At 35.5% G+C, this 60948-nt stretch overlaps 3 protein-coding genes and 1 pseudogene across 22 annotated transcripts in view; 1 reads left to right on the top strand and 3 right to left on the bottom strand.

The window, feature by feature from the left end:
* Positions 1 to 688, bottom strand: part of LOC112420787 (uncharacterized) — a 3567-nt gene extending 2879 nt beyond the window's left edge. Inside the window, exon 1 of the mRNA XM_024780479.1 lies at positions 1 to 688. This exon is cut by the window's left edge and continues 2879 nt beyond it. Coding sequence (XP_024636247.1) covers positions 1 to 688 — 688 coding nt within the window.
* A 28574-nt stretch (positions 689 to 29262) lies between these two features.
* On the top strand, positions 29263 to 36361 carry LOC11443915 (probable lactoylglutathione lyase, chloroplastic). Its single transcript, XM_003605755.3, has 7 exons — positions 29263 to 29443; positions 29564 to 29628; positions 29825 to 30037; positions 30145 to 30192; positions 30328 to 30420; positions 30530 to 30670; positions 36266 to 36361. Exons 1-7 carry the CDS (start codon positions 29299 to 29301, stop codon positions 36305 to 36307), a joined length of 747 nt encoding a protein of 248 aa, XP_003605803.2. The 5' UTR covers positions 29263 to 29298; the 3' UTR covers positions 36308 to 36361.
* Positions 36341 to 38831, bottom strand: LOC11445685 (VAN3-binding protein-like; annotated as a pseudogene).
* A 2477-nt stretch (positions 38832 to 41308) lies between these two features.
* LOC11445930 (uncharacterized) lies at positions 41309 to 59380 on the bottom strand. 20 transcript variants are annotated; one of them, XR_005645799.1, is made up of 8 exons: positions 58901 to 59380; positions 54752 to 54829; positions 53856 to 54678; positions 53330 to 53424; positions 53124 to 53186; positions 50033 to 50327; positions 47588 to 47650; positions 46891 to 47503 (listed from the first exon to the last, which is right to left on the bottom strand). XR_005645799.1 is itself a non-coding variant. In XM_024781688.2 (7 exons), exons 5-7 carry the CDS (start codon positions 50113 to 50115, stop codon positions 47119 to 47121), a joined length of 531 nt encoding a protein of 176 aa, XP_024637456.1. In that variant the 5' UTR covers positions 50116 to 50327; positions 53124 to 53186; positions 54374 to 54678; positions 54752 to 54829; positions 58901 to 59379; the 3' UTR covers positions 46891 to 47118. The 20 variants fall into 20 exon arrangements, 6 of the variants coding, with proteins under 6 accessions (XP_024637456.1, XP_024637457.1, XP_024637460.1 ...); XR_005645798.1 differs by lacking the exon at positions 53330 to 53424 and having other exon boundaries at positions 53856 to 54112; positions 54374 to 54678; positions 58901 to 59379; XR_005645800.1 differs by lacking the exon at positions 53330 to 53424 and having other exon boundaries at positions 53856 to 54112; positions 54597 to 54678; positions 58901 to 59378.
* Positions 59381 to 60948: the final 1568 nt, after the last annotated feature.

Raw genomic sequence — 60948 nt, forward strand, 5'->3', positions numbered from 1 at the left:
AATCATCCTTCAACGACCACATCTTCATGAATTTGAAATGGGATTTAAAATTACACTCATTGTATTGAAATTCTAGTAACAAGGGGAAATGATCAGAACTTAATTTTGTTAAAGTGGAACAAGACATTGTTGAGCAGAAATTCAACCATAACTGATTGCAAATTGTCCTATCAAGCCTTCTTTCTATATGAGCTCTACCTCCTCTACCATTATTCCAAGTAAACCAGGCTCCTCTAGTTGGTAAATGCAGCAAATCATTATTACTGGACCAATCTTGAAAATCAGACATAGGGATCCTAGCAGGATCTAACCTACCTCTATGCTCACTAGCTTCCAAAATTGCATTAAAATCACCTATATAACACCATGGCAGATTGAATTGATTTTGCAGGTTGGAAAGCTCATTCCAAAGCACTCTTCTTTTTAGATAACAAGTTGAAGCATACACAGCCACAACACCAAAAGACTTATTATTATCATGGACAGAAAAAGCTACAAATTGATCACTAATTTGATGAATAATAGGGTGATGATCAATGGCACAAATACACCATAAATTAGGTTTAAGGTGATTTCTGTTGTTCAAAGATAAAAGCTTCAGACCCAATCTTATAAGCCACCTTCTAGGAAACTTATCAAAATGGATCCATGGTTCAGCTATAATAACGAAATCAGGGTGTTCTTGCATAATTAATTTTTTAAGAGCCAATCTGGATGGAGTGTTGGCCAAACCTCTAATATTCCAATATAAAATTTTCATCTAAAAGGTTTAGAAGTACCAGCCTTGGATCTGGTTGAATAAGAACTCTTACTTGTATTATTTTTCTGGTTTTTTGCTTTCTTCTTTGACTGCACCACTTGAAATGGTGCCTCAATGTGATCATCTTTCTCTAATTCTTCAAGAAGATTGTTTTCCGCGTCATCATTATCAATGATATTGGCCCAAGAATCTTTTAAAAATTGCATGTCCTGCTGCACTCTCTCAGGGACATCATCATGGTTAGAAATTGAGTCATTAAAAGAGATTTCTTCATTCTCAGTTTCTTTTTGCATGACATTATCCACTAAAGCATTATCTTCAATATTGACATCATTTTCAAGTTCCTCCAAAGCCGTGAATCTGTTCCTCTGCTCTATATCTTCATTCTCTTCATCACTGATATTAATAACTGGCTGCGCCGTACTTGTGTTCTCATTGTTGATATTACCAGTGCCCTGATTCTCTTTAATAACAATTCCAGTCGCTTGATTCTTCTTTCCCTGGTCTGAACATAAACCTTCTTTTGCTTATTCTTGTTTCTATCCTCCTTGCTGGGACCTTCATCATCAACATTATTAACTTTCCTGCAAATTTCCAGATAATGCCCCACCATGTTGCAATGTGTACAAAACTCTGGCAAATTCTCATAATCCAAATCCACAAAAAAAGCAAACCCTTTTCTCTCCACTTTGAGGTGAATCAAGTATGCATGGTCCATGGATGGGTTCATGGACCAATTCTATTAACATTAATGTCCTTTGAAGGTAAGGGTTTGCTTCGAGGTGAATATTAAAAGAATGATATTTGTACTATATCTTTTTCACTTTGACAAAGAAATTTTACATTTGTAGAACTGTATATGTATTAATGTGCAAGATATATATGCATTAATTCTAATATTTATCATTTTTTATGGTCAATAATCTTTAAATAAGCATACAAAAAATCGTATTTTCTTTTTTCAAAAATAAACACATACTTTGATAATCCTATTTGAAAATATTCATTGAGACAAATCAAACAACATCTTACATACTAATATTTGTATTTATATATTAGTTAAAAAATGTGGTCAAAGTAAGTTATGTTAACATGCTAATAATGAATTGTTGAAACGGATGAGGAATTTCGTTCTTCAATTCATGTTTCTACCATACTTATAAACGGATGAGGAATAAAAAAAAACAGAAAACCAACAAAAAAAAAGACAAAAGAGAAAAAGAGCCAAAATAACAGCCTCCTACGGAAATCTAAACCGAGGTAAACCACACCAGTCCGCATAAATATCCTGTTGAAATTCTGATTGACTTCAATAGCAATGCATTGATTAGAGAAATGACCTCTATCATTTAGACAACTCTTAGTAACTCCAATACCAAGAAGGAACAAGCGAGAAACTAATCATATGTTCAGCCAAGAAAATAAAGACAGGTTTATGAGATACATAAAGATTTTTCAAGGCCACTTTGGTGTCCGAGTTACCAAAACCACGGACATTCCAGTACATAACTATCATTGATCAGAGGTGGAATTTAATTAAAAATTTGAACACTTGAATTTAATTGAAACACTTTGAATCTCTATGACATGGACCGAGTATATAATAGTGTGAACACTGGGTCAATTCGTAGAAGAAATGCGTTGTATAGCTCAAATACAATGTTAAATGATCAAGGATGGATACATCGCTGCCTGAATGCAGTAAAAAATAAGCAAGGGTCTCCACATCTTTGTGAACGAGTGTGGGTAAAGAAGTTAGTTAATGAGAGTATGATCTGTTTTAGAACATGGAATAAAGGCACCCTTACTTGAACATATATGGAAATAGTTGACGCTATGACTAAAATGAAGATTAATTTTATGTGCCAACAAGAAACTATGCGGGTAGGTGAAAAGACGAAAGAATTAGATAGTTCAAGATTTAAGCATTGATAAACTGGAAAAGTTAGACCGAGAAATGGTGTAGGCATTATTGTGGATAAGGAATTGAAAAATGATATTATGGATGTAAAGAGGATGTGAGATTTGATTGTATCCCACAAATTTTTATATAGATAAGACATCTTTATTTTTTATTTTTTTTAAAGGAAATAAGATATCTTTAACGTTATGAGTGTTTACTCACCTTAGGTAGGTTTGGAAGAATATTCTAAAGTTAAATTTTGAAAGGATTTGAAAGGTTTAAATCAAGATATACCACAAGGAGAAAATGTTCTTCTAGGAGAGGATCTAAATGGGCATGTAAGGAGTGTTTGATAAGTTTTAAAGGCGTGAATGAGGGTATGGCCTCGGGGGCATAAACGCATAGGGTAAATCCATCCTAGATTTATCTCTTATTAGGAATTATGACAGAAATATTTGTTTGAATTTAAAGTTTTACATGGAGAGAGTTTGACTATCCAACATATAATATTGGTTATGGATCTAAGGGTTAAGATAAGAGCGGAGATGAGAGGCCATGGTTGGCATACAAGGATCAAGTGGTGACATTTAAAGGATCAAAACCAAAGTGTTTTCCTACAAAAAAATTTGAAGGAAGGTTGTGTGAAGCTACATAGAAACGAAAATGATATGTGTAACAAGATGACATATGAGATTAGAAAAGTAGCAAAAGAGACACTAGAAGAATTAATAGATTTTGGACCTAGCTAAGAGTAAAGAATCTTGGTGGAACCAAAGAGTTCAAATTAAAATGAGAATCAAAATAGTACTTCACTAATAAAAAATAGGGATAAGGGTGATACATTTGAAGACTATTACACATTAAGAAATTTAACACATTCCAACCTTGATGACAAGGTTGTTTTCGAGAGGTGTGTTTTTTTAGGATATTGTAAAAGCTGATTAGAGTAGTTTAAGTAGTTAAGAGGTAATATAGTAAAGAACAAACTAAGAGTTACTAACTCTCCGATACCATTCAGCATTTTCCACATTTTTTAGGCTAATATGTTTAAATATAAAGGATTCTCATATAAAGCTAATATTTTTTGTTTCTCTTCGATGTGCACACATATGCATGCAAAGGTGTTAATATTAATTTCGTGACTTTACATTTAATATGCAGATCTACGTATCGGTGATGATAACTTGAAGAACCTGTGTTTGATTGAAATTGAAATGCTGCTTCTAGAAAATGGACGGTCGCTTACTGACTTCAAATCTATGCCCAGGTCAAACGCAGCAGACATGCCAACATATTTTAGAATGAGAGGAATTAGGATTTTTAGTTTGTTTCCACCCAAAACATATTTTAGAGATGTGGATGAAATCCCCTAATTATTTGAATGAGAGAAATAATGATTTTAGTTTCTTTCCACCAAAAAGTTAGTTTAGAGATGTGGATGAAATCTCTTAGTTACTTGATTGAGAGAAATTAGGATTAGGATTTTAGTTTGTTTCCACCCAAAACATATTTTAGAGATTAGGATTAGTAATTGTTAGTAATAATGTTAAGAGAAGACGTTACACAGCTATGCTGCTAAATTGATTCTAGTAATTGTTACTAATAATGTTACTAAAAGCCATGTTACTAAAATGCTTCAGTAACACAACCCAGCTACTAAATTGATTTAGCAACACAAAAACAAACACAAATATATAAATCAAAAAGCAAAGCAAGCAAGGCTAAATTATTTATGAAATTCAAGGGACATTTGCTAAATTCAAAGACAAAAAAAATAGATGCTTTCAAAACTCTAAGAAACTAAAACTTAAAATTCAAATTGGAAAGGTCTTGCACAATTTATCTAAACATGGACAAATTGTAAATAACATCAAGGTAGATGGTATCATGTGACCCAACCATCGGAACACCCCCTCTGATCTTCACACCTTCACGGAGCCTGCTTCCACAAACCTATTCCAACTCCGTTCTATCTTGAAGTGTTCATAAGGAATAGTTGCAAAAGTTAGCTCACAAACGGAAAAGGAACAAAAGAAGTTAAGGTGGACACGAAAAGTGTATCATACCATGCGACCTTTAGTAACATCATACTCAGTTAATTTTTTTTCGAAATCAAGAACCATGTCACTAATATTGTGACGATAAGCGAGAAGAGATGTTATTGGGGGGAGATAGTCATCGAAAGTTGCTTGCAAATTCATCTTGTGAAGAAGGAAATGCATAGGGGGATCAAAAACCAGGTAGGGGATACTCTTGTGAAACCTATCAGTCAAGTGTATATCAAACTGTCCATCACCCACAAAAACCAAGGTAATCCAGGCACCAAGATCGATTCCGTAAAAGTCATGAATCGCTTTCCATCCCTTTGTGAGAAAAAATGCTCTGTTTACTCCATCGACCAATACTTCAAACTTGTTGGACTTAGGATCAGTCAATATTGCATAACGCCCAATTTGATCTCTGAAATCACCGCCAAACATGTTTGGCAAGCATACTGCACCCTAAAAAAATAACAAACAAAAACATCACAAACGTTGATAAAATAGAATGCAAATAATTAAGAATAGGTATATTTCGCAAAAAAACACATACAACATCAATGTCATATTCAACGATATATGATCTGTATTTCAGTCTAAGCTTGTTGATTGCTTTGTCAAGATCAGAAAAAGGGTTTTTCACCAATGGACCTACAAAAGATTGAAAGCGATTGAAAGAATGATTTATACTTTCAAACAACGATGAATATTTCTGGAAGCCATGTTGAAAAGAGATTTCGGTTTAGGAAAAAGGATTAAAATATATTGGTGAGGGTTTGGAGGAGAGAAATGTATGGTTTTAAAAAGAGATTTCGGTTTAGGAGAAAGGATTAAAATATATTGGTTAGGGTTTGGAGGAGGAGGGGAATTAGGAAATATGGTTTAGGAGGAGTGAAGTTAGATGGTTAGGGTTTGGAGGAGGAGAATTAGGAAATATGGTTAGGTTTTAAAGGAGAGAAAAGTTGCTAAAATATTAGGGTTAAAATATATTGGTTAGGGTTTGGAGGAGGGGAATTAGGAAATATGGTTTAGGAGGAGTGAAGTTAGATGGTTAGGGTTTGGAGGAGGAGAATTAGGAAATATGGTTAGGTTTTAAAGGAGGGAAAAGTTGCTAAAATATTAGGGTTAAAATATTAGGTTAAAATTAGGTCAACAAAGCTTTGTTTAGGAATAAGAAGATAAGAAGATGTAAAATGTTTTATTTAAATAATTTTCCTTTTATCGAATATTTGGCCTTTACCGTAAATGATACCCTTTAACTGTTTGTTGAAATGTTTCTTCCACCTGTTTATATAGATTAGGGTTAAAATTAGGGCTTACGGGTTAACTTTAATATATAAGAAGATAAGAAGATTAGGTGTGAGCATTAGAGTTGTTCATGAAAATAGGAGATTAGGTGGGAGCATTAGGGTTAAAACAGTAAAATTATGCAATAGGGTTTAGGTTAAAATTAGGGCTTACATGTTAACTTTAATATATAAGAAGATAAGAAGATAGGTGTGAGCATTAGGGTTGTTCATGAAAATAGGAGATTAGGTGTGAGCATTAGGGTTAAAACAGTAAAATTATGCAATAGGGTTTAGGTTAAAATTAGGGCTTACATGTTAACTTTAATATATATAAGATAAGATAAGAAGATATATGTTGATTCCATTTATAGAACAAGTGCCAAGTAGTGGTATAGCTACAAGGATACAAAGTTCCAAAATAAATATCTTAAAAGAACACAAAGAACATAGCACATCCAAAACAACAAGTCACACACAGGTTGTACAAAAACAGTAAAATTAACCATAAATGATTAGTAAGCCCTTATATATACGACAAAAGCCCTTAATTATGATTATAATTGCAACATCAAGAAAAAGTTTAAAACAGAATATGTTATGAAATAATCAACCTCAGCCACTTCCACATTTCTACTAATAAGCTTTTTTTTTTTTAATATCCCCCCCACACCATCCCTTTCTTGTTAATTTCCTTCCCACTCTTGCAGCCAATATTAATCCATGCATAGTTACCAACTATATCAAAAGGAAGCATAAAAATCAAGTGGTAAATTATCAAACGGTAAATTATTGGTTATTGACCCATCATCAAGCAGCTGTTTAATCTCATCTAAGTGGGAATCATATCAAACATATGAAATCAAGTGTTCGGAGATCATTAAATAACGAGGAAGGTAAACATATTAAGAGGAAGGTAAACATATTAAAATTGCAATATTTGATCCACTACTACATATATAACTATCATTAACGTTGTCCCCGTGACCATAGCTCAGTTGGCAGGGACAATGCATTATTATATGCAGGGGCCGGGGTTCGAACCCCGGACACCCCACTTATTCACTTTAAAAGTGAATTTCTAGCCACTAGGCTACCTGACAAAAAAAAAAAAAAAACTATCATTAACAGTATCGCTCTTTAATTGAAAAGGATAATGTTTCATGAACACCCTTTTCTCTATACACACATTGTACCACTTCCATGTGAAAGTGTTTGAGAGACACAAAAGATGAGTTTCTTGAAAAATATAAATGGTGTGTTGCGTGCGTTAGTTTATTTCACACTCGACCCTTTCATTCTCGTTCTCACAGAAAACATTCCCGATCTGTGTTCATTATCTCTCGTATGTGCTCTTTGTCCCTGAGCTTTCTTCGACGGAGATGTGAATGAGAAATCGAATATAAGTAATCCCTCGTCCACCACCGTCTTAGCTGTTGTATCAGAGAAACATTGGTTTTTAGACTACTTTTGCTTTAAGGTGTTAGTATGAGGATCAGAACCTAAGTTGTTTGTTATAATAAAAGTGTGATTTTGATCAATCTTGTTATTATTACACGGCAATGACATTCTTCAATTGGATTGGTTGTCCAATATTGTGGATGATTCTTGTGATGAGAATCTCACAGTGAAAAAAGTGGAGCAACAACCATCATCATCGGTCAACAAGGAGGATTTTGTGCTCCTTGAAAGCAGTAGTTCACCTGCTCATGAAAAGACCACAATGAGACGTACACGCACCAAGCGTCCACATCTTGCAACCTTCAGCCCACCTCGTTCAACCATGCAACCCATTTCTCCCATTTTCTCCTTTGTAGAAGAGAATATGCAGAATAATATTATCTCCAATAAGGCGGTGTCTTCAGCGGTGTCTTCAGACTCTCAAATTGGGGCCAAGAAATGAAAGCTTTCGTCATAATTGTCCAAAAAGAAACATATAAAACAAAGGCATCACTTATTGCTGCTCCAAGAGACCATAATGCTTTGGTACTTACTATCCTTGCGTCTCATCACTCTTTATTCTTATTTCATACAAGATCCTTGAATTGAGAGTGACGAAATGCAAGGATAATAAGTACCAAAGCATTATGGTCTCCTGGAGCAGCAATAAGTGGTGCCTTTGTTTTATTTTCTTTTTTGACTCTCCACAAGAAAGCTTTTGTTTCTTGTCTACAATTTGAGTCGGGAAAGTTTTCTGAAGACACCTCCGAGATAACACTAATACTATTCTGCATATTCTCCCCTACAAAAGAGGAAATTGGAGAAATGAGTTGCATGGTTGAACGAGGGGCTGAAGCTTGCAGGACGTGGACGCTTGGAGCGTGTACGTATCATTGTGGTCTTTTTATGAGTGGGTGAACTACTGCTTTCATGGAGCACAAAATCCTCCTTGTAGACTGATGATGATGGTTGTTGCTCCACTTTTTTCACAGTGAGATTCTCATCTCAAGAATCATCCACAATATTGGACAACAAAACAATTAAAGAATGTCATTGCCCTGTAGTAATAACAAGATTGATCAAAATCACACTTTTATTAAAATAGACAAAACTTAGGTTCTGATCTTTATAGTAACACCTCAAAGCAAAAGTAGCACGAGTCCAAAAATAGTCCAAACTAATGTTACACCGATAGTTGCAAATGATTGACAAGACACACACATACACTTGAGCCCATATATGTTGTATTGCATATTTTAGAAAATGGGAAGTATAAAAAATAAAAATATATTATGGTTTAGAATAAATTACTTTTCTTTTTGGAATAAGAGTTTGTTCATTGTACATAATTCGATAGAAAAATTACTTGATTTAACTAAGAATTCATTTTTCATAATTTTAATTCTGTTTATTTAAGTTTTTTAAATTTAACTAAATCTAAAAAGAATAATTATTTTTGGTTAAAATGAGAAGTTGTTTTTAGTAGATTCTGAAAAAGAATTTAAGATTATTTGAGTTGTATTTTAATGCACTGTTGCCCTTTTAAGAATCTATTTAAAACATATAAAACTTCAAATACATTCATTAAATTAACTTAAAAAACATATTTGAAACTTAAAAGAACCAATTTGAAATGTTAAAAACTTAAATGACTAATACGATATTTTTATCAAACTTAAAGGACCAACAAAGATATTTAGCCTATAAGCTTTTTTACGTAGAAAGAAATCTCTGAAATTAAAATAATCTCACCATTATTATATCTTATATATATATTTTTTGTTTCTTCGTAGTTTATTCCGTAGGAAAATAAAGAACAGAGCAGCATAAGCCTTGTTACCTAATATACCCCCACATCAAAACGGTGCATAGAACAATATAAGAACAACATGACTACCTTATTTTACCGCTAAATTACACAAGAAGTCGTTAAGTTATTTACTTGTAATAAATTGGTCTTTAAATTTTTTTGTACCATTTATATTTTAAGTTATTTAATTGTAACAAGTTACTCATTTAATTTAGCCTTATTTGATCTAGTTTTATCTAATAACATACTCTGACATCAAAACAATTTTCATTCCCACATAGGAAGTAATCACACTAAAGTTTCTATTTAATGTATACAACTGAATAAATGCAGCCATAAATTACACATTGAAGAAAGACCATCCATTTATTACTTGGAACACCCCATTTAACAAATAGCTAAAGGGAGTACATGAAACAAAAATATGATACAGAGGTATTTTGCATAAACGAAAAAAAAAGTGTAAAAAATCATGAAGAAAATTGTTTAATATGTGAATGTAAAAAGGATGTAGATAAGCTTCACCAACCTTTGGAGTGCAAAACGGATCTATAAACACTATTTGTCCTTCAACCACTATATAAAATATGGTCCAACAAATCCTCCATCACATCCCTAACTCGTATAAATTCACACATGAATCGATCAATGAGATATTATCAACCCGAGTAATCATCGAATTCGATGCATCATCAAGCACCTGTATCATCTGAGCGGGAATTATCTTAGACATATAAAATCTCTTTTTTCACTATCACAACCTTAAAAGTTGGAATCATGTGGAATTATGGAAGTTTTGTTCTTGTTCTTATGGTAAAGTTGTTTATAACACTTTTCCAAGGCTAAATAAAAAGACTGTAAGTGCACATAGAAAAAACACCTGATGAAGATCAAGATGATATGTACATTTAAAGAAACAAGACCGGTTACTTCAATTATGGAAACTTCCTTTAGATTCTCAACATTTCCGCATCAATGTTGTCTTCCTTTAGATTCTCAACATTTCCGCATCACTGTTGTCCATAATATGAAGTAAACAGTCTTCTTTCATTGAAGAAACAAAGTACATTGCAAAAAGATAGTGTTTTCTTTTTGTGAGTAGTTCTGCTATGATCGTAAAACTATAGACAACACTCTTCTCTATTAAGACACTTGTTTGCAAGTATTCTGCATCAAGATACCTCAATGTCCCCTGCAGTAGAGTGGTTATCTGGCTATGATCAAGAGGAACAATCCTTGAAGCTCTAAAGTCGAAAACTTTTGCAGTGAGATTGTGATCTAAGAGTATATTTGTATATTTGTAAACTTTTGCAGTGAGATTGTGATCTAAGAGTATATTTGTATATTTCTATTCACAATCTTGTTTTCCATGTAAGCTTTAAAGATTGGTTTTGATCATGAAGATGATAATAAACAATACCATTGCAATAAATTCGTAAACAAGGGAACTTCTGTCTCTTAAAAAACAACCCAAAAGATTTACCACATTTATATGGTTGATTTGGGAAAGAACGACCACTTTATTGCCGAACGATGTTGGAACAAAATGTGTTTAACAATAAACCTTAAGAGTTTTGATGATAACAAGGTATTAAAAATTAACAATTGGACAAGCTAATATTTTTTCAAGTATACAGGACCATAGACAAAAATTTAACATCTTAAAGAGGTTCTGATTGGACAAAAGAGAGCTAAGGAAACAACGAAAGGAAGCTTAAAGCGCTTCTGAAGAAGAACTGCTCCTGAAGACAAAAGCGCTCCTGAAGACAAACCGCTCCTGAAGAGTGATGACGTCATCAGAAGCCGAAGTTAACTAGAAGCAAGTTCATCAGAAGCTGAAGATCACCAGAAGCTGAAGATCAACATGGATTCAACATTTCAAGCTTCAAAGGCTGTTTTACGGATTCAAGGTCGCCTAAGTATTGCAGAAGACTAGAGAATTGGAGTAACGGTCATTTTGAAAGCATTGGATGCTTATACTTCAAAGAACGTTGATATTGTACAACTTGTACGAAGTGTACAACCACCTTCTCCACTACTCTGTTTTTGTCTCTGCTATAAGAGAAGAAAAATAGCTCTGCCTGCAACAATGTTCCTTCACAACAGGAATGGATTTCAAATTGATCTTTCATAGGACAACATTCATATCAGGCAAAGAATTATTGGTGATTGATCAAAGCTTCAAACGACTCTATTTTGATGCGCTGACAATTTCACAACGTCTATTTCACACCTCTATATAAAGGAGTGAAGACTTGAAGATTGGTATCAGACTTAACAACAATTTACAAGTGCCAAAACTCTGCTTAAATTGCTTGTTTCAAAGTTCACTTAGAATTTCTTAACAAACTTTCATATCTTAGAAATTCTAGAGTCTGATAGAGTCTGTATCTGATTTGTATTGTGAACACCACTGATTGTATATCAAGTGTTCAACCTCAAACATTTTCCTTGTAATTCTGTTTGAATTTAGAAGTCTCTTGCATTTGTGCTTGAGCATTAGAAGTCTCTTGATTGTGTTCTTGAGCATAGGAAGTCTCTTGTAGTTGTGCTTGAGCATTTGAAGTCTCTTGCTAAGTTTAGCAGTGAACATTTGTAATCAGTTATTACACCTAGTGAATTCTCCTTGGAAGTGCAAGGGGGACATGACTGACTTCCGGTTTGTGGAAGGAACCTGTATAAATTGCTTGTGTCTTTCTTCTCTTTCTCTGTTTTATCCGCTGCATCTAGTTGCTGAACATTACATCAGAAGCTGTACTCTAATTGCTTCTGGTCTAGTAATTTCAGTTAGGAGAAACTAAGAAGCTAACACAATTCAACCCCCCCTCTTGTGTTTTTCTCACCTTCAAACGACTCCTAAATCAATGAAGTGAACATAGAAATGTGACCGTTCTTCCCCAAATCACACCAATTATGGTTGGATTGAGGCGTTCATCAATGATTAGAATCATTCGTTCACATTTCTATGGTCATATTAGTCGTTCTTTCATCAATGAAATGGTTGTTCTTTCCCAAATCAATCATAGAAATGTGGTAAAGCTTTTGGTTGTTGCTTAGAGACACATGTTTACGAATTTATTCTCAATGGTACTGTTTTTGAGCATCTTCATGATCAAAACCAATCTTTAAAGCTTACTTGGAATACAAGAATGAGAATGGCAAAAGAAACTATTGGACTCTTATCCTGGCATACTTTCATTCAACTGCTTCTACATTAATCATACGAGATGTGAAATCTAAAAATATACTCTTTGTATCTTCAAGGATTGTTCCTCTTGATCATAGTCAGAAAACCACTCTAGTGCACATGACGTTGACCTATAATTCTTTCAAACAAGCGGCTTAACAAAGAAGACTGATGTCTATGGTTTTGGGTTGTCCTAGCGGAGTTACTCACACGAGAGAGAAAAAAAAACTATTTTTGCAGACTAGTGGTAAAAAGAAGCCTTGAAATTTACTTTGTTTCTTCAATGAAAAAAGACTTTTTAGCATCTAAAGAAAGTTTCCCTAATTGAAGTAACTAGTCTTTGTTTATCAAAATGCATAAACGTATTTACCAAATAATCATGATGTACAAAATAACTGTCGAGCCATTTTTCGGAGATCAAGGCTATTTGATTAGCTTTTGACTCACTTGGTTATTTCACGACTGAACAAAATTTTTAGGAGAGGGGAGATTTGAAAATTTAGGGTTCGGGGGTTGGTTACATGATAGCAGTTGGTAATAAGCCTACTCACACCTTGATTCATTCTGACAATCAGGAATATGCTTTTGAACAGGCTGCATGCATGAAAGATGGAAAAATTCTAAGCAAGTTTTGGGGGATGAGGACACTGATGCAACAGAACAAGCAATTCTAGAGGACCTGCAGCCTATCATTTCTCCCATCACTACTATTGATGAGTTTTTAGGGCAAGATAAGAGAAAGATTCACTTCACCGCTGGCCCTAAGAATTTGTCTACTGCCTGTTTGAAAGATGGTAAAATATTGAGTAAGTATTGGGGGGAAGAGGACAGTGATACTACTGATGGCACATTGGAACTTGATACTGACCATAAGGCTGATATAGACCTGCAACATTCTCATGAAGCTGGTTTTATTAAACCAGGTAGGAAAGGCTGGAAGAAAGCTGCTAAAACCTTAAATGGTAACAACTCTGTCAGAGTCTCAACTAGACATAAGAAGACTAGTGTTCGCCTTAAGGACCAAGCATGAAGTGCATCCTTTGGACTTGTTGAATGACAGAGAAAAGAGAGACATATGCTGAAATAACCGTGTGACTGAATAGCAGTACGGAATGTCTATTATATAGAGTTAAGTAGCTTGGAGACTAAGCTATGATATATTTACAAAATAAATATTCTACATAATATTCTATCCTAATTTACTTAGAGAATAAGGAAAATATATTTACAATGTAAATATAATATTTACTATTTATTTAATCAATAAATATCAACACCTCCCCCTCAAGCTGGAGCATATAAGTCAAATGCGCCAAGCTTGCCACATATATAACTTGTTCTAGGACCTCGCATAGATTTTGTAAAAACATCTGCCAACTGGTCATTTGAATTGACAAAGCTTGTGACAATATCGCCTGATTCAATCTTCTCTCTGACAAAGTGGCAGTCTATCTCAATATGTTTGGTCCTCTCATGAAAGACTGAATTTGAGGCAATATGCAACGCGGCTTGATTGTCACATATAAGAGTCATTGGTCGTACTTCTTCAAATTGAAGTTCTTTGAGTAACTGCTTCAACCAAATGAGTTCACATGTTACTAGTGCCATAGCCCTATATTCTGCCTCAGCGCTTGATCTTGCAACTACATTTTGTTTCTTACTCTTCCAGGATACCAGGTTTCCCCCAACAAGTACACAATACCTAGAAGTAGATCGTCTATCAATAGGTGAGCCTGCCCAATCAGCATCCGAGTTGTAACACCCCGTTTTCCCAATGTAAAAATTTCTTAACAAATATCAGAGTAAACAATCTCATAAACGAAATGCTACACTACTTAAATCACAAATGAGATAATTAACTAATTATCCTTTCAAAAATCATCAATCATAGATATTCCAAAACATTGCAACGGATTTAATTCGTCAACGTAAATAAGTCCTTGGCACGCAGGCCTTTCAAAAATGTTTCATAAAGAGAACGTAAACCAGTTTCAACATGATAGACATAAAATGGTGTTTAACAAATACGTATAGGAATAAGAAATTGCCACAAAAGTCCCCATCCCGTTACGTATCAGACAACCTAATAGACTCAGTGAGGGATGACCACTCACGACAGCAAACCAAAGCAAGCTAAGCACGATCACCTGCACGTTACCCACGGTCGAGGCAACATTCAAACAGAAGGGGTGAGATTTCAAAAAACAATAACATTAAGCAAATAATTCAACAATTATATTTAACAACATGAAACGTCATAAAATATCTTAGAATACTTCAACAATGGCTCAAGAAAGCACAACTCACCACTTGACATCTCAACAACTCATCAACTTGGACTCGACAATGCGACTATGCAACTTAGACCTCTTATATACATGTGGTATCAATCCGGGGCATCAAGCCCCCAACGTAATAAGTATTAATATACTTCTAGGGCATCAAGCCCTCAACTTAGGTGAGCTAAAGCTCCAGGGCATCAAGCCCTCAACGTGGTTGAGCAAAGGCTCCAGGGCATCAAGCCCTCAACAATGTATGCTAATGCATGGACTAGACAACTCAACCTCTTAGAAACGACAACATCTTATATAGTCCAATAATTTGGAACATCTTCAACAACTTATGACAACTCATGCAACTCAATAGTAGTACGACAGTACATAGACAATGAGCGACTCGACCCGTGACATAACAATATCAATGGGATTCGACAACTTCTCAACACTCTTCTACAATTCAAGTATGGCATATATGAATATAGCAATGTCAACAACATAGGATCATATGATTCAGGCTTACTAGAACAACAACAGCAAGATAAAAAACTTAGTTCCCAACCCCTAGGATCATCTCACAACACTCTTGCAACAAAGGTCTCTCAAAACTAAACAAGTGGTTCCGTAACCACATTGCTCGCGAGGCGAGCTCATCTGCTCGCTATGGCGAGCTCAAGGAAAAGGCCTACTCGCCATGGCGAGTTCAAGACGAACTCGAGGAGAATAAAACTGGGTGCTCTCTGGTGTTTTGCATTTTTCACCTAAAAACTCCATTTTTCTCTTCCCTATTTCGAATTTTGATCTGAAACTTGTCCCAACCATTCTTATACATATTAAGGGGCTCAAAATCATCTAAAGGTCAACTCAAGGGCCACTCTCAAAATCAGGGTCTTACTCGCTATGGCGAGTGACTTGTTCGTTGTGGCAAGCTGCAAGGTGCAACTCGCGAGGCGAGGGGAATTGCTCGCAATGGCGAGCGTTCTGGTCTACGCTCGCGAGGCGAGTGGTACTGCTCGTTGTGGCGAGCGATGAATAACAGCTACGGGCAGAATGCAGTTCTATACGAAAAATCATCCAAACTCATGGTTTTAAGCCTAACTTTGATTCCTATAATCATCTTAGGACTTATCTAAGGTCTGTCAACAGTTTCTACATGAATCTAACAATTTTCCACCGTTTAATTCTCAAATTCACCTTAGAACCCTAATCTTCATCTTCTCTAAAACTCAACCTAATTCATGTTAAATCTAATCCTTGAATCATAAACTTAATAGAATTGTAGAGTTAGTCTCACCCTTACTTTAAACAAGCAGAAATCGCAGCTCTCCTCTCTTTGCCTCTTTCTCCCTTTTTCTCCAAAACTTGTACGTACGTTATGTTTTTCTAAACTAGGTTTTCTCTATTTATCTCTCTTTCTAATTCTTCTTATTTTCTCTTTCTCCCACAAAACTCTCTATAATAACAAAACAACCCCCTCACTAAATATTTTATTTTGTTTTCAAATCTTATTTTATTAAACAATAAAATAAGTCATCCCATCTACATAAAATCTCACCAAATCACATCATCATATAATTCCTCTAAAAATCACACATATTATATAATTATAATATAAACTCTTCTTAATAAATACTAGACTCGATTAAATGATTAAATATTCCAAGGAGGGCGTTACAACTCCCCCCAATTATAAGATTTTCATCCTCGAAAATTTACCTCAAGCAAACAACTCTGGGAAAGATCCCCGCATCTTACTCTCTAGCTCCCACGTCAAGCTTTCACCCGTCGCTCCGTCCCAAACGACTTTCACGAGGGGTATCTCTTTGCCTCTCAACGACTTCATCTTCCGATCCTCAATCCTTATCGGTAAGGTCTCAACCGTAAGGTTATCTCTAACTTGCACATCATCACTCTGAATCACATGAGATGGATCCGGAACATACTTCCGAAGTTCCGACACATGGAAAACATCGTGCAAATTCGAAAGATGCGGTGGTAAACCCACTCGGTAAGCCACCGTTCCAATTCTTTCTGATATCTGATATGGACCAATAAACCTCGGGGTCAACTTCTTTGACTTCAATGCACGTCCAACACCAGTCATGGGAGTAACTCTCAGGAACACATGATCTCCTCCTTGAAATTCAAGATCTTTTCTACGCTTATCATGATAACTCTTATGTCGACTCTGCGACGCTTTCATCTTCTCTTGAATCATCTTAACCTTTTCAGTAGTCTGTTGAACAATCTCCGGTCCCAAAACCACATTCTCACCTGACTCAAACCAACACAACGGAGTTCTGCATCTCCGACCGTACAAAGCCTCAAAAGGTGCCATTCCAATACTAGAATGATAACTATTATTGTACGTGAACTCTATTAATGGAAGGTGACTATCCCAAGTTCCACCTTGCTCAAGTACATAAACTCTCAGCAAGTCTTCCAACGACCATCTGTCTGTGGATGATACGCCGAACTCAACCTCAACTTAGAACCTAAAGCCTCTTGCAAACTCTTCCAAAATCTAGAAGTAAATCTTGGGTCTCTGTCTAATACAATGTTTGAAGGAACACCATGCAACTTCACAATATCTCGAATATAAATTTCTGCCAACTGAGACACAGGAAAACTAATATTAATTGGAAGGAAATGAGCCGACTTAGTCAGTCTATAGACAATCACCCAAATCGTGTCATTCCCTTTAGGAGTATTCGGCAAAATCGTCACAAAATCCATGGATATGCTATCCCATTTCCACTCTGGTATATCTAAAGACACCATCATTCCAGCAGGTTTCTGATGCTCAACTTTCGACTTCTGACAAACTAAACAGGAATACACAAACTGTGCCACATCACGTTTCAATCCAGACCACCAAAACAACTTCTTCAAATCATGATACATCTTCGTAGCTCCCGGATGGATACTCAAGCTACTCCGATGGCTCTCTTCAAGAATCATCTTCTTCATCTCATCATTGTCTGGAATACAAATTCTACCGCGGAATCTCAACACTCCTTGGTCATCAACTTTAAAGTCACTATCTTCTGACTGATTATCAGCAACCAACAAGTCCACAAATTTAACATCATCTTTCTGTGCTTCCTTAATACTCTTTAGAAATTCATTATCAATCTTCAGCATTCCTAACTTTACACTCTGAGACGACAATTCGCAGACCAAACTCAAATCTCTAAATTATTCTAGCAATTCAAACTCCTTAACCATCATAGCGGACATATGCAAGGTCTTTCTACTTAAGGCATCAGCTACGACATTCGCTTTACCCGGATGATAATTCAAGCCAAAATCAAAATCCTTCAGTAACTCAAGCCATCTTCTCTGCCTCATGTTCAATTCCTTCTGGTCGAACAAATACTTCAAACTCTTGTGATCACTGAACACTTCAAACCTCGAACCATATAAGTAATGTCTCCATATCTTCAATACAAAGACTACTGCGGCCAACTCTAAATCATGCGTAGGGTAATTCTTCTCATGAATTCTCAACTGTCTCGACACATAACCAACCACCTTGCCGTCTTGCATAAGCACACCACCTAAACCCAACTTGGATGCATCACAGTACACAACAAAAGGTTCATCGGACTTCGGCAAAACCAAAACTGGAGCTGTCGTCAACCGCTTTTTCAATTCATTAAAACTGTTCTCGCACTGAACATCCCACACAAAGGCTTTACCTTTACAAGTCAACTATGTCAACGGAAGTGCTAACTTAGAAAATCCTTCTATAAACCTGCGATAATAGCCTGCTAACCCCAAAAAGCTTCTAATCTCAGCAACAAACTTCGGAGTCTCCCATTGTGATACTGCATCTACTTTAGATGGATCAACTGCAATACCACTACCAGAGATAATGTGGCCAAGAAAACTCACCTCATTCAACCAGAATTCACATTTCGACAACTTGGCATACAACTTACTTTCCTTCAACACCTGTAGAACAATCTTCAAATGCTCAGCATGTTCTTCTTCTGTCTCAGAATAAATTAGGATATCATCAATAAATACAACTACGAACTTATCCAGATAAGCATGAAAAATTCTGTTCATATACTCCATAAATACTCCAGGTGCATTAGAAACACCGAAAGGCATCACTGAAAATTCATAATGTCTGTAACGTGTCCTAAAAGCCGTCTTCTGTATATCTTCATTCTTTACTCTAATCTGGTGATAACCCGATCTCAAATCAATCTTGTTGAACACGCGTGCACCCACTAACTGATCCATCAAATCATCAATTCTTGGAAGTGGATACCTATTCTGTATCGTTACCTTGTTCAACTGTCGATAATCAATACACAGTCTCATACTACCATCTTTCTTCTTGACTAACAACACTGGCGCTCCCCAAGGAGAAACACTTGGTCTCACAAATTTCTTGTCAAGCAAATCCTCCAACTGTTTCTTCAATTCAGCTAACTTAGAAGCAGACATACGATAAGGTGTCATAGATATAGGCTTCGTTCCCGAAATAAGATCGATTGAAAACTAAACTTCCCTTTCTGGAGGTACATCAGGAATTTCATTGGGAAAAACTTCTGGAAAATCGCATACCACCTATAACTTATCAATCACCGCTTGATTCTCAATAGACAAGGATGCCATCAAGGAAAACATCAAAATTCCATCACGTTCTAGTTGCTTCAGTTGCTTGGTAGACAAGAACTCTACTCCGCTTTCTTCTTCAACAGAGGAGAAGGACACCGACTTGCTAAAACAATTAATAAGAACATGGTTGTACTCTAACCAGTTCATGCCAAGAATCACATCCATTCCACTCAAAGGTAAACAAACTAAATCCATTTCAAAATCACGATCATACATAGACAAAGGACACCTTAAACACACAAGAGAAGTAGTTACCGAACCCTTAGCTGGAGTTTCGACAACCATTTCTCCATTCATATCAGACATAGCAAGATCCAACTTAGAAGCACAATCAAGAGCAATAAAACTATGCGTAGCACCGGTATCAATAATAGCAACTAAAGGAGTATTATTAATATAGCAAGTACCTCTGATCAGGCGATCCTCGTTCTCAGTCTGGGTACCCGTCAATGCAAAAACTCTACCAGTAGTCTGCGCCTTCTTAGGCTGTTTGCACTGCGAACCAATGTGACCTTCCTCATTGCAATTAAAGCACACAACATCTTCATGCTTACACTCAGCAAGTGTATGACCTTTCTTACCACAGCGAAAACATCTCTTCACATCCCCAGGACAAGCATCACTCTTGTGGCCTTTCACACCACAAGCATAGCAGACAATCTCAACAGGAGCATCTTTCCTTCTAGGGCGCCTATCCTCGACCATTCTCTGTTTACCCTTATCAGCAGGAGCACTGTAAGGCTTAGGACGACTCTGTTGTCCCTTAACTTTCTGTTCGTTCACAACCTTGTAGTGAGCCTTAGTATCCTTTTCATAAATCCTGCAACTGCTCACCAGCTCTGAAAAATTTCGGATCTTCTGGTAACCAATTGCCCTCTTGATCTCAGCACGTAAATCGTTCTCGAACTTGATGCATTTGGAGAACTCTGCATTCTCAGCAGTATAGTGCGGATAGAACTTTGCCAATTCCACGAACTTGGCAGCATACTCAGTCACCGACATGTTTCCCTGCTTCAGCTCAAGGAACTCTATCTCTTTCTTCCCTCGAACATCTTCCGGAAAGTATCTGCTTAGGAACTCTCTCCTAAATACGGCCCATGTAACAACAGCACCATCTTGTTCTAGGACAGGTAGAAGACTGATCCACCAATCATCCGCTTCCTCAGCTAGCATATGCGTTCCAAAACGCACCCTCTGGTCCTCAGTACACTACATAACTCGAAACACCCTTTCGATCTCTTTGAGCCACGTCTGAGCTCCATCAGGGTCATATCTTCCCTTGAAGGTAGGAGGATGATTCCTCAGAAAAGTTTCCAGCATCCTCACTTCAGCATTAGCACCCACATTCGCATTAGGTTGTTGCCCCACAGCTTGAGCAACAGCTTGCAGTGCAGCAGCGATCGCAACGTCGTTTCTCCCAGCCATTCTTAGTTCTCTACACATCAACGACAATTGAAATAACATAAGACATTATTACAACTGTTACTAGACTCGACACGACTCGACTCAACTACTTGGCCGGACGGACCGACCTGCTCTAATACCAATTGGAACACCCCGTTTTCCCAATGTAAAAATTTCTTAACAAATATCAGAGTAAACAATCTCATAAACGGAATGCTACACTACTTAAATCACAAATGAGATAATTAACTAATTATCCTTTCAAAAATCATCAATCATAGATATTCCAAAACATTGCAACGGATTTAATTCGTCAACGTAAATAAGTCCTTGGCACGCAGGCCTTTCAAAAATGTTTCATAAAGAGAACGTAAACCAGTTTCAACATGATAGACATAAAATGGTGTTTAACAAATACGTATAGGAATAAGAAATTGCCACAAAAGTCCCCATCCCGTTACGTATCAGAGCACCTAATAGACTCAGTGAGGGATGACCACTCACGACAGCAAACCAAAGCAAGCTAAGCACGATCACCTGCACGTTACCCACGGTCGAGGCAACATTCAAACAGAAGGGGTGAGATTTCAAAAAACAATAACATTAAGCAAATAATTCAACAATTATATTTAACAACATGAAACGTCATAAAATATCTTAGAATACTTCAACAATGGCTCAAGAAAGCACAACTCACCACTTGACATCTCAACAACTCATCAACTTGGACTCGACAATGCGACTATGCAACTTAGACCTCTTATATACATGTGGTATCAATCCGGGGCATCAAGCCCCCAACGTAATAAGTATTAATATACTTCTAGGACATCAAGCCCTCAACTTAGGTGAGCTAAAGCTCCAGGGCATCAAGCCCTCAACGTGGTTGAGCAAAGGCTCCAGGGCATCAAGCCCTCAACAATGTATGCTAATGCATGGACTAGACAACTCAACCTCTTAGAAACGACAACATCTTATATAGTCCAATAATTTGGAACATCTTCAACAACTTATGACAACTCATGCAACTCAATAGTAGTACGACAGTACATAGACAATGAGCGACTCGACCCGTGACATAACGATATCAATGGGATTCGACAACTTCTCAACACTCTTCTACAATTCAAGTATGGCATATATGAATATAGCAATGTCAACAACATAGGATCATATGATTCAGGCTTACTAGAACAACAACAGCAAGATAAACAACTTAGTTCCCAACCCCTAGGATCATCTCACAACACTCTTGCAACAAAGGTCTCTCAAAACTAAACAAGTGGTACCGAAACCACATTGCTCGCTATGGCGAGCTCAAGGAAAAGGCCTACTCGCCATGGCGAGTTCAAGGTGAACTCGAGGCGAATAAAACTGGGTGCTCTCGGGTGTTTTGCATTTTTCACCTAAAAACTCCATTTTTCTCTTCCCTATTTCGAATTTTGATCTGAAACTTGTCCCAACCATTCTTATACATATTAAGGGACTCAAAATCATCTAAAGGTCAACTCAAGGGCCACTCTCAAAATCAGGGTCTTACTCGCTATGGCGAGTGACTTGTTCGCTGTGGCGAGCTGCAAGGTGCAACTCGCGAGGCGAGGGGAATTGCTCGCAATGGCGAGCGTTCTGGTCTACGCTTGCGAGGCGAGTGGTACTGCTCGCTGTGGCGAGCGATGAATAACAGCTACGGGCAGAATGCAGTTCTATACGAAAAATCATCCAAACTTATGGTTTTAAGCCTAACTTTGATTCCTATAATCATCTTAGGACTTATCTAAGGTCTGTCAACAGTTTCTACATCAATCTAACAATTTTCCACCGTTTAATTCTCAAATTCACCTTAGAACCCTAATATTCATCTTCTCTAAAACTCAACCTAATTCATGTAAAATCTAATCCTTGAATCATAAACTTAATAGAATTGTAGAGTTAGTCTCACCCTTACCTTAAACAAGCAGAAATCGCAGCTCTCCTCTCTTTGCCTCTTTCTCCCTTTTTCTCCAAAACTTGTACGTACGTTATGTTTTTCTAAACTAGGTTTTCTCTATTTATCTCTCTTTCTAATTCTTCTTATTTTCTCTTTCTCCCACAAAACTCTCTATGATAACAAAACAACCCCCTCACTAAATATTTTATTTTGTTTTCAAATCTTATTTTATTAAACAATAAAATAAGTCATCCCATCTACATAAAATCTCACCAAATCACATCATTATATAATTCCTCTAAAAATCACACATATTATATAATTATAATATAAACTCTTCTTAATAAATACTAGATTCGATTAAGTGATTAAATATTCCAAGGAGGGCGTTACACGAGTAGCCAACTATTCGAGTATGTCCTTTATCTTCATAGATGAGACCTTTTCCAGGAGCACCTTTGATGTATTTTAGAATCCGGATAACAGCATCCATGTGTTCTTGGCAAGGAGAATTTAAGAATTGGCTTACCACACTAACTGCAAACGAAATTTCCGGACGAGTGACTGTAAGGTAATTCAATTTCCCAACCACTCTCCTATACCTCCCTGAATCAGATAACGGCTCCCCCTGATTGGGTAGAAGTTTGACATTAGGAACAATAGGAGTATCAACTGGCTTGGCGTTCAAAAGACCTGTTTCTTCAAGAATATCCATAGCATATTTTCGTTGTGATATTACTAGACCATCCTTAGATTGGGCTACCTCAATACCCAAAAAATAACGAAGTTTACCAAGGTCTTTTGTCTAAAACTGAGTTGAGAGATGTTGTTTCAACTGGTGTATTCCCTGCTCATCACTACCAGTTATGACAATATCATCTACATAAACAATAAGATAAATGCATCCTTGGGTTGAGTGACGATAGAAAACAGAATGGTCAGCTTCACTGCGCATCATACCAAATTTTTGCACTACTGTGCTGAATCTGCTAAACCAAGCTCTAGGAGACTGCTTAAGACCATAAAGGGATTTATGTAGTCGACATACCATATTAGATGACTCCCCCTGAGCAACAAACCCAGGTGGTTGCTCCATATAGACTTCATCTTCAAGATCACCATGTAAAAAAGCATTTTTGATATCAAGTTGATGGAGAGGCCAATGTCAAATGGCTGCAATGCAGAGAAGAAGTCTAATTGATGCCATCTTAGCAACAGGTGAGAAAGTGTCGCTATAATCCAACCCAAAAATTTCAGTGTATCCCTTGGCAACCAACCGAGCTTTGAAACGATCAATCTTACCATCTGGACCAACCTTCACCATATAGATCCACCGGTAACCTACCAAAGATTTCCCAGGAGGGAGAGGAACCAGTTCTCAAGTACCACTGCTATGGAGAGCACACATCTCGTCAATCATTGCTTGCCTCCACTCAGGGTTAGATAATGCTTCACCTGGAGATTTAGGAATAGAAACAGAGGACAAAGAAGACAAACATGTGTAATGTAAAGGAGAAAGACGGTGATAACACAAATCAATATAATGAGGAGACGGATTACGTGTTGGACGGATACCTTTACGCACAGCAATGGGAAGATCAGACTCAGACTCTGGCAGCGGGACCGAATCTGGTGATGGAAATGGTGTCAGAGGAGAATCTGCAATGGCCTCTGAGATATTACCAGGTGTAGGAACAGGCACAATAGAGGGTGGTTAACGACGGTGATAAGTTTGTAATGGGCGAGATAGTGAGGGATCAACTGTAGGTGGAACTAGTGGGATAGACTCATGGGGTTCAGGTGCAACAATTGTAGGCGAACCAGGAATAATTTCTAGAAGAAGGGGTTCAAGATGAAATTCCTGAAGAGGTTCCAAAGTCATTTGGTTCGACTCAAAAAATGGATCAGACTCGAAGAAGGTAACATTAGCCGATACAAAGTATCGTTGTAATGTAGGAGAGTAGCAACGATAACCTTTTTGGGACCGATGATAACCAAGAAAAACACACTTGAGTGATCGAGCTGACAACTTATCAAGGCCAGGAGAGAGATTGTGAACAAAACATGTGGACCCGAAGACACGGGGAGGAAGTGGGTGAAGAGGGGAATGTGGAAAAATAATCGAATGAGGAATTTTATCATCAAGGACAGAAGATGACATATGATTTATAAGATAACATGCTGTTAAAACAGCATCCCCCCAAAATTGGGATGAAACATTTCCATGGAGAAGTAGGGTCCTAGTGGTTTCAATGAGATGCCGATTTTTACGTTCGGCTACCCCATTTTGTTGAGGTGTATGAGGACATGATGTTTGGTGAAGAATACCATTAGAAGCCATAAAATTTTGAAATTGATGGGACAAATATTCACGAGCATTATCACTTCTTAAAGTACGAATAGACACACCAAATGAGTTTTAATTTCTCTATAAAATTGCTTAAAAAAGGGAAAGTGACTACGAGTGTGTTTCCCTAACTGACACGACTCACAATTTAAATTAGTTAACTTAGACAAATTTGGCATCAACTTCTGAAGCTTGGGAAGACTTGGATGACCCAACTGAGCATGAATAATAAGTGGTGAAGTTGTGGCAGAGCATGTCGTGGATGATAAAGAGAGGTAGTAAAGGCCTTGAGATTCATGTCCGACGCCAATCGTCCTTCCCGAAATCCGATCCTGCACGACAACATTATTTTTAGTAAAAGTAACAATACAATCATGAGAACGAGTTGAACGACTGATGGAAAGTAAATTAAATGGACAACTAGATACGTAAAGAACAGAAGACACTGAGAGGGAAGGTAGTATTTGGACAGTACCAACCCCTTGAGATCGGGTTTGGGAACCATTGGCAGAGGTTATAACAGGTAAGAACCCAGACGTACAAAAAGAAGAGAAAAGACTTTTATTACCAGTAACATGGTCAGAAGCACCAGAATCAAGGACCCATGGACCAATGGGGGATGATTGAGAGAAGCAAGCAGATGAATTACCGGTGTGTGCAACCGAAGCAGTAGAACTAGGATTTGGATTACTCTGACACCACCGGAGAAAATCTTCGTAGCTGACCTGAGACCCCTGAGTTTTAGATGTTGCTTGAATATTGTCAGAAGGAGAATCTACATGGGCCGTATTCACTTGAGGCTTACCATGCAACTTCCAACAGCGATCAATTTTGTGTCCGAATCGATTGCAATGCTCACACTTGGGACGAGACTTGGATGAACCTCCACGAGAGCGGTTCTGATTATTACCAAGAGATCCAAGGGCAGCTGTATCACCTAGGGAAGGAGTTCCAGATGGCTCAGTGGAATACTTTGCTGGCACTCGAAGAAGGATATATGTGGCAATATCCATATCCGGAACATCAACAGACGCCAAAATTTGATCCCGAATGGAAGAGTACTCGGGCGGTAAGCCATAAAGAGCTAGTAGCATGAAGAATGTGTTGTGTTGCTTACGCTCCTTCACCTTTTCAACAGGATCACTGGCGGCAGGAGGGAGAAACTCATTAAATTCATTAAGTGCAGTGTGAACATTACCAATATATGTATTGATAGACCCATCTATCGTCTTTGAATGAATGATGTTCATCATTCGGTGGCATACTCCATAGAGACATTGTATGTCATTGGTGTAGAGTTTCTTAGCTTGACTCCAAACAGACTCACACGTGACATGAGGACGAAAGATCGGTTTGATGTCTGGATGAAGTGTTGACTTAATAACACTGCACAACTGAGCATCAATCTTCTTCCACATTGATTTCTCACTAACTGGTACCTTGTCAATCGATTTAGTGAGATGTTCTTCATATTCTTGACCTTCAACCCACAGTTGTATATCACCAAACCAACTATCGTAATTTGATCCGTTCAATTTTTCAACTGAAAGGGGAGATGTGATGTAGTTGGTAAATATACTTTTGTTAGCATCAGAGGTGGTACTTTTGACAGATTCAGAACTGTTTGTTGGAGAAGTGCCAGAAGGATTGTTTGTATATCACGTAATTCCGTGAATTGAAACTGAAAACTGACACCGGATCTGGAATCAGCGAGGAATTTCGAGACCGGAGAGCGAAACAGCAACCAGAACAGAAGCAGCGTGGAGACGCGTGGGAGGTTGGTTGCGGCGGAGATTTCGGTGACAGGCCGGATTTGTCAAGGAGATTCAGATGGTGGGTTTGATTTTAGGAAAAATCGCCGGAAAAAGCAGCTATGGCGGCAGCAGTGGTGGTTTGGAGAGGAAAGTGGGCAAACCGGAGTTGAAACACGGTTTGCCGAAAAAATTTCTCACCGGAAGACAGTAGGTCAACCAGGTATTCACGGTGTAGGGTTGTCTCTCAATAGGCTCTAGATACCATGTTGAATGACAGAGAAAAGAGAGACATATGCTGAAATAACCGTGTGACTGAATAGCACTACGGAATGTCTATTATATAGAGTTAAGTAGCTTGGAGACTAAGCTATGATATATTTACAAAATAAATATTCTACATAATATTCTATCCTAATTTACTTAGAGAATAAGGAAAATATATTTACAATGTAAATATAATATTTACTATTTATTTAATCAATAAATATCAAGAGGACTTTTAGGGGAATTGTCTTTACTAGATTTTCTAGGCATTAGCTCTTTTTCTTCCCTCCTTGCTGTTTTAGGAGGGTTTGTTTCTTTTTTGTTGGATTTGTTTCTCTTTGGTTTTTTGTTTCTGAGACTTTTTGTATGAGGTTCAAGCTGCACCTGAAAACAGTTATTGAATTTTTTAGCTTTATCAAAAAAAAAAAATAACCATGAGTGTTTGATGGTTTTGGATGGACATAGAGGACCTGTGAGATGTTTGGCTGCTTGTCTTGAAATGGAGAAAGTTGTTGTAGGATTTTTGGTTTATAGTGCAAGTTTGGACCAAACGTTTAAGGTTTGGAGGATTAAGGTTTTTTCTGAGGATGAGAATGTGTGTTTGGATGGTGATAATAATAAGTGTGATGGGAGAGTGAAGAAGATTAGGGAGTATGATATGAGTCCTGTTTTGTCACCTTCTTGGGTTGAGAAGAAACTTCAGGGTAGTAGTCCCTTTCAGTAAAGGTTATATTATAATATTATCTGTTTTTCGTAATATGTTCCTATTATTATGTTCTTTTTTGTAATATGTTCCCATTATTATTTGTATGCTAACCAGGACCTCTTTTTCTTCCATGAATCCCATCAACCAAAATGGAACACATTTTTAATCTCACTCTTTTGAACTATCTCTCTTTTATTTGTTGAAAATTAGATAGATTCTACCAAATTTAAGCTCCATCCACAAATAATAAGATAATTTATAATGATGTCAACAAAGTAATTGATCAATGAACAATTGTACAGTCTTCTCCCCTATAAAACAGAGGAGGCACAGCCCATTAGAGAGAAACATTCTAAATCTCTCAATATGATTTTAGCTGTACATATTAAAAAAATAAAAATATACCTTTTATCGTCCAAAAGTGAATTTCCTAACAAATTATGCTTGTGTTTTTTTTTATTGTAAAAAAAATGCTTGTAGAAACATAAAGGATAAAAAGTAGTGCCCAATTTGAAATTTCTTTGCGGTAATTCTAGAGAACCTTAGGCCTCCTATGAAAAATATAGGACAATGAGATTTATTTATTTTTCTTAATCCTAGGGTTCCTAAGAAAAAAGCTCTAGTAATGTGAATTTGTAAGTAAGTGAAGTTTGATAAGGATTGTTTTAACTAAATTTTAAGCTTAGATTGTTTAGAACAAACAGTTTGTTTTTAACTTAAATTTATTGATCTCTTAACTTCAACCTCTTGATTTAGGACCACAATATTATATACTAAAAGAGAGCATTTGATACTATATTTAATTTTATTTTTTTTATAAATGACTAAAATTCCTTGACAAAATTTATGTACATTTCTTTAGATGATTTTTGTGTGGTTCTTCCCATAAAATTTACTTTTTATGTTTATAACAAACTTTGAGAAATTTGTAGATTTGAAAAATCATTGTTAGTGATGAGTATTTTATGTGAAGAATCACATGAAGAATACCTAAGAAAATGCACCTAAGTTTTGTCCTAAAATTAAAAATATATATTGTTTCAACTAAAATTCAAACTTGTCTCAAACAAACAATTCATTCTTATCTAAAATTCATTAATCATTTAACTTCAACCCTTTGATTTAAGGACAGAAAAATATATAGTTAAATGACTAAAACTAAAAGTATATATTGATTATTGATACTAAAAAGTAGAACATACTTTAACTATATATTTTTGTGTCCTTAAATCAAAGGGTTGAAATTAAATGATTAATGAATTTTAGATAAGAATGAATTGTTTGTTTGAGACAAGTTGAAATTTTAGTTGAAACAATATATATTTTTAATTTTAGGACAAAACTTTAACTAAAAAGACTATAAAGTATGTTCTACTTCTTCAATTTTAGAGATATCACTTAGCCTCTATTAGTATAAACAGCTTAATTAAGTGCTTATAACATAAGCATTTATCATTTTAATTTCTTCATATTATTTTCATATAAGCTGTTTCCATAAGCTCTTCCAAACATACTCAGAAGTGTTAATGAAAGTAGATAAGCTCAAATAAGTCAATTCAAATGTGTGTGAAATTTGACAGATTCTACACTGAATGCCTTGGCATGAAGCTGTTAAGAAAACGTGATATACCAGAAGACAAATACTCAAATGCTTTTCTTGGATACGGGCCTGAAGATTCCAGTTTTACGGTTGAACTTACTTATAGTAAGTTGAAATCTTAATGCTACTTTTTTTTTTGGCAAAATCATTATGCATATCATTTATATGTTTACCACTTACACAAAATTGTGTCTCATCATAGTTGCTATTTCGCGGTGATTGCAGATTATGGAATGGATAACTATGACATTGGAACTGGTTTTGGTCATTTTGGTATTATAGCTGAAGATGTAAGCTCTTCAAAAAGATAATAAAGCATTATTGTCTATCTTCAATGCAAAGCATTTATCTGATTTCTACTATGCATTTTTGAATTCCCTTATTATGATGAACATTGAACGACAAGAATCAAAGAGAGAATTGATCTGTATGAAAGGAAAGACTAAACAATTAAGACTATTTTGGTTTTATACTGCGATTTTGCAGGTTTCCAAGACAGTAGATATTGTAAAGGCGAAAGGGGGAAAGGTTACAAGAGAACCAGGGTCTGTCATAGGTGGCTCTATAGTAACTGCTTCCGTTGAAGATCCTAGTGGTTATAGGTTTAAGCTTTTGGAGAGAAGAACTACTCGTGAACCCTTATGCAAAGTGATGCTTCGAGTAGGTGACCTTGATCGTGTCATAGCCTTCTATGAAAAAGTGAGTGTATTTAGTTAATGTAATTATTATGATGGTTCTTTCTTCCTGCTTAGATGCAAACACACGCAAGAGGCTAAATGTTTTTCTTGTCTTTGTTAATTTCAAAGGCTGTTGGCATGAAACTTCTCCACAAGATAGACAACCCTGAGGAAAAGGTAAACTACTTGTGGTTGTTAATCAGATGCATGGCTATCCGTGTTCCTGGCATTACTGTTTTGATTGATGTTTGTAATATATGCATAATAAAGATTATGATTGTTCTTTTGTCATTGATTATGATTGTTTTTCAGTACACAGTAGCCAAGTTGGGATATGGTCCTGTTCTAGAACTGACGTATAACTACGGCGTCACTAATTATGACAAAGGAAATGGCTATGCACAGGTATATTCTATTCTTTTTCTATTTTCAGAAGAGGGTTTTAATAATTATTACATGGTCCTCCATGAATGTATAATGCATGTCGTTATAAGAATGTGGCTATTTTGTACAGATTGCTATAGGCACGGATGATGTCTATAAGACTGCAGAAGCAATCAAATCATGTGGAGGGAAGGTTATCCGCGAACCTGGACCCTTACCTGGTATCAACACCAAGATCGTTGTTTGCTTGGACCCTGATGGTTGGAAATTGGTATGGCATTTTTCAATCTTTTCCTTGTATTTGATGTAATATGTTCTTTGAAACCTTCCTACTGTGTTAACCTCTCTATGTCGCTCATTGTTTATGTCACTGATGTTGGTCCCACCACGTGGGGTATGTTCCAGCCAAAAGGAAAATTGCAACAAGCAATTGTCAAATTCTTCTACACATTAAATGCATGGCTTAGTTTTTCCTTTCAAATAGTTTGGCTATGTATAGGTTGTGCAGAGAACACACATAGCTTGCGGTGGAGCAGTTTGAAAGCATGACATAAAATATAGTTTTCACACATTAAGGACATGACTTTGGTGTGAAAGGAGGGCATAGCATTTAACTCTTCATCAGCCGATTTCCCCTATAAATAGAGGGGTACTTGAAGGAATGAAATCAATGAAGCAGAAGTGAAAATACAAAGTTTCTGTGTGTGTAGAAGTGTGTGAGAGGAAAAATAGAGTGTTGAGTAAATCCAGAGAGTGTGGGAAAAATACACCGGGTGGGTATCATCTCTATAACTTCTAGGTGCTATAAAATAATAGCATTAGAATAGAAGTAGGTCTCACGGGAAACACTATATTGTATCTCTTGTGTGTGTGAGAGAGTGGAGAGAATATTGTAATATTCTTTAATATAGTGGAATATTTTTCGGAGTTTGTCCCGTGGTTTTTCCCTCGGTATTAGAGGGTTTTCCACGTTAAATATTGGTGTTCATTTTTTTTATCACTACCGCTGCGCTGCAAGATCCAGTCTCTTTTGGATTTTGGAATTTTAATTTACACTTGCGTTAAGCTCGTCGAGCCCAACAAGTGGTATCAGAGCTCCGGTTGGAGCTTGAGAGTATAGTGTAAATTAAATGGAGGAGAAAACTGGTAACACTGGTACGATGATTAAACTCACTTCTACAAACTACTCCATTTGGAAGCCAAAAATGGAGGATATACTTTACTACAAGGATATGTATGATCCTGTAGAAAAGGGAGACACGAAGCCAGATAAGGTGACGGATGAAGACTGGAAAAAGTCTCATCGGAAGGTTGTCAGTCTGATTAGGCAGTGGGTGGATCTTAGTGTATTCCACCATGTGGCCACAGAGACAAATGCCCAGACTCTGTGGAAGAACATCGAAAAGATGTATCAAAGAAAGACCGCACAAAACAAAACTTTCGCTATAGAAAGTTGGTGAATCTAAAGTACCGAGAGGGAAGATCAGTTGCCGAGCACTTGAGTGACTTTCAAGACTTGGTAAACCAATTGGTTGCCATGAAGTTGGTGCTGGATGATGAATTACAAGCACTATTACTTTTGAGTTCTTTGCCAGAAAGTTGGGAGACTTTGGTGGTGTCATTAAGCAACTCTGCTCCAGATGGAGCGCTCACTTTGTCCCAGGTAAAAGATAGTATGTTCAATGAAGAAACAAGAAGAAAAGACATGGGATCAAGTAGCTCTCAGGCCCTTGTCACGGAGAACAGAGGCAGAAGCAAGAGCGGGGGGAGATCCAATAAATCCAAAGACAGATCACAATCTCAACCTCGAAGAAAGTTCAAGTGTTTTCACTGCGGCGAAGAAGGTCACATCAAAAGAAATTGCAAATCTTGGAAGAACAAAGAAAAGAAGGACCGGAGGAATCAAAGACCAGACGAAGATGAAAATACCACAACCCCAGTAGTTGATGGGGAAGTGGTGTTGCTTTCTGTTGAAGAAGAAGAATGTCATGTTGCAGATTCATGTGTTGAATGGGTCATTGACTCAGCAGCTTCTTATCACGCTACTTCCAATAAAGAATTCTTTACAATGTACAAAGTAGGAGACTTTGGCAAAGTAAAGATGGGCAATAATAGCATTGCAGATATTGTTGGAATTGGTGATGTGTGTGTTCAAACCAATACCGGTTTTACACTAACACTGAAGGACGTGCGACATGTGCCAGATTTGCGTCTAAATCTAATCTCTGTCCATGCTCTTGATTTAGCCGGATTTCAAAACAACTTTGGTGATGGAAAATGGAAACTTACCAAAGGATCGTTGATGATTGCTAGAGGCGTCGTGTATTCGACGCTTTACAAAACTCAAGTCAAGCTGATCAAAGATGGCTTGAATGCGGTCGAGAATGTTGCTTTGCCAGATTTGTGGCATAAAAGGCTGGCTCATTTAAGTGAAAAAGGATTGCAAATTTTGTCAAGGAAGTCCCTCATTCCGTCTGACAAAGGTACTAAGTTGAATCCTTGTGATTATTGTTTGTTTGGCAAGCAACATAGAGTTTCTTTCAGCAGAACTTCAAAGCTGAAAGATAATAAATTGGATATGGTGTATTCTGATGTGTGTGGACCCATGGAAGTGGAGACTCTTGGTGGTAGCAGATATTTTGTGACGTTTATTGATGATGCTTCAAGAAAGGTGTGGGTGTACTTCCTTAAAAGTAAGGATCAGGTGTTTCAGTACTTCAAAAGGTTTCATGCGATGGTGGAGAGATCGACTGGTAAATCTTTGAAGTGTCTTCGTTCGGATAATGGGGGTGAATATACTTCCCATGAATTTAAAAGTTATTGTTCTGAGCACGGCATCAGACATGAGAAGACGGTTCCTGGCACCCCACAACATAATGGTGTAGCTGAAAGAATCAACAGAACCATTATGGAGAAAGTGAGATGTATGCTGAAAATGGCTAAGCTGCCAAAGCCATTTTGGGGAGAAGCTGTTCAAACCACATGCTACCTGATTAACAGATCTCCATCTGTTCCTTTGGGCTTTGACATTCCTGAGAGAGTATGGTCCGGACATGATATAAGTTACTCTCACCTGAAGGTATTTGGATGCAAAGCCTTTGCTCATGTAAATAAGGAGCATAGACAAAAACTTGATGATAAAGCCATTCCTTGCATATTTGTGGGCTATGGAGATGAGGAATTTGGCTACAGGTTATGGGATCCAGAGAAGAGAAGAATTATTAGAAGCAGAGATGTAGTGTTTCATGAGCAAGAAACTATGTCAGATTCTGCTATTCTAGAAACACCTAAACGTTATGGTAAGGTTGATCTTACACTTACCACTCCTCCTGTAAGAGTTGCCACAGAAGGGGGAGATCTTGATGAAGACCCTGGGGTTGATGGTGAGCCAGTAGTTGAAGATGGTGATGATGAAGATGTTCAAGATGGAGAGCAATCCACAACATCTCATCTCAGGAGATCAAGCAGAGATCATCATCCATCTACCAGGTACCCTAGTTCGGAGTACATCCTCATCACTGATGAGGGGGAGCCGGAAAGTTTCGATGAAGTTCAAACTCATAAGGATAAAATCCAATGGATGAAAGCAATGCAAGAAGAGATGGATTCATTGCAGAAAAATGATACTTATGAACTTGTGAAACTTCCTGAAGGCAGAAAAGCCTTGAAGAATAAATGGGTGTTCAAGCTCAAGAAAGATGGTGACAAGCTAGTGAAGTACAAAGCTCGCTTAGTCGTAAAAGGTTTTGGACAAAAGCGAGGAATAGATTTTGATGAAATCTTCTCTCCAGTTGTTAAGATGAGTTCAATTCGAGTTATACTCGGATTAGTTGCTAGCTTGGATTTGGAGCTTGAACAAATGGATGTAAAGACTGCATTTCTTCATGGAGATTTAGATGAAGAGATCTACATGGTTCAACCAGAAGGATTTGAGAAGACTCGAAAGGAGCACTTGGTTTGCAAATTGAAGAAGAGCTTGTATGGATTAAAACAAGCACCAAGACAATGGTATAAGAAATTCGACTCGTTCATGATGAGTCATGAATATACCAAGACAGATGCAGATCATTGTGTATATGTCAAAACATTTCGAGGTAACAAATTCATCATCCTTCTGTTATATGTAGATGATATGTTGATAGTGGGGCAAGACGAGGATATGATTGGTGATTTGAAGAAGGAATTGTCAAAATCCTTTGACATGAAAAATCTAGGCCCTGCAAAGCAAATCTTAGGCATGAAGATTTTGCGAGACCGAAAAGCTAGAAAGCTATGGTTGTCACAACAACAGTATGTGGACCGGGTTCTAGAAAGATTCAACATGAAGGGTGCTAAACCAGTTAGCACACCGTTAGCCAATCACTTTAAACTCAGCATAGTGAGTTGTCCTACTAGTCAAGATGAAAAAGAAGCTATGGTTGCAATACCTTACTCCTCAGCAGTTGGGAGTTTGATGTATGCAATGGTTTGCACCAGGCCAGATATTGCTCATGTAGTTGGAGTTGTTAGCAGGTTTCTTTCCAATCCGGGAAAAGAACACTGGGAAGCTGTGAAGTGGATCTTGAGGTATCTGAAAGGAAGCTCTAATAAGTGCTTATGCTTTGGAGGATCAAATTCGATTTTGAAAGGCTACACAGATGCGGATATGGCAGGTGACCTGGATGGTAGAAAGTCTACTTCAGGAATTGTGTTTACTTTTGCAGGGGGAGCTGTATCTTGGCAATCTAAATTGCAAAAATGTGTAGCCTTATCAACAACCGAGGCAGAATATATTGCCATGGCTGAAGCAGGGAAGGAAATGCTTTGGCTAAAAAGATTTCTTGATCAATTGGGAATGAAGCAGGAAAGGTACGTTATCCATTGCGATAGTCAAAGCGCTTTGGATTTGAGTAAGAATGCGATGTACCACTCTCGTACAAAGCATATTGATGTCAGATATCATTGGTTGCGTCAAGCAGCGGAAGAACAACAATTTATGTTGGAAAAGATTCACACCGATAAAAATCCCGCAGATATGTTGACGAAAGTTGTAGCACGTGAAAAGCTTCAACTTTGTGCCGAGTTGATCGGCATGGATCGCCGGTGAATGAATTGCGAGGATATCTCCCTTTGGCTGGAGGGGGAGAATTGTTGGTCCCACCACGTGGGGTATGTTCCAGCCAAAAGGAAAATTGCAACAAGCAATTGTCAAATTCTTCTACACATTAAATGCATGGCTTAGTTTTTCCTTTCAAATAGTTTGGCTATGTATAGGTTGTGCAGAGAACACACATAGCTTGCGGTGGAGCAGTTTGAAAGCATGACATAAAATATAGTTTTCACACATTAAGGACATGACTTTGGTGTGAAAGGAGTGCATAGCATTTAACTCTTCATCAGCCGATTTCCCCTATAAATAAAGGGGTACTTGAAGGAATGAAATCAATGAAGCAGAAGTGAAAATACAAAGCTTCTGTGTGTGTAGAAGTGTGTGAGAGGAAAAATAGAGTGTTGAGTAAATCCAGAGAGTGTGGGAAAAATACACCGGGTGGGTATCATCTCTATAACTTCTAGGTGCTATAAAATAATAGCATTAGAATAGAAGTAGGTCTCACGGGAAACACTATATTGTATCTCTTGTGTGTGTGAGAGAGTGGAGAGAATATTGTAATATTCTTTAATATAGTGGAATATTTTTCGGAGTTTGTCCCGTGGTTTTTCCCTCGGTATTAGAGGGTTTTCCACGTTAAATATTGGTGTTCATTTTTTTTATTGCTACCGCTGCGCTGCAAGATCCAGTCTCTTTTGGATTTTGGAATTTTAATTTACACTTGCGTTAAGCTCGTCGAGCCCAACAACTGATTGACTTATTTATTACTTCTTGCAGGTATTTGTTGATAATGTTGATTTTCTGAAGGAACTAGAGTGACAATAGCATGGTTGTAGCTAGATCCTACACTTCTTCAGTAAACTTATAGTAGGCTACTAGGCCAACAATTTTTTCAGAAAAATCTTATAACTATAAAAAGTCCCTCCAATCACTATATATGAGGGGGGAAGGGAAGAAAAAAAAAACATATTTACAGCAATCACAATTTCATCCTTATTATTTTTTAGTAGGCGCGGCAATTCAACATGCACTGGATTCCCTCTAACCATAACTGTTTGTCTTCTTTACTTCCGCATTCAAATTCTATTAATCTATCTGCTGTTTTTATTCCAAAATATGCTCTCTTTTTGCCGTTGCCTTTTCCCTTCCGGGCCAAGCTGGGATATCGCTGCACACTCCGGTGACTATATCTGTCATTTTATAGGCCATACCTTAACATTGCTTACAGTAACAAAGAGTAAAATAAGTAAGTTTTGCATACTGAAACTTGGCTTACATTTCTTCTTTTTTGTGAATGTTCCTGCAATATGCTTGCTTTTCATTTTGGCTACTACCTGTAGTCATTGTGTTGAATAGATATTTCAAATAATTATATAATTGAGATATAGATGCTACCAATAACTCATGTGTGTGATTTGTTAATGAATGTAGGAGTGTCTTCAATTAATTACCTGCAAATTTGAATTAATATTGAAAGAGACTTGCTTCCAGTGAAGAACTCCTGTTATGGACATTTAAAATAGTATTGTACTTACATTAGAAGCGTAAACTGATTTATACATTTGGTATTCTTCTTTTATTCTTAAATTTCAATGAAGTCATTGTTACAAACATGGCAGTAGACACTAGACATACCTTTTCTTGTATGTTTGAGAAGTACTCCTCCTCTAAAGACACAGTCCAGTGCTGTCAACATGTTTGCTTCTTTGGCTTCACCGCACTTCTCCTCAACTGTTGGAATCGTAGTAGCTCCAAGCCCTTTCTCCATACGTGCCTTCAAAGTAGCAGCTCCTCGCAATGCTGCCATTTAGTTCATTATATTTTCTCTTATTTTGTGGTAGAATTTGTTTGACAGAATCAATAGAAATGAACTCAGATTGTAGGTTTTAGCTCGAACTTTCATACCATTACGTTGCTCATACTTAATTGTTCTTTCTTTTTATTCTCCTTTGAGCCATTAAAACTGGTCTGGTGTTTGATTTTTACATTGAATGTAAATATACCAAATTTTGCTTTTAGTCCCTGTAATTTTTCTTGTTTTGTTTTTAGTTTGTGTAAATATATCACTTTTTCCTTTTGATCCTTGATTTTTTTAATCCCTACAAAATTTGTTCATTGGTTTTTGTAATATTCATTTTAGTTCTTATTTTGAGATTAAAATCAAATACTCCACAAATTACAGGGACCAATTTAAACATGAATAAATTTTGCAAGGACTCAAACAAAAAAAACAAGGACGAAAAGCAAAAATTGGTATATTTGCAGGGACTGAAAACAAAAAATATATATATTTTTACAAGAATTAAAAGCAAAAATTGATATATTTGCAGAGACCAAAAACATAGTTAAACCTATCGAAATTAAAAAATAAATTAAACTGTTGGTAAACAAGGTTCAATTTTGTTTCAGATGAATAAATCAACTTTAAATTCTGATACCTGTGGCTGCTCCGGCTGTTAGAGTCATAATATCTCCATTGGTTTTTGCATTAATAGCAGAGTCAACTGCTGTTATGATTTGGTCCTGTTCAGCTCCCATATCTTCTGCAATCTCAATGCAATGAGAGGCTACTAGAGCTGTGGCAGATGCAATTGCAGCAGAAGCCATGGTAGGGTTCTTTTGGTTGGGATTAGGCTTTTCGGATGATGCTATTGAAGCCGCAACTGCTGCAACAGCGGCAGCAACACCAACTACAGATACTGTGGCGTGCAACTGAGCATTATGAGTCCTGATTTCCTGTTTTTTCCTCTCCTTCTGATCTTTCAACCACCTACCCGTAGTCCTCCCTCTTATTAAGCTCCTGTAAAGCTGATGAGCAAAAATTTGCACAAAAAATTAACGAAAATAGTTACAGATTGAGCATTTATCTGATTATAATTGATGAATATAATCACATGTTGAATGCAAGATACCCCATTTCTCAGCAAGTTTTGGCTGGAAAGGAATTCTGGAGAAAGTGCTTGGTGAAGTAAAAATAAATCCTGCATATGAATGATTACTGTTATTTCATTTATATATACCAAAGATTTAATCGCTGTGCAAAATTATTTCTTGTGCTTTATGATTATATTCATGAACCACACAAGTTTAACATGAGTAGTAAGTAAAGTAAATACCTTTGTTTCGCTACTGTCTCTTGGCGAAATCTGATGAGAATGTCCGTCAGATAGCTGCTAAACATAACTTGTATCAGAAGTTCAGAACCAATACATAGAAGGAACTCCATAGATTCAGTTGGGGTATCAGGTGCAGCGCAAGATGATGCAGGCCTATCTACAGGAACATTCTCATCTATGTTCTCCAGCTGATTAACTGAGCATTTAGAGACTGAGTTCACTGTCATTGAAATTAATCACAGAAAATGAGTTAAATATTTTCATGAGAATGGACCTTGAACATAAGAATTAAAAGTAGTTTGGTTTCATTTTTGTTCATATTAAGTAGTAATGTTGAAATGGAAAACAACTTTCTCTCTTTTACCAATTTTAACACTCACTTGTAAAGATGAATGAATACCCTAAAGCTTCAATCACTCAAGAGACCAATATGATGAGAGAACTTATGAGCAATAGTTAGATATTTAAAAAGAAAACGTGATGTTGTACCAACGTGCTTTATATTTGCCAACGTAGGTTGGTCCAGCTGGTAAGGAGTTGACTCATACCCTACAAAGATGTGGATTCAACTCCACTTGTCAGTGTTATGACCTCGGTGGACAATCTAAAAGTACTTTTGTAAACGCTCTGAGACATGAGGCATATCTGTCTCTGACAAACCTCCAAAATCAAATTCAGTATTATTTTGCCTGAACAAAAAAAATAGTGCTTTTTATTTAGGATGATAAAAACAACATAAAAGAATCTTAGTGATGAACAAAAGGACCCAATTGAAAGGCCATTTATATTTGACTCCACTTTAGTTGTATCTTTTCATTTCCACCTCTCAGTGCTTTATGCATAAAGAGTTAAAGACCTGTTTTTATGGCAGCGGAGTTCATCATTATAGGATTATTCTTTGTCACCATTATCATTTTTTAAAGTAGAATTTGGGGACCCATTTATATGCACACGCGCTATTTCTTTAGTTTATTGTTTTACAGAAATATCTATAAACTTCTATGAGTTTAACATATGTACATTTGTGCCTGCTAACTCAGCATTTTACCTTGCTTTAAGAAAAAACAACTCAACATTTTACCTCACCATTGACAATGTCATTCTGCAATCTGCCCCACATCACTCCTTTTTTGTCGACTAAAGAAAATGACTGTTCTGGACAGGGCCTAGGCTCAATCCATAAGAAACTTGACATAACGCAAACAACCTAACCAAGGGTCAAAGCTTCTTCAACAAGTCAATAACGGCTCGCAAGGACAACGACCGAAACAAAGGCGGGGACAAGGGCGAATATTAAGGAGACGTAAAAACTGTTACAAATTCAGTCGTTAAACGCTCAACTCTTGGAAATCTCCTCAGGGCAACTATAAGAACCACATGAGATGGAGAGAAAGGTACACACTTTCTCTATTCCATGTATCTCTTACTTCCGCTTCGTTTACTTACATGGATGTCGGAGTGTTTGCAGGTACTTCCCCATCAACATACTTGAAATACTGCTCAACCGTCTTCCACGGAGCCAACTTCTCGATCCAGTTCAGATCAATGACAGAACGATTCTTTCCTTCTTTACCTCATTATCTTTAATTTTGTTACTCTTTTTTTTGTTGAAAGATTTAATTTTGCTATTCGTTTATTGGAGTGGGAAAGAACATGCATACATAATTTTGGTTTTTTTGACAGTGTATAAACAATGGTTAGATTACTGCAATTTGTCATATTAAGAGTTCAGTCAGTTGGTAATCCTTTAAGAAAGGAGGTTTTAAATTGCATTATGACATGATTCTTGATATCATAGACAATTATGGAAAAGTAGGGCTGATGCAAGAAAGGATTCCTTGGTGAAATTATTGTCAAGTGGAATAACAAATTAGAGAGTTGATTAGAGAGTTGCTTGCTATGAATTTCTCCCATTCTAACTACCACGAGAATGTTGATTAGAAATTAGAATAACATCAAGTCCAAGATGACAAGTCTAAGTGTCTAACTGTCTAAGTAGCTATCCAATACCAAATTCAACAAAATATTTGTTTCAAATATGAATAATTTAGTTGGGAAACGGTTACAATCAAATTGAATGCTAGAGAACCTAACTGTACACGTGAAAAGACAAACAAATTTGTGTACTAAATGCTTGAAAGAAAATCAAAAGGAAGTTAAATAATGTCTAATACAAAAATAAGAAGGGTTAATAGTGTTTTACCCCCTCTAATATAGGGCACTTTTGGTTTTGCTCTCTGTAAAAAAATAAATTTAGATTTCGTCCTCGTAAAATCAAGATTCTTCATAATTGCCCCCTGAGCCATCTTTTTCTCTCTATTTCAATCTAAATAAGTGATTTTCACAAGGATCTAAGTTTTTTTCTTTGTGATTTCACCATCTAAGTGTGGTGGTTTGTTGTTCGTAGTCTTGTGCGTGTTGTTTGATTTTCTGTCTTCATGCGGTGTTCATTTGATTCATATTGAAAGATCGACTATTCAATCAAAGATTTTGGCGTCAACGTTGCAGAACCGGAGACCATGGATATTCCGGTCACTTTAATTTTATCAAATTTTTTGTAGGCATTATGTAACACCCCGTTTTCCCAAAATGAAAATTTCTCATAACAATCAGAGTAAAACACCTTAAACGGAATGCTACACTTCTTTCAAACGTAAATATAGTAAAATTACTATTCATTTTCAATCGTTTTATAATACCAAATTAAATCTCAATGCAACGGAAAATATCTTAATAAAACATCATGTTGGCACAACGGCTTCAACTTAACAACTTATTAAAATCCAAACTAAATAGTTCTTCAACATAAAAATCATAGCAAGTACGTAACATATGGAAAACAAGTAAGATCCCCATCCCGTTACGTATCAGAGCGACTCCTACGACGACACAAGAAATCAACTCACTTCAGCGGTTACTCCTGATTATCTGCACGTTACCCACAGTCGAGGCAACATTCAAACAGAAGGGGTGAGATTTCCCATTTCAATAATAATAAGCATATAATACAAAAATGTGCATTTAACAACCTAAACTTCATCAATTAATACATTAACTCTTCTTATAAGAATTCATTAATAACTCAACGAATTTCTAATCATTATTAACTTCATATTCATCGCATTGTATACATCATCACATAGCACATAATAATCAAAACATGACCGTCATCATATAACATCATAAATCATCACATCATAAACATCATAACATAAGCGGCAACATATTCATCAATATCCCATAGTTTGTTATTATCAACAACTTCAACGATTCGACACAACAACGTCAACCTGACAACACAGCTACGTGAGAGTACACCACCTCTTATCATACGACAACGTTAGAGTACACCACCTCTCACAATACGATAACGTAAGAGTACACCACCTCTTATCATACGACAACGTAAGAGTACATCACCTCTCACAATACAATAACGTAAGAGTACACCACCTCTCAGAATACGACAACGTAAGAGTACACCACCTCTTATAATATAACAATGTAAGAGTACACCACCTCTTAAAGAATAATAACGTAAGATTCCAATACTTTGGAAAGATAACTTACAACTTAGACCAACACCTGCAATTTGATCAATATACAACAGCAACATAGGCAACACATAAACGTCTCAAGATATAACATCATCAAATGATAATCAACATCAACTTAAACATCTCATATGACTCGATAGTTTGGATCAACATCTTACAACTTAAGCAACTTAGACCAACATTAGCACCTTAATGATATTAATACGTCACAACAACAAGTTAGCATCAACAATAATCATCAATATAACCATTACAACGGTCATTTAGCATCTTTCACAATATATAAATATTTTCACATTTAACCATCAACTTAAAACAACAACGTTAATCATCTTATTCATACTCTCTGAACCTCATTATAATCCTACCCCAAGAGTCGACTCATAACATCACGTGCGACAAAAGATCGCAAGAACCTAAAACAGGGTATGCTATCACTGTGCAATTTCACTAAGACCTCGTTGGAGTATTTTCATCATAACTCGAAAACCAAAAAGCATTTTCAAGTCAAACCGACGCCACTGGAAAGCTAACACAATTATCTACAACTTTTATGTTTACACCAAGACCCAGTTCAAAGCGGAAAGGGGTGAAAAATAGTGAAATATAAAGGATCTGGTTCACAGAAATCGTGTCACGTTTTTAAGAAATCGCGACGCGTTTTTACGTCCAGAACCACTGACCATTCTGCCATCAAAATCGTGTCACGCTTGCCAAATCGTGACACATTTTTGACAGCATCAGGTCCAGTAATCAGCTTTTCAAAAGGTGCGATTTTCACCATTTCGCGCGTAGAATTCAAACCGTTAATCGGATTTTGATGCCGTTTTCACCTACACGCTCATGACACTTGGATCTATCACAATCTAGAGAAATTTCAAGTCTCAACCATCCTAAAAATCGTTTTCCCAAACCTCACGTAAACCCTTACTTGCTTAAACGTTCAGACACCGACTTCTCATGCGAAAATCCCAATTTTCATCGACCCAAACCCCAAAAACGACTCTAATCTCTATACTAAGAATAATCTAGAGTCTGTGTAACACCCCGTTTTCCCAACTTAAAAATTTCACATAAAAATAACATAAACGACATGTCACACTTCTTTTCATAAAATCACAAACGGAATAAAATAACTATTTATCCTTCAAAATTCAACAACATGATATGTAATACTTCGCAACGGAAATTATACAACTTTTAAAACATCTTTGGCGCCAAGGCCTCAACATAAAATCTCTTATAGATATTCCAACATGTTCATGATAATTCATAAAATAATACGTAATGAATAGAAAGCAACAAAATCCCATCCCGTTACGTATCAGAGCACCTAAGACACACGAGAGAGAAACCTCACACGACATCAACTATTCTTGGTTACCTGCAAGTTACCCATGGTGGGCATCAGAAGGGGTGAGATTTCACATTCAATAATAATAAACATATAATTTATCAAATGCATTTAACATAGACATCATCTCATAATAACATAAACAACACAACATAATCATCATCTCATAATAATATAAACAACACAACATAATCATCATCTCATAATAACATAAACAACCACGATTAATAAATATTAATACTTCACTTAGATCTTTATTAACAACTCATTGACAACTTAACGACAACGACAATGCAACTTCTACAACTTGAACTCAACATATGCAACTTCAACTTCTTAGTCATGCATGTGATACCAACCAGGGCATCAAGCCCTCAACATATAAACGTAAATAGACTCACATGGCATCAAGCCCTCAACTTACAGGGCATCAAGCCCTCAACATAATATGTATAAATATACATTATAGGGCATCAAGCCCTCAACTTAAATGAGTATGCAATAGACTCAACATCTTACGACTTAACAACTTAGACACCTCGTATGACTCCAATAATTTGGATCAACATCTTACAACTTAAGCAACTTAGACCAATATTAGCATCTTAATGATATTAATACATCACAACAGCAAGACAGCACCATTAAATAATATGCAGCAAGTCAACATCAACCATTACAACAGTCATTTAGCATCATTCACAATATATAAATATTTTCACATTTAATCATCAACTTAAAACAACGTTAATCATCTTATACATACTCTCTGAACCTCATTATAATCAATAATAACTTCATTCCTACCTCAAGGTCGACTCATAACATCACGTGCGACAAAAGATCGCAAGAACCTAAAACAGGGTATGTTGTAACTGGACAATTTCGCTAAGACCTCCTTGGCGTATTTTCATCATAACTCAAAAACCAAGAATCATTTTCAAGTCACACCAAAGCCACTGGAAAGCTAACACACTTATCTACAACTTTCATGTTAACACCTAAGACCAATTCTGTACCAATCAATACCAGTTTTTATTTCAAATTCGGGAAAAGTTGTGCTGAAATTCCTAAAGATTCACTGTGACCTACGTTCAATAATTTGACCATAACTCAAGTTCTATAAATCCTTTTGACGTCAAACCAACGGCATTAGAAAGCTAACATCCATACCTACAACTTTCGTGAAGACTCCTAAACCCAGTTCAGACCTTAAACTTGTCAAACTGAGACAATAAAAACGCGTTTTGCACACTGACAGCAAAATCGCAGTTCAGCTGCGATTTCGCCTTGGGGAAATCTTTTCGACTTCGTTTTCGATCCAATACTTTCCAAACTTGACCCTAATCATTACCCTATGATTAACCTATCATTAGAACACCAATTATTCATCAACCTACTGTATGCAAATTCAAAAGGTTCTCAAATCTATTAACAACCTATTACAATTCTTAAACCTTAATTCTCAAATTCTCAAAACTACAACCTAGAACAAGTTAAAACCATGAATCAGAATCATACACTTAGAATTAAAGAAAGTTAGTCCCACCCTTACCTTAGGTTAGTCGATTGGCAGCCTCTTCTATTGGTTCTTCTCTTCTCTTCTCTTCTCTTACTTCTCACTTTCTCCCTTTTTCTCCAAAAACGGGTTTCACGAAATCCTTCTTTTCTAATTCTAACTCTCCCTTTTTACATAAATCTTTAACCTACTTATTTTCTCTTATTTTTAAATCTTCCCTCCAAGTCTCAATATTCTATTCTAATATATATAAATTACTTCCATAATAAATATCAAATATATTTCTATAGCAAATAAAAAGTATATTTTTACACCAAATAACACATATATTTCTATAACAAATATATTTCTATAGCAAATATATCTTCACACCAAATAACAAATATATCTTCACACCCTCAGATTCGTTACTAATTCTATTATAACTATTCGGCTCTACTATTTACACCTCATTCTATTTATTTAATTAATACACTACTCAACTTACTTACTTAAACCTCAGTTTTACTAATACGTCTCTATTCTCTTATCTCCTATATTTCCACTAAACTCTTCTAAATTCTAAAACAGCCCCACATCTCAATATTATTTCTATTTTCAAGACTTATTATATTTAATAATAAAATAACACTACTTAATAAAATAACGACACACCACATAATCATTTAAATCACATAAATACTAAAATAAACCACTTAATAAATCACATAATCATAAATATATTCTAAACCTATTAAAACAATCGAATAAATCAAATAATTCAAAGAGGACGTTACAGTCTGTACACAGTTTCTACATCAATCTAACCATTTTCCACCGATTAATCAACAATCTCTCACTTTAACCCTAGTTTTCAAATTCTCTAAAATCAATCCTACACCAGTTAAATTTCAATTTCAGAATCATACACTTAGAATTAGAGAAAGTTACTCCCACCCTTACCTTAGTATTGATGATCGGCGGTCTCTCTCCCTCGTGGTTCTTCTCTTCTTCCAAAAAGCAGTTTCACGTAAAAACTCTTCTAACCTAGTTTCCTCCTTATATCTAGCCTCAATCCACTTTAACTTATTTCCTCTATTTCCACTATCAATAAAATATCAACACATCACCTAACCACATAGAATCACATAAATCATCAAAGTGGATTCTATAAATAATTAAAGAGGGTGTTACAACTCTCCCCCCTTATAGAATTTTCGTCCTCGAAAATACAGAGCACCAGAGAAATTGAATCTAATTATTGCTTAAATATCTTAAACTATATATAACAAAATAGAAACTTCAAACAAAACATACAAACCACATTAAGGTTAATCAATCAAACATGATCACATAATAAACATAGCTATTAATCAGGAAACAGAACGACAATCAAGACAACATAAGACAGTATTACAACTGCTACTCAACAAGACACGACTCGACTCAACTACTTGGCCGGACGGACCAACCTGCTCTGATACCAATTGTAACACCCTGTTTTCCCAAATTGAAAATTTATCATAACAATCAGAGTAAAACACCTTAAACTGAATGCTACACTTCTTTCAAACGTAAATATAGTAAAATTACTATTCATTTTAAATCGTTTTATAATATCAAATTAAATCTCAATGCAGCGGAAAATATCTTAATAAAACATCATGTTGGCAAAACGGCTTCAACTTAACAACTTATTAAAATCCAAACTAAATAGTTCTTCAACATAAAAATCATAGCAAGTACGTAACATATGGAAAACAAGTAAGATCTCCATCCCGTTACGTATCAGAGCGACTCCTACGACGACACAAGAAATCAACTCAGTTCAGCGGTTACTCCTGATTATCTGCACGTTACCCACGGTCGAGACAACATTCAAACAGAAAGGGTGATATTTCACATTTCAATAATAATAAGCATATAATACAAAAATGTGCATTTAACAACCTAAACTTCATCAATTAACTCTTCTTATAAGAATTCATTAATAACTCAAAATATGACCGTCATCATATAATATCATAAATCATCACATCATAAACATCATAACATAAGCGACAGCATATTCATCAATATCCCATGGTTTGTTATTATCAACAACTTCAACGATTCGACACAACAATGTCAATAGACATGGATGCCATCAAGGTAAACATCAAAATTCCATCTCGTTCTAGTTGCTTCAGCTGCTTAGTAGACAAGAACTCCACTCCACTTTCTTCTTCAGCAGAGGAGGAGGACACCGAATTGCTAAAACAGTTGATAAGAACATGGTTGTACTCTAACCAGTTCATACCAAGAATCACATTCATTCCACTCAAAGGTAAACAAACTAAATCCATTTCAAAATCACGATCAAACAAAGACAAAGGACATCTCAAACATACGAGAGAAGTAGTAACCGAACCTTTAGCTGGAGTTTCGACAACCATCTCTCCATTAATATTAGACATAGCAAGACCCAACTTAAGCATCCTGTATAAATGCCTAAACAGAGGGAAAAACCATGGTAAGTCAGATACTTAACAAATAATTAAGCAAATTAAGCATCCTGTTTCAGTAAAAACTTACTTGTTCTTCACTATTGCCATGAGCATATGCCTCGGGGATATTTGTGTTAGGCGGCAGTATGGTCTACATTGAACATTACATTATCACAAAGTATGTCAAAATTCTGAAGCCAAAATAAAATGAATTAAAATAAGAATAAGAATGCAGTGCATGTTACAAAAAGGAGAACGATCCAAACACACCTGCAATTGGCCCACAGAAAATGCACGGCCTGAATCTCTTGCAGATTGGATTCCTATTAAGCCGTCACTACCTTGATGGAATGAAGAAACTCGATTGCCAGTAACATAACCCTGAATGCCCAGTGAATTGCTTGGACCAGCATCAGATGAAAGAGGTGAATAAATGGAAGGATCCATGAAAAGTTGTTCTTTTCCGAAAAAAATCAAATTTCCTTGATCCACTGAACCATAGAGACCAGGCATCTGATGAGAGTTTGTTACACTTCGCTTGTATTCCTTGTGTGCCGATACAGCCATTCCAAAATTGCTGATGCTACCATTGTATGCTATCGCCAAGTTCATCAGAGTTTTGAGTGAACGATGTTTGATACTCTTTAGCAGTTGGGTTGTATCCTCCCAAAGTTGTTTGATGGGACTGGCATGCTGTGAAACAAATACCTAATTCTCTTCCGGACGGCGGCGGAAGATCCAAGAGGGACGTGGGGTCAGCTATGAGGCGAACTTCTGTTCCACTAGGACTTTCAGTAAGAGATTTAATATCACAACTGATCCCATATAATTCGTTCGCCAAATCAAGGATACCACCAGACATACAAGTATCGCTTATCATACTGAAGTAAACACTATTTGGTATGCGTTCCGCAATATGACGGAGTGTAAATGCCTAAGTATCAGACTTACCATAGCTTGATACATAGGCATTTACACTCCGTCATATTGTAGAACGCATACCAAATGGTGTTTACTTCACTATGATAAGCGATACTTGTATGTCTGGTGGTATCCTTGATTCGGCGAACGAATTATATGGGATCAGTTGTGATATTAAATCTCTTACTGAAAGTCCTAGTGGAACAGAAGATCGCCTCATAGCTGACCCCACGTCCCTCTTGGATCTTCCGCCGCCGTCCAGAAGAGAATTAGGTATTTGTTTCACAGCATGCCAGTCCCATCAAACAACTTCGGGAGGATACAACCCAACTGCTAAAGAGTATCAAACATCGTTCACTCAAACTCTGATGAACTTGGCGATAGCATACAATGGTAGCATCAGCAATTTTGGAATGGCTGTATCGGCACACAAGGAATACGAGCGAAGTGTAACAAACTCTCATCAGATGCCTGGTCTCTATGGTTCAGTGGATCAAGGAAATTTGATTTTTTTTTAGGAAAAGAACAACTTTTCATGGATCCTTCCATTTATTCACCTCTTTCATCTGATGCTGGTCCAAGCAATTCACTGGGCATTCAGGGTTATGTTACAGGCAATCGAGTTTCTTCATTCCATTAGTGAACTCTCCTTGGAAGTGCAAGGGGGACAGGACTGACTTCCGATTTGTGGAAGGAACCTGTATAAATTGTTTGTGTCTCTTTCTTTCTCTCTCTGTTTTTATCCGCTGCATTTAATCTTTGATCATTTCTTCAGAAGCAGTTTTTCAAATTGTTTTTGTTTGAGTTGTTTCAAAGTTAAGAGAAAAAGAAAACACAATTCAACACCCCCTTCTTGTGTTTTTCTCACCTTCAATATTAACCTAATAATTGAAAATCTTATATTTTTCTTTCTTTCAAATATTAACCTAATAATTCTTGACTTAAAATTTCATATCATTAATTATACATTTCAATATGTGCGTATATACCACATTATCCCTTCGTTGTGGCAAACGGTAATTATTTCATTTTGTTACTATGAGCCGTACCTCATAGGCTACATTATCTCTTCGTTGTAGCAAACGGAGTTTCACATTTGTTACTATGAGCCGTACCTCGTAGGCTACATTATCTCTTCGTTGTAGCAAACAGAGATTTTCTCAATTTTCTTTCTTTTTCTTTTTCTATGAGCATGTTACTCATTTCAATTTTTCTACTCATTTCCATTTTTCTGCGATTTTCTATAATTCACTGTGAGCATATTACTCATAGGCTGCATTTCAAATTTTCTTTCAAATCATTTCTATTAGTATATATACATATCAATTGCGTTGTTAATTTCCCTCCAACATTTAAACGAACATAACATACTTATACTTATTAACATAAAAGGGATTTTAGAATAAACAAGTAAGGGTGCCTAATCAAGAAATAATCATTCTAACTATCTTATATTTATTCTACTTCAAATGTACCATTCATATGGCATAATAGTCATGCTTGCACAAAAGGCGAGTAATCATAAAAATGGTCTAATTATTCATGTTATCTCAATAATCTAGCATAATCATAATCGATCTCCAAAGGTGGGTTCTAAGCTAAAGGAACTCACCTCAAACATTGTCCGGAGCTTGTACATAGTTCCGTCTGAACTCCGACTCCATTTCTGCACCTCCTCGCTAGACGACGCTTCATGCTTACTTCGGCGAGTTGTCACATGTGAACCCCGATTCTGCTGAAATCCTACATCAGGTCCCTTACTTCAACGTTGTCTCCAGACCTCAATTCTTAACCGAACTTAGCAAAACTGACGTCAAAATACCGGGAATTGCATTAGCTATCCGTAGCCACAACAACCGCTTGAATCCGAATCACAGTAAGAGAGTTCTTGCTGTTTCGGTAGAGCCCTGTTCCAAAATCCGTAACCAGAATTCAGCAGAAATTACCAAACTTCAAACATGTTTTCCGAATTCATTCCTATTCCGAATTACATGAAACTTATATCCGAATTGAAGGGAATTGAGTGTACAATCCAAAACTTCAACAATTACTCAATTTCAGGTTACACAGACAACACAGTGACGAAAATACCAGATATATTCTATACGAATTTTGACTCAATTCCATGAAACAAAGCCATAAATGGCTTAACCCTCACATCAGTTCCAGCACCAATATAAACATCATTAAGCTATAAGTTAACATTCTTAAAACAACTTATTTTTTTATTACCTTGCAAATCTCCAAGCAAAACACAAAATCACAAGCTTAAAACCCAAGCTCCAATCAGGGCCGTTCCTAGCGTTTTAAGGGCCTTAGGCATAGTTTGAAAAAATGGGCCCTTACATAATATATCATAAACTTTTTTAGTTTTTTGTTATGATTTTACTAACACTTAATTTTTTTTCTTCGCTTTTCACTATAAGATAAAAGGTTTTCTAGGCAACATCTTCAAATAAATCAAATACTCCATAGAAACCAAAACTAAACAACATACCATAGGATTAGAGAACAATTGCTTCTGCGAAATAAACTGAAATTTTAGCACTTAAATAGTAGACACTGAATTTTTGACATCTAATGATAGTAAAACCAAAAAAATAAAGGTATATATATCAACACGTCATTAATTAAATTTTAGACATTTGGATACAAAATTCTCCAATGTTAAACTCATAACAACAATAATACTTGATAAAAAAAAAATCACTGTTAGAAATTTTAGAGTAATCTAAGATACAATAACTCATTTGTAATTGTATACTACAAATAAATCACTCTTCTTTTTATATGCTACAAGTACCAAGTTTTTATTACTATATTGATATAATTAATTTATTTTGGATACTTTAAAGGCAAGATTAAGATTAATTTTTCTAGTAGGCCCATTTTCTACTAAAATATTATTTGTTTTGTTATGAAGATTCTCCCAATTTTCTGGATAATAAATATCACATATATTTTTAATATTAGTAAGATACATTATTAGGAACAAAGGGCCCCAAAAAATATAAAAATGTTATTGGCACATTATTAGAAACAAAGGGCCAATTTTTTTTGGGAGGGTGAATATAGAAATACTTGTTTTATATGGTGTATATATAACGAATTGCATCAAAAAGGCCAAAATAATAACAGATTGCAGCCCAACTTTTTGTTAATGTTTCGGGCCTGTTGGTATATTTTACTATATAAAGCCCCAAAATACCAATTCTTACTATATACACCCCTACTAATAAAAACTTTTTTAAGGCCCCCTACCGGCATGGGCCCTAGGCCGTCGCACTCGCGGCCTATGCCTAGGGCCGGCCCTGGCTCCAATCTTGATTATTTCCTCCACTTCTTGCTTCTAATTTACCATATTAAGTCATAATCAGTTCCATTCCAACATATATGTACTTAAGCTTGAATTCAAACAAAACCCCAACCGGTGGATTGATGGTAAGGATCGGTTTTGGGGAGGAAAAGAAGATAAGGTGATTTTTGAAGTTTCATTATAGCTCAATCTTACATGAGGAAAGTGAAATTGACTCTGCATGTGGGTTTAACCATTGATTGGTAAGGATTTGAAGATTATGGTGAGGAGGGAGATAGAACCGTGAGAGAAGAAAGGAGAGTGGGAGGAATTCAGATTTTTTTTTTTTTTTTTTGAGGGAGAAGAATGTGGAAACTTGTAGAAAATTTTCATAAAATTTGTCCCCATTTGGTGGAAATGTCCTTTTTGTCCTTGGTCTTAATTTTAATTTTATTTTTTCATGGAGGGGATATTACATTTCGTCTAGCAATAAACATGGGAATTGAGAACCTAGTCTGTTTCTCAGACTCTCAACTGTCAGTTAATCTTATTTCAGGGGAGGTCTCTAAATTCCATGCCCATGCGGTGTTAATTCAAGATATCAAGGATTTAATAGTTGCTCATAACTACAACATCCTTCACACTCTAAGAGAAGGAAATCACTGCGCCAATTTCATGGCCAAGCTTGGAGCTTCGTCAAATGTAGCTTTCTTGGAGCATGAGTCCCCTCCTCATGATCTCATTGACAAGCTTAAAATTGATGCTATGGGAACTTGCTTCCTAAGAGCTTGATTCTCTTTTTTTTTTTTCCTGTTTTTTCTGTTTTGTTTTGCTTTATTTAGCTTTGTAACCAAAAAAAATTTCCCCCATGATAAACAAGGACACAAAATTTGAAACTAAATTTAACATCTTCAAATGAACATACGGACTAAACCATACTTGACATGGCAACCACTTGTTTAAATTACCAAAAAAATACGTGGACAACAAAAACGTTACGATCAGGGCCGTCCCTATCAAACTGGAGGCTCGACTCTCGTAGTAAAAATAGACCCCTAATAAAAAAAGGGTCTTGCTAACCAATGCCCTCAGGGCAATGGTTAAGAATTTAAAAATAAAAATAATTTATAAATTTTATGTAGAAAATGTTACTTTTTAAACTTTCAATGTCTTGAATGCATCATTTCCGAGATAAAACTTCCTTTTTAAACTTCTTAACTCTCTCAGGGCAATGGTTAGCATTTCCCATAAAAAAACGCACAATTTTTTTAAAAGATTAACCTTTTAAAAATAGACCCCTAATAAAAAAGAACGCACAATTTTTTTAAAAGATTAATCTTTTGAAAGAAAGATAATTGCTAAGGTAGACGTACTTCATATAAGGCATTAACAACAGAAAAACCAATACCATGGTAACCTCTTGAAACAGAGTAGCCACTACTGATGCCACCAAATTGTCCACCAGCGTGATCTGCAAAATTCACAAAGTATACAACCGTGCATCAGTGAGTATTGACCTTCTGAACCTTCAAAATACAACAATCCTCTGGACTCAGTATTCAAGTATCTAATAAAATCTAAGTATTGATTACCACAATCAGCTTTGAAACTTACATTAGATAAATATGAAATTATCTTGTAATATTGGCAGTTTCGGACAGAAATTGAAGTACACCATTCTTCATTAAATTTCCAAAAGCTAAAAAAAACTATGAAAAATAATTGTAACAACTATCATCATTTGCTATAAAATTAACTTACTACAGAAGCTCTTATCATGAGAAGTGTTTGTGCTATAAGTTCCAAATAAGCTGCTTATCTAAAGAGACCCTAAGTCAGCAGTTCTCTAAAGTTTGATGCAACATAACGACAATTCACACATGCTCTGAAGGGAATTTCAACGTTGAATAACACCCAGACAAGTTTCCAGGTTTCAAAGGAATGAATTGAACTAGAAACTAAAGTCATAATTCATGGATTTCAGTGAATATTTCTTTACACAAACACAGTTTCACCTCAATTCAAAGAAATTGATCATAATTCAAATCAATTGTACTAGAAGCTAGGTTACAAGTGAAGGATTCAAAGAAAGTGACCTAGAAGATGAAATTGATGTGAAAGTAACCTAGAGGATTCTTACCAAAGAAATATAGATCCGAAAATTGCTTGTATTGGAGATAGAACAAATTCCGTGAATCAGATTCCATCGGTGGACAATGAAGTATAAGGTGTCGACGAACTCGCCGAATTGAGCATCAGCGAGAACTTCGATGTTCTCGACTATGGCGGTGGTTATCAGAGTAATCGACGGCGATAGTGGTGGAGATCGGCGCGGTGAGCGTAAGATTGAGACTGAGATCGGAACTGAGAGTGTTTCGCAAGAGAGAGAGTGCATATCTGAAAAGCTTTGAATAAAGAATTTACCGCAAGTATAATTATGTTATGGTTCACAATTTATAAGATCAATAATGCTATGTCTCGCGAAGAAAAGGACAGCGAAGAAGTTCACGAGACACTTGGCATGTTTTAGTGGTTTTGGATTCCTGTGTTCACGAGCACTGCATCATATATTTAGATGATAACATAAGGTGAAGTCTAACATGAGGGAGCCAATAGGTCCCTCATGACATGAGGGAGCAAAAGATGCTTTTTTTCTACCTTAGGATTAAAATAATGGATTGATCTACTCCACCTCAGCAAGAGAGCACATACACCTCTCCACACTCAATCAAAATAGACCACACACTTTCTCTATATGATTTTCTCTCATCTCTATCACTTGCTTATCTTGTCTTCTATTTCTCTCTCTTAAGTTTCTTCCCCATTTTACAACCCAGAAATCATATGCACACACAGACTGCTATCTTGCCCTCATTCTCACCTCCTTTCCTCAAGATACTTCATTGTTGCAAATTAGGCATGGGAATCATTAAACTGTGAACATACATGCATTCCTTTGGTTGCTGCAAAAGAATAATGTATCACATCAAAGCGAATAATTATGTATGAAAATGACTGTTTAAGTACAACAATTACCAAAGCTGCTAGGCTGACATTTTTGCACGCTCCACGTGCAATCCGAGGTTTCTACAGAACTGTTATTTTTAAAGAACCCTAAAAAATAAAACATGTGATTAGCTTGTGAATTTGAAAAATAAGCTTGTGCTTCTTTGTGCTATTCAATTCCGATCAAAACTGCATAAAAATCGTTAAATTTCATTGTGTACCGAGGGAGATCTGACCGGGTCGATTCACGGGTCAAAAAACCCGTTTGAGTTTTTACGGGCGAAGAAGATGAGATTAAAAAAAAAACAAACTTTTGCTTTGGCAGGATCGAACCGACGCCATAGAACGCATGAATGCTTACACACAACCAACTTTACTGAGATAACAATTGTTAATTAGATAGGTTTTTAGTTTATTTATTTACTATTCCATGTTTTGAATTAGGTTTCTTTATCAAGCAAATCTTTATATAGATACAAGTCTAAATAAAATTTATATGAACACACATACATCAATAATAAAATTTAAAAATGAGACAATATTAAGTGATGTCACTAAATTATTATTTTTTTTAAATTTTATCATCGTTGTCTAGGTCCGGATTTGATTATATAAAGCAAATCTTACATGAATTGGGAGGGATATGATACATCAATGATAAAATTTAAATAGGAGACTATATTAAGTGATGTGATCGAATTATTATTTTTTAAAAATTTTATCATCGATTTGTGTGTCCGGATTTGATTATATAAAGCAAATCTTACAAGAATTGAGAAGGATATGAAATTTGATTATTTTACCATAAGAGGGGAAGTGAAATTGAGTAATATGATTCAGCTAAAAAATAATTAAAGTGAAATTAAGTTTTTTTAGTTAATATTCAATTCATTACATTTATTCAAAAAATAAATGAAAATTCCTTGGGAAGCCTAGTCAACTACGAAGGACAACTCTCCAATGATTGAAACGTGTCTAACTTTGGAATCGAAACATGTTTAGTCGATCCCAGGTGTTGGATGTGACCCACACGGAGTTAGAAGGAAACATAAACTGAAAATTCTCAGATCGGAATCTCGGAGGCATTGCTCACGGGGACCAACTGAGCTAAGCTCACGGGGACCATGGAATGAATGAGAAATATCATTGTGAAAATCCTAGGCATTCCCTACCGCCTTTAGAGAAATAATAAAATTAGAACGATACAGAACTAATGCACAAACACAAACCTCACACAATCCTTTGACAGACAATTAAGAAAAGTATCGTAGCACTCATTCTTGGAAGCTACCGAGTTCTAAATTGTAAACCCAAGTTTAGGTTTTGTCTAATGAAGCGTTTTGCCTTCTAGAGGACAAAGTATTGTAAATTTCAATCATTAGCCTTCACACTCAAGGATCTGGCACTCTAGAATTGACATATTTGCACAATGCAGCATGTACTCAAATCCATATCCGCGTGATAGCGATTTTTATAATTGTACCTTTATCCACTAGAAAAGTATTCAAGGACTTTTGTCAAAAAAATAAAAAAATATTTAAGTATTATTTTGCCTCTAAAAATGATTGAGTAGGCATATGATTTGCTTCTGTAAATAAACAACACAGTTCACACAATTTTCTATTGTAGTTAGAGTTGACTAAATCAAGTTGGAAATCCGAATCTTTTTATGGTGGTTGAGGTTTGAACCCCGGATCTTACATATATTATGCATTGTCCCTACCAACTGAGTTAAGCTTACGAGAATTGGAAATCGTAGTCTAATATTATAGAAAGAGACCTAATAAAAAAATGCAATTTTCTTTTAAAAAGTCGTCCTCTATTGAAATTGTAAATAACATAAGGTAAAACACATTTTTTTTTATCCTCTATTGTCTAGTTTTTATCTATAAAAAAAAAATCGTAGATATATTTAAAACTAAACAGGATGCATGAATATCAAATATCAATGAACATTTTTTTACAGAGTTGACTTTTACATTCATTGTTAGAGAATGATCATCGTCTGACCTAATAATTTTAACATTTTTTACAAATAAATTGTAAGTTGATTTTTATCCCTCTAAAATATGAAATAACTTATGTCTTTAATATATCATTTTTTTGGCACTTTAAAAAAAGAAACCGATGTTAGTCTTTAGTCTTCATTTTAGGGGTCAAAGAAAAACATTTTCCAGATACAAAGTTCAAAGTCACTCATTTTATAAAGACAAAAAAGAAATTATTTTGGCAAAACAAAGATAAAACTTATATTTAACCCTTATTTGAAAATAAAAGAGTACTATAGTGTATACTTTGCTTTAAATATATAATTATACTTTTTTTACAATAAAACTAAAATTAACTTCTTCCCAAAAAATAATTAAATTAAATATTTTTTTACAAGAAAACTAAAATTAAGTTTTTTTTAAGGAAGAAAACTAAAATTAAGTTGAAAACAACATTTCTTGTCAAAAAAGAAAGAATAAACGATCAATTTAATCTCTAAACTATCACATTATCACCAGTTTAATCTCTAAACTATTTTTTTTCTCTAAACTATTAAAACCAACTTAAACATTCTTAAATTATTTTTCCATCGAACTATTTAGTTTCTCAATTAACAAAATTGATTGTTTTTCATAATAGTTTAGAAACTAAATTAATGTATTTTTTTTCATATATTAGAAATCCTTTAGCCTATGTAAATAATTTAGGGATTAAATTGGTGATGGAATGATAATTTGGGGACTAAAATGATTGTTTGAAAAATCATATAGGTAATAGGTACATATACATCTCTCTTAATATAAGAAGGGAAGATGTTGTGGAAAACTTATTTTTGCCCATCAATGATTGGCTGCCACATGTCACTTTTAAGGGTAAATTTTGTCTTAAAATTACTTTTTCTAACTAAATGACCTCACTTAACTACTATGATGTCATTTAACTATAAAAAGCTTATAGTTTGATTTATTTTGCTCTTCAAAAAGTCAGTTCCATTACATGCCAACTATAAGCCAGATTTTGGTTGACACGGAATCCAATCAATGGAGCCAAATTCTCAATTTCAAAATTCAAACAGACTTTATATTTATCCTTCAATACTCATATTCTCTCATCTTTCTTTCATTTTCCTTTCCTCTTTTTTCTGACTTATTCTTATCTACATTTTTTCTTCTTTTCATTTCTTTAGCTTCATTTTCTTCTCTCATTGCAGGAAATTCTTTTTAAAACGAAGAACACAGACAGGTAAAATAATTTCTTTTCATCTTTACAAAACCATGAAAATGATCATTAAACTCATTATTTCTTTAATTTTTCATCTTCATTTTATTGTTGAGCTTCATATGACATTTAACAAACTATAGAATCTTCAACATCACATATGAGGCAAAACAAGAAAATGTATAAAGATGAGAAGTAAAAGAAAGAATACATATCCAAAAACAGTCCTAACACAATTTTACAATTATATCAACAACAAAAAAGCAAATATACAAAATATATTCATTAGAAAATTGTTTGTCTTGCAAACTTGTCAGCTGATCTAATGTTTATCCTTTCATTGGCAGGAAGATTCCAGATCACATACGAGCAATAAGGGAAGGAAAAAAAAAAACAAAAAAAAAAAGAGCCCATAAATAAGAGATAGAGGGATGAGCAATTGAGAATATGGTTTAGTATCAGTTTGGTTTTATTTTTTTATGCATAACAATTTCGGCTTTGTAAATAAAAAAAAAAAACTATGTTTTTAGTTAAACCACAACAAGTAAAGTAATAGCATAAAGTGAATGTTTTTAGAAAGAAATGAATATTATTTGAGTCACATTACAAGAAAATGTAAGTGAAATTTTTGTTAAATCATAACAAGTAATAACAGAAAGTGAAAAAGAAAAATTCTTTTGATTTACAAATAAAATTTTTATTCTTCTGTAAAAAAAAATCCTAAATTCTGAAGAAAAAAAAAAAGCTGTTCTATCAAAGATTCATTGAAAAAAGATTTTTGTTATCAATCTGTAGCATAAAAAAAAAAAAAAAAAAAAAACACACTTTTTTATCAGTAGCATCAGAACTAAAAAAGATTCATCTACAAAAGAAATTTTTACATCTCTAGAAATAAAACAAAATCACATCCAATTTCATATTTGTATTGTTGTTGTTGCATGTAATGGAAACAAAATATGTAAAGAACTTGACCTTGATGAAGACAACAGCCCAGGTTTAAGTGTTTGTGTAAAAATTCTGACTCAGATCTGGAAACCACGTAAGCTCTTTCCCGGCGCGGTGGTTGCAAGCTCCGGCGTGGTGGTCACCGGCGAAGGTTGTCCGTTCCTGATTTTTTTTAAATGGGTTTTGTAGAGAAGATGGAGGGGACTCTTTTTATGGTGATGGATTTTCAAAAGCTTGTGCGTGGATGTCAAGATCTAGCCGAAAAGATGGTCGTAGGGAAATTTAAAATCATCTTTGAGTTGAAATAAATTTGATAGAGTATAATTACAGATGAAAAGGAGAGGATGAAGATGGTGGAGCAATGTAACGACCGCCGGAGACACACTGAAGGAGGGAGGAGGAGGAGGCGGCGGCTAGGGTTTGTTTGAGAATGAGAGAGTTTTCTAGATTTCTTTGGTGAAGAGAGAGAAAATTAACTTTGAAATAAATATGATGTGTGTGGAATAAAGTTAAATGACAAAAAATAAAATAAAAAGAAAATTATAAAAATATACTCTAGGTTTGTACGAGATAGAAAGGGGTAGAGGGGTATGAGAATTGCTGTTCTCACTTTTACTTTGGCTGTATCACACGAGTAAATTACTCAAATATCCCTCGGCAGTTAACTGTCGAAGTTTTAGAAATACGGCTGCAGTTAACTGCCGAGGAAAACTTCGGCAGTAAACTACCGAGGAAAACTGAAACTTCGGCAGTTAACTGCCGAGGAAACCTCAAACCTTTTTTTTTTTTTTTTTTTTGACAAAATTCATAAATTGTCATTAATAACAAACCTTTTTTTTTTTTGACAAAAACCATAAATTGTCTTTAATAATATTTATTGATTTTGAATGTTTCAATCATTATTTTGGTACGTTTTAAACAATTGCAGTATTATACTTATGTGTATATATCTTAATAAGAATAACATTTAAATCAGTGTAAAAATTAAGCATTTGAATATTGTTTTGCACATTACTTAAATACAAATAAAAATAAAAAAATCGTTAAAATAATTGTGCACAACGATTTTTTTAAGGTATAATATGTTGTTATATTTTCTACATTAAAATAATTGTGTATAAAGATTTTTTTTTATTTAAGTAATTTGCAAAACAATATTCAAATACTTAATTTTTACACTTATTGAAATGTTTTTTGAGGACTTAAATGTTAAGCCTAAAACAAAGAAAAAGGAAATAAAAGAAGAAAATTTCGTGAAAGTTCTTTGGAAATAAAATAGGCAAAAAAAAAAAAAGATCAAATGAGTAATACAATTAAAATAATTGTGAATATTTCCGTAAAAAGGAAATAAAAGAAGAAAATTCCGTGAAAGTTCTTTAGAAATAAAATATTCACTATTGTTGAAGATCAAAGCAGTTATAACAAAAAAAAAAAGATTTAAAGGAGTAATACAATTAAAATAAATAAGGAAGGCAAATCAATAAAATTAAAAACGAATTATTAAGAAAAATCAATCAAAAATGATAAAGACCGCGGAATATTCTCAAAGAATAAAAAAAAAAAAAAAAAAAAAAACAGATTTGAGGTTTCCTCGGCAGTTAACTGCCGAAGTTTTCAGTTTTCCTCGGTAGTTTACTGCCGAAGTTTTCCTCGGCAGTTAACTGCAGCCGGTTTCATAATTCGGCAGTTAACTGCCGAGGGGCATTTGAGTAATTTACTCGTGTGGCATAGCCAAACCAAATGTGGGAACAGCAATTCTCAATGGGTATAGACTTTTTTTATTGCAAAATTAGTGTAACATAATAAAAATAAAAATAAATAATTTCTTTAAAAAAATAATAATTATTATTATTATTATTATTTCTTTATCAAATAATAAAAAAATAGTAGTAGTTTATTTAACCTCTAAAAATATAATTTAATAAATGTTATTTTACATACACATGCGCGCGCGCGCGCGCGCACACACACACATATATATATATATATATATATATATATATATATATATATATATATATATAACGACGTGTTTTTTAATAAATAATAATAATAATAATATAATTATTTCTTTA

Source organism: Medicago truncatula, chromosome 4 (assembly GCF_003473485.1).
Source record: "Medicago truncatula cultivar Jemalong A17 chromosome 4, MtrunA17r5.0-ANR, whole genome shotgun sequence".
Taxonomy (NCBI): Eukaryota; Viridiplantae; Streptophyta; class Magnoliopsida; order Fabales; family Fabaceae; genus Medicago; species Medicago truncatula.

Coding starts and splice junctions, on each gene's coding strand:
- LOC11443915 (XM_003605755.3), top strand. CDS start 29,299: ATGTGTGTGAAATTTGACAGATTCTACACTGAATGCCTTGGCATGAAG. Junction 30,193..30,327: donor TAGACAACCCTGAGGAAAAG/GTAAACTACTTG, acceptor ATTGTTTTTCAG/TACACAGTAGCCAAGTTGGG. Junction 30,671..36,265: donor ACCCTGATGGTTGGAAATTG/GTATGGCATTTT, acceptor TACTTCTTGCAG/GTATTTGTTGATAATGTTGA.
- LOC11445930 (XM_024781688.2), bottom strand. CDS start 50,115: ATGAAGCGTCGTCTAGCGAGGAGGTGCAGAAATGGAGTCGGAGTTCAG. Junction 47,651..50,032: donor AGCTCCGGACAATGTTTGAG/GTGAGTTCCTTT, acceptor TGTTCAATGTAG/ACCATACTGCCGCCTAACAC. Junction 47,504..47,587: donor ATGGCAATAGTGAAGAACAA/GTAAGTTTTTAC, acceptor CCCTCTGTTTAG/GCATTTATACAGGATGCTTA.